General features: G+C 44.2%; 4 protein-coding genes across 8 annotated transcripts; 2 read left to right on the forward strand and 2 right to left on the reverse strand.

Moving 5' to 3' along the window:
• Window positions 1–26,139: 26,139 nt before the first annotated feature.
• On the reverse strand, window positions 26,140–34,448 carry LOC115137081 (rho-related GTP-binding protein RhoU-like). Its single transcript, XM_029673115.2, has 3 exons — window positions 33,965–34,448; window positions 32,052–32,110; window positions 26,140–28,592 (listed from the first exon to the last, which is right to left on the reverse strand). Exons 1-3 carry the CDS (start codon window positions 34,179–34,181, stop codon window positions 28,137–28,139), a joined length of 732 nt encoding a protein of 243 aa, XP_029528975.1. The 5' UTR covers window positions 34,182–34,448; the 3' UTR covers window positions 26,140–28,136.
• A 4,778-nt stretch (window positions 34,449–39,226) lies between these two features.
• LOC115137083 (reticulon-2-like) lies at window positions 39,227–51,951 on the reverse strand. Of its 3 annotated transcripts, XM_029673121.2 has the most exons (10): window positions 51,832–51,951; window positions 50,728–50,781; window positions 49,511–50,140; window positions 48,758–48,970; window positions 44,415–44,622; window positions 43,573–43,711; window positions 40,717–40,786; window positions 40,376–40,422; window positions 40,216–40,274; window positions 39,227–39,982 (listed from the first exon to the last, which is right to left on the reverse strand). In XM_029673121.2, exons 1-10 carry the CDS (start codon window positions 51,860–51,862, stop codon window positions 39,907–39,909), a joined length of 1,527 nt encoding a protein of 508 aa, XP_029528981.1. In that variant the 5' UTR covers window positions 51,863–51,951; the 3' UTR covers window positions 39,227–39,906. The 3 variants fall into 3 exon arrangements, with proteins under 3 accessions (XP_029528981.1, XP_029528983.1, XP_029528985.1); XM_029673123.2 differs by lacking the exons at window positions 48,758–48,970; window positions 49,511–50,140; window positions 50,728–50,781; window positions 51,832–51,951 and adding an exon at window positions 47,091–47,212; XM_029673125.2 differs by lacking the exons at window positions 48,758–48,970; window positions 49,511–50,140; window positions 50,728–50,781; window positions 51,832–51,951 and adding an exon at window positions 46,754–46,860.
• A 2,502-nt stretch (window positions 51,952–54,453) lies between these two features.
• LOC115137084 (protein phosphatase 1A-like) lies at window positions 54,454–64,123 on the forward strand. The gene is made up of 5 exons (XM_029673126.2): window positions 54,454–55,787; window positions 56,545–57,116; window positions 62,183–62,300; window positions 62,535–62,649; window positions 62,788–64,123. The coding sequence occupies exons 1-5, from the start codon at window positions 55,382–55,384 to the stop codon at window positions 62,870–62,872; spliced, it is 1,296 nt and encodes a 431-aa protein (XP_029528986.1). The 5' UTR covers window positions 54,454–55,381; the 3' UTR covers window positions 62,873–64,123.
• An 89-nt stretch (window positions 64,124–64,212) lies between these two features.
• Window positions 64,213–70,460, forward strand: LOC115137082 (amino acid transporter heavy chain SLC3A2-like). Of its 3 annotated transcripts, none has more exons than XM_029673117.2 (10): window positions 64,653–64,743; window positions 65,456–65,814; window positions 67,199–67,363; window positions 67,656–67,759; window positions 67,861–67,938; window positions 68,071–68,126; window positions 68,528–68,726; window positions 68,846–68,953; window positions 69,060–69,128; window positions 69,321–70,460. In XM_029673117.2, the coding sequence occupies exons 2-10, from the start codon at window positions 65,469–65,471 to the stop codon at window positions 69,717–69,719; spliced, it is 1,524 nt and encodes a 507-aa protein (XP_029528977.1). In that variant the 5' UTR covers window positions 64,653–64,743; window positions 65,456–65,468; the 3' UTR covers window positions 69,720–70,460. The 3 variants fall into 3 exon arrangements, with proteins under 3 accessions (XP_029528980.1, XP_029528977.1, XP_029528979.1); XM_029673119.2 differs by lacking the exon at window positions 64,653–64,743 and adding an exon at window positions 64,816–65,018; XM_029673120.2 differs by lacking the exon at window positions 65,456–65,814 and having other exon boundaries at window positions 64,213–64,743.
• The last annotated feature ends 645 nt before the right edge of the window (window positions 70,461–71,105 follow it).

Here is a 71,105-nt window from a genome sequence, read left to right on the forward strand (position 1 = left end):
GGACTTCATGTTGTCTTTATTACAGTGTCCATGGTCTATGGGACTTTATGTTGTCTTCATGGCAGTGTCCACAGTCTATGGGACTTCATGTTGTCTTTATTACAGTGTCCATGGTCTATGGGACTTTATGTTGTCTTCATGGCAGTGTCCACAGTCTATGGGACTTCATGTTGTCTTTATTACAGTGTCCATGGTCTATGGGACTTTATGTTGTCTTTATTACAGTGTCCATGGTCTATGGGACTTTATGTTGTCTTCATGGCAGTGTCCACAGTCTATGGGACTTCATGTTGTCTTTATTACAGTGTCCATGGTCTATGGGACTTTATGTTGTCTTCATGTGACTTATGGGACTGTTGTCTTTATTACAGTGTCCATGGTCTATGGGACTTTATGTTGTCTTCATGGCAGTGTCCACAGTCTATGGGACTTCATGTTGTCTTTATTACAGTGTCCATGGTCTATGGAACTTTATGTTGTCTTCATGGCAGTGTCCACAGTCTATGGGACTTCATGTTGTCTTTATTACAGTGTCCATGGTCTATGGGACTTTATGTTGTCTTCATGGCAGTGTCCACAGTCTATGGGACTTCATGTTGTCTTTATTACAGTGCCCATGGTCTATGGGACTTTATGTTGTCTTCATGGCAGTGTCCACAGTCTATGGGACTTCATGTTGTCTTTATTACAGTTCCCATGGTCTATGGAACTTTATGTTGTCTTCATGGCAGTGTCCACAGTCTATGGGACTTCATGTTGTCTTTATTACAGTGTCCATGGTCTATGGGACTTTATGTTGTCTTCATGGCAGTGTCCACAGTCTATGGGACTTCATGTTGTCTTTATTACAGTGTCCATGGTCTATGGGACTTTATGTTGTCTTCATGGCAGTGTCCACAGTCTATGGGACTTCATGTTGTCTTTATTACAGTGTCCATGGTCTATGGGACTTTATGTTGTCTTCATGGCAGTGTCCACAGTCTATGGGACTTCATGTTGTCTTTATTACAGTGTCCATGGTCTATGGGACTTTATGTTGTCTTCATGGCAGTGTCCACAGTCTATGGGACTTCATGTTGTCTTTATTACAGTGTCCATGGTCTATGGGACTTTATGTTGTCTTTATTACAGTGTCCATGGTCTATGGGACTTTATGTTGTCTTCATGGCAGTGTCCACAGTCTATGGGACTTCATGTTGTCTTTATTACAGTGTCCATGGTCTATGGAACTTTATGTTGTCTTCATGGCAGTGTCCACAGTCTATGGGACTTCATGTTGTCTTTATTACAGTGTCCATGGTCTATGGGACTTTATGTTGTCTTCATGGCAGTGTCCACAGTCTATGGGACTTCATGTTGTCTTTATTACAGTGCCCATGGTCTATGGGACTTTATGTTGTCTTCATGGCAGTGTCCACAGTCTATGGGACTTCATGTTGTCTTTATTACAGTGCCCATGGTCTATGGGACTTGATGTTGTCTTCATGGCAGTGTCCACAGTCTATGTGACTTCATGGTGTCTTTATTACAGTGCCCATGGTCTATGGGACTTTATGTTGTCTTCATGGCAGTGTCCACAGTCTATGTGACTTCATGTTGTCTTTATTACAGTGTCCATGGTCTATGGGACTTTATGTTGTCTTCATGGCAGTGTCCACAGTCTATGGGACTTCATGTTGTCTTTATTACAGTGTCCATGGTCTATGGGACTTTATGTTGTCTTCATGGCAGTGTCCACAGTCTATGGGACTTCATGTTGTCTTTATTACAGTGTCCATGGTCTATGGGACTTTATGTTGTCTTCATGGCAGTGTCCACAGTCTATGGGACTTCATGTTGTCTTTATTACAGTGTCCATGGTCTATGGGACTTTATGTTGTCTTCATGGCAGTGTCCACAGTCTATGGGACTTCATGTTGTCTTTATTACAGTGTCCATGGTCTATGGGACTTTATGTTGTCTTTATTACAGTGTCCATGGTCTATGGGACTTTATGTTGTCTTCATGGCAGTGTCCACAGTCTATGGGACTTCATGTTGTCTTTATTACAGTGTCCATGGTCTATGGAACTTTATGTTGTCTTCATGGCAGTGTCCACAGTCTATGGGACTTCATGTTGTCTTTATTACAGTGTCCATGGTCTATGGGACTTTATGTTGTCTTCATGGCAGTGTCCACAGTCTATGGGACTTCATGTTGTCTTTATTACAGTGTCCATGGTCTATGGGACTTTATGTTGTCTTCATGGCAGTGTCCACAGTCTATGGGACTTCATGTTGTCTTTATTACAGTGTCCATGGTCTATGGGACTTTATGTTGTCTTTATTACAGTGTCCATGGTCTATGGGACTTTATGTTGTCTTCATGGCAGTGTCCACAGTCTATGGGACTTCATGTTGTCTTTATTACAGTGTCCATGGTCTATGGAACTTTATGTTGTCTTCATGGCAGTGTCCACAGTCTATGGGACTTCATGTTGTCTTTATTACAGTGTCCATGGTCTATGGGACTTTATGTTGTCTTCATGGCAGTGTCCACAGTCTATGGGACTTCATGTTGTCTTTATTACAGTGCCCATGGTCTATGGGACTTTATGTTGTCTTCATGGCAGTGTCCACAGTCTATGGGACTTCATGTTGTCTTTATTACAGTTCCCATGGTCTATGGAACTTTATGTTGTCTTCATGGCAGTGTCCACAGTCTATGGGACTTCATGTTGTCTTTATTACAGTGTCCATGGTCTATGGGACTTTATGTTGTCTTCATGGCAGTGTCCACAGTCTATGGGACTTCATGTTGTCTTTATTACAGTGTCCATGGTCTATGGGACTTTATGTTGTCTTCATGGCAGTGTCCACAGTCTATGGGACTTCATGTTGTCTTTATTACAGTGCCCATGGTCTATGGGACTTTATGTTGTCTTCATGGCAGTGTCCACAGTCTATGGGACTTCATGTTGTCTTTATTACAGTGTCCATGGTCTATGGGACTTTATGTTGTCTTCATGGCAGTGTCCACAGTCTATGGGACTTCATGTTGTCTTTATTACAGTGTCCATGGTCTATGGGACTTTATGTTGTCTTTATTACAGTGTCCATGGTCTATGGGACTTTATGTTGTCTTCATGGCAGTGTCCACAGTCTATGGGACTTCATGTTGTCTTTATTACAGTGTCCATGGTCTATGGAACTTTATGTTGTCTTCATGGCAGTGTCCACAGTCTATGGGACTTCATGTTGTCTTTATTACAGTGTCCATGGTCTATGGGACTTTATGTTGTCTTCATGGCAGTGTCCACAGTCTATGGGACTTCATGTTGTCTTTATTACAGTGCCCATGGTCTATGGGACTTTATGTTGTCTTCATGGCAGTGTCCACAGTCTATGGGACTTCATGTTGTCTTTATTACAGTGTCCATGGTCTATGGAACTTTATGTTGTCTTCATGGCAGTGTCCACAGTCTATGGGACTTCATGTTGTCTTTATTACAGTGTCCATGGTCTATGGGACTTTATGTTGTCTTCATGGCAGTGTCCACAGTCTATGGGACTTCATGTTGTCTTTATTACAGTGTCCATGGTCTATGGGACTTTATGTTGTCTTCATGGCAGTGTCCACAGTCTATGGGACTTCATGTTGTCTTTATTACAGTGTCCATGGTCTATGGGACTTTATGTTGTCTTCATGGCAGTGTCCACAGTCTATGGGACTTCATGTTGTCTTTATTACAGTGTCCATGGTCTATGGGACTTTATGTTGTCTTCATGGCAGTGTCCACAGTCTATGGGACTTCATGTTGTCTTTATTACAGTGTCCATGGTCTATGGGACTTTATGTTGTCTTTATTACAGTGTCCATGGTCTATGGGACTTTATGTTGTCTTCATGGCAGTGTCCACAGTCTATGGGACTTCATGTTGTCTTTATTACAGTGTCCATGGTCTATGGAACTTTATGTTGTCTTCATGGCAGTGTCCACAGTCTATGGGACTTCATGTTGTCTTTATTACAGTGTCCATGGTCTATGGGACTTTATGTTGTCTTCATGGCAGTGTCCACAGTCTATGGGACTTCATGTTGTCTTTATTACAGTGTCCATGGTCTATGGGACTTTATGTTGTCTTCATGGCAGTGTCCACAGTCTATGGGACTTCATGTTGTCTTTATTACAGTGTCCATGGTCTATGGACTTTATGTTGTCTTCATGGCAGTGTCCACAGTCTATGGGACTTCATGTTGTCTTTATTACAGTGTCCATGGTCTATGGGACTTTATGTTGTCTTCATGGCAGTGTCCACAGTCTATGGGACTTCATGTTGTCTTTATTACAGTGTCCATGGTCTATGGGACTTTATGTTGTCTTCATGGCAGTGTCCACAGTCTATGGGACTTCATGTTGTCTTTATTACAGTGTCCATGGTCTATGGGACTTTATGTGTCTTCATGGCAGTGTCCACAGTCTATGGGACTTCATGTTGTCTTTATTACAGTGTCCATGGTCTATGGGACTTTATGTTGTCTTCATGGCAGTGTCCACAGTCTATGGGACTTCATGTTGTCTTTATTACAGTGTCCATGGTCTATGGGACTTTATGTTGTCTTCATGGCAGTGTCCACAGTCTATGGGACTTCATGTTGTCTTTATTACAGTGTCCATGGTCTATGGGACTTTATGTTGTCTTCATGGCAGTGTCCACAGTCTATGGGACTTCATGTTGTCTTTATTACAGTGCCCATGGTCTATGGGACTTTATGTTGTCTTCATGGCAGTGTCCACAGTCTATGGGACTTCATGTTGTCTTTATTACAGTGTCCATGGTCTATGGGACTTTATGTTGTCTTCATGGCAGTGTCCACAGTCTATGGGACTTCATGTTGTCTTTATTACAGTGTCCATGGTCTATGGGACTTTATGTTGTCTTCATGGCAGTGTCCACAGTCTATGGGACTTCATGTTGTCTTTATTACAGTGTCCATGGTCCATGGTCTATGGGACTTTATGTTGTCTTCATGGCAGTGTCCACAGTCTATGGGACTTCATGTTGTCTTTATTACAGTGTCCATGGTCTATGGGACTTTATGTTGTCTTTATTACAGTGTCCATGGTCTATGGGACTTTATGTTGTCTTCATGGCAGTGTCCACAGTCTATGGGACTTCATGTTGTCTTTATTACAGTGTCCATGGTCTATGGGACTTTATGTTGTCTTCATGGCAGTGTCCACAGTCTATGGGACTTCATGTTGTCTTTATTACAGTGTCCATGGTCTATGGAACTTTATGTTGTCTTCATGGCAGTGTCCACAGTCTATGGGACTTCATGTTGTCTTTATTACAGTGTCCACAGTCTATGGTCTTTATTACAGTGGGTCTACTTTATGTTGTCTTCATGGCAGTGTCCACAGTCTATGGGACTTCATGTTGTCTTTATTACAGTGTCCCATGGTCTATGGGACTTTATGTTGTCTTCATGGCAGTGTCCACAGTCTATGGGACTTCATGTTGTCTTTATTACAGTGTCCATGGTCTATGGACTTTATGTTGTCTTCATGGCAGTGTCCACAGTCTATGGGACTTCATGTTGTCTTTATTACAGTGTCCATGGTCTATGGGACTTTATGTTGTCTTCATGGCAGTGTCCATGGTCTATGGGACTTCATGTTGTCTTTATTACAGTGTCCAGTGTCATGGTCTATGGGACTTCATGTTGTCTTTATTACAGTGTCCATGGTCTATGGGACTTTATGTTGTCTTCATGGCAGTGTCCACAGTCTATGGGACTTCATGTTGTCTTTATTACAGTGTCCATGGTCTATGGGACTTTATGTTGTCTTTATTACAGTGTCCACAGTCTATGGGACTTTATGTTGTCTTTATTACAGTGTCCATGGTCTATGGGACTTTATGTTGTCTTCATGGCAGTGTCCACAGTCTATGGGACTTCATGTTGTCTTTATTACAGTGTCCATGGTCTATGGGACTTTATGTTGTCTTCATGGCAGTGTCCACAGTCTATGGACTTCATGTTGTCTTTATTACAGTGTCCATGGTCTATGGGACTTTATGTTGTCTTCATGGCAGTGTCCACAGTCTATGGGACTTCATGTTGTCTTTATTACAGTGTCCATGGTCTATGGGACTTTATGTTGTCTTCATGGCAGTGTCCACAGTCTATGGGACTTCATGTTGTCTTTATTACAGTGCCCATGGTCTATGGGACTTTATGTTGTCTTCATGGCAGTGTCCACAGTCTATGGGACTTCATGTTGTCTTTATTACAGTGTCCATGGTCTATGGGACTTTATGTTGTCTTCATGGCAGTGTCCACAGTCTATGGGACTTCATGTTGTCTTTATTACAGTGTCCATGGTCTATGGGACTTTATGTTGTCTTCATGGCAGTGTCCACAGTCTATGGGACTTCATGTTGTCTTTATTACAGTGTCCATGGTCTATGGGACTTCATGTTGTCTTTATTACAGTGTCCATGGTCTATGGGACTTTATGTTGTCTTCATGGCAGTGTCCACAGTCTATGGGACTTCATGTTGTCTTTATTACAGTGTCCATGGTCTATGGGACTTTATGTTGTCTTCATGGCAGTGTCCACAGTCTATGGGACTTCATGTTGTCTTTATTATGTCCATGGTCATGTTGGTCTATGGACTTCATGTTGTCTTTATTACAGTGTCCATGGTCTATGGGACTTTATGTTGTCTTCATGGCAGTGTCCACAGTCTATGTGACTTCATGTTGTCTTTATTACAGTGTCCATGGTCTATGGGACTTTATGTTGTCTTCATGGCAGTGTCCACAGTCTATGGACTTCATGTTGTCTTTATTACAGTGTCCATGGTCTATGGGACTTTATGTTGTCTTCATGGCAGTGTCCACAGTCTATGGGACTTCATGTTGTCTTTATTACAGTGTCCATGGTCTATGGGACTTTATGTTGTCTTCATGGCAGTGTCCACAGTCTATGGGACTTCATGTTGTCTTTATTACAGTGTCCATGGTCTATGGGACTTTATGTTGTCTTTATTACAGTGTCCATGGTCTATGGGACTTGATGTTGTCTTTATTACAGTGTCCACGGTCTATGGGACTTTATGTTGTCTTTATTACAGTGTCCATGGTCTATGGGACTTTATGTTGTCTTCATGGCAGTGTCCACAGTCTATGGGACTTCATGTTGTCTTTATTACAGTGTCCATGGTCTATGGAACTTTATGTTGTCTTCATGGCAGTGTCCACAGTCTATGGGACTTCATGTTGTCTTTATTACAGTGTCCATGGTCTATGGAACTTTATGTTGTCTTCATGGCAGTGTCCACAGTCTATGGGACTTCATGTTGTCTTTATTACAGTGTCCATGGTCTATGGGACTTTATGTTGTCTTCATGGCAGTGTCCACAGTCTATGGGACTTCATGTTGTCTTTATTACAGTGTCCATGGTCTATGGGACTTGATGTTGTCTTCATGGCAGTGTCCACAGTCTATGTGACTTCATGGTGTCTTTATTACAGTGCCCATGGTCTATGGGACTTTATGTTGTCTTCATGGCAGTGTCCACAGTCTATGTGACTTCATGTTGTCTTTATTACAGTGTCCATGGTCTATGGGACTTTATGTTGTCTTCATGGCAGTGTCCACAGTCTATGGGACTTCATGTTGTCTTTATTACAGTGTCCATGGTCTATGGGACTTGATGTTGTCTTCATGGCAGTGTCCACAGTCTATGGGACTTCATGTTGTCTTTATTACAGTGCCCATGGTCTATGGGACTTTATGTTGTCTTCATGGCAGTGTCCACAGTCTATGGGACTTCATGTTGTCTTTATTACAGTGTCCATGGTCTATGGGACTTTATGTTGTCTTCATGGCAGTGTCCACAGTCTATGGGACTTCATGTTGTCTTTATTACAGTGTCCATGGTCTATGGGACTTGATGTTGTCTTCATGGCAGTGTCCACAGTCTATGGGACTTCATGGTGTCTTTATTACAGTGCCCATGGTCTATGGGACTTTATGTTGTCTTCATGGCAGTGTCCACAGTCTATGTGACTTCATGTTGTCTTTATTACAGTGTCCATGGTCTATGGGACTTTATGTTGTCTTCATGGCAGTGTCCACAGTCTATGGGACTTCATGTTGTCTTTATTACAGTGTCCATGGTCTATGGGACTTTATGTTGTCTTCATGGCAGTGTCCACAGTCTATGGGACTTCATGTTGTCTTTATTACAGTGTCCATGGTCTATGGGACTTTATGTTGTCTTCATGGCAGTGTCCACAGTCTATGGGACTTCATGTTGTCTTTATTACAGTGTCCATGGTCTATGGGACTTGATGTTGTCTTCATGGCAGTGTCCACAGTCTATGTGACTTCATGTTGTCTTTATTACAGTGCCCATGGTCTATGGGACTTTATGTTGTCTTCATGGCAGTGTCCACAGTCTATGTGACTTCATGTTGTCTTTATTACAGTGTCCATGGTCTATGGGACTTTATGTTGTCTTCATGGCAGTGTCCACAGTCTATGTGACTTCATGTTGTCTTTATTACAGTGTCCATGGTCTATGGGACTTTATGTTGTCTTCATGGCAGTGTCCACAGTCTATGGGACTTCATGTTGTCTTTATTACAGTGTCCATGGTCTATGGGACTTTATGTTGTCTTCATGGCAGTGTCCACAGTCTATGGGACTTCATGTTGTCTTTATTACAGTGCCCATGGTCTATGGGACTTTATGTTGTCTTCATGGCAGTGTCCACAGTCTATGGGACTTCATGTTGTCTTTATTACAGTGTCCATGGTCTATGGGACTTTATGTTGTCTTCATGGCAGTGTCCACAGTCTATGGGACTTCATGTTGTCTTTATTACAGTGTCCATGGTCTATGGGACTTTATGTTGTCTTTATTACAGTGTCCATGGTCTATGGGACTTTATGTTGTCTTCATGGCAGTGTCCACAGTCTATGGGACTTCATGTTGTCTTTATTACAGTGTCCATGGTCTATGGAACTTTATGTTGTCTTCATGGCAGTGTCCACAGTCTATGGACTTCATGTTGTCTTTATTACAGTGTCCATGGTCTATGGGACTTTATGTTGTCTTCATGGCAGTGTCCACAGTCTATGGGACTTCATGTTGTCTTTATTACAGTGCCCATGGTCTATGGGACTTTATGTTGTCTTCATGGCAGTGTCCACAGTCTATGGGACTTCATGTTGTCTTTATTACAGTTCCATGGTCTATGGAACTTTATGTTGTCTTCATGGCAGTGTCCACAGTCTATGGGACTTCATGTTGTCTTTATTACAGTGTCCATGGTCTATGGGACTTTATGTTGTCTTCATGGCAGTGTCCACAGTCTATGGGACTTCATGTTGTCTTTATTACAGTGTCCATGGTCTATGGGACTTTATGTTGTCTTCATGGCAGTGTCCACAGTCTATGGGACTTCATGTTGTCTTTATTACAGTGTCCCATGGTCTATGGGACTTCATGTTGTCTTTATTACAGTGTCCATGGTCTATGGGACTTTATGTTGTCTTCATGGCAGTGTCCACAGTCTATGGGACTTCATGTTGTCTTTATTACAGTGTCCATGGTCTATGGGACTTTATGTTGTCTTCATGGCAGTGTCCACAGTCTATGGGACTTCATGTTGTCTTTATTACAGTGTCCATGGTCTATGGGACTTTATGTTGTCTTCATGGCAGTGTCCACAGTCTATGTGACTTCATGTTGTCTTTATTACAGTGTCCATGGTCTATGGGACTTTATGTTGTCTTCATGGCAGTGTCCACAGTCTATGGGACTTCATGTTGTCTTTATTACAGTGTCCATGGTCTATGGGACTTTATGTTGTCTTCATGGCAGTGTCCACAGTCTATGGGACTTCATGTTGTCTTTATTACAGTGTCCATGGTCTATGGGACTTTATGTTGTCTTCATGGCAGTGTCCACAGTCTATGGGACTTCATGTTGTCTTTATTACAGTGTCCATGGTCTATGGAACTTTATGTTGTCTTCATGGCAGTGTCCACAGTCTATGGGACTTCATGTTGTCTTTATTACAGTGTCCATGGTCTATGGGACTTTATGTTGTCTTCATGGCAGTGTCCACAGTCTATGGGACTTCATGTTGTCTTTATTACAGTGTCCATGGTCTATGGGACTTTATGTTGTCTTCATGGCAGTGTCCACAGTCTATGGGACTTCATGTTGTCTTTATTACAGTGTCCCATGGTCTATGGGACTTCATGTTGTCTTTATTACAGTGTCCATGGTCTATGGGACTTTATGTTGTCTTCATGGCAGTGTCCACAGTCTATGGGACTTCATGTTGTCTTTATTACAGTGTCCATGGTCTATGGGACTTTATGTTGTCTTCATGGCAGTGTCCACAGTCTATGGGACTTCATGTTGTCTTTATTACAGTGTCCATGGTCTATGGGACTTTATGTTGTCTTCATGGCAGTGTCCACAGTCTATGTGACTTCATGTTGTCTTTATTACAGTGTCCATGGTCTATGGGACTTTATGTTGTCTTCATGGCAGTGTCCACAGTCTATGGGACTTCATGTTGTCTTTATTACAGTGTCCATGGTCTATGGGACTTTATGTTGTCTTCATGGCAGTGTCCACAGTCTATGGGACTTCATGTTGTCTTTATTACAGTGTCCATGGTCTATGGGACTTTATGTTGTCTTCATGGCAGTGTCCACAGTCTATGGGACTTCATGTTGTCTTTATTACAGTGTCCATGGTCTATGGAACTTTATGTTGTCTTCATGGCAGTGTCCACAGTCTATGGGACTTCATGTTGTCTTTATTACAGTGTCCATGGTCTATGGGACTTTATGTTGTCTTTATTACAGTGTCCATGGTCTATGGGACTTGATGTTGTCTTTATTACAGTGTCCACAGTCTATGGGACTTTATGTTGTCTTTATTACAGTGTCCATGGTCTATGGGACTTTATGTTGTCTTCATGGCAGTGTCCACAGTCTATGGGACTTCATGTTGTCTTTATTACAGTGTCCATGGTCTATGGAACTTTATGTTGTCTTCATGGCAGTGTCCACAGTCTATGGGACTTCATGTTGTCTTTATTACAGTGTCCATGGTCTATGGGACTTTATGTTGTCTTCATGGCAGTGTCCACAGTCTATGGGACTTCATGTTGTCTTTATTACAGTGTCCATGGTCTATGGGACTTTATGTTGTCTTCATGGCAGTGTCCACAGTCTATGGGACTTCATGTTGTCTTTATTACAGTGTCCATGGTCTATGGGACTTTATGTTGTCTTCATGGCAGTGTCCACAGTCTATGGGACTTCATGTTGTCTTTATTACAGTGCCCATGGTCTATGGACTTTATGTTGTCTTCATGGCAGTGTCCACAGTCTATGGGACTTCATGTTGTCTTTATTACAGTGTCCATGGTCTATGGGACTTTATGTTGTCTTCATGGCAGTGTCCACAGTCTATGGGACTTCATGTTGTCTTTATTACAGTGTCCATGGTCTATGGGACTTTATGTTGTCTTCATGGCAGTGTCCACAGTCTATGTGACTTCATGTTGTCTTTATTACAGTGCCCATGGTCTATGGGACTTTATGTTGTCTTCATGGCAGTGTCCACAGTCTATGTGACTTCATGTTGTCTTTATTACAGTGTCCATGGTCTATGGGACTTTATGTTGTCTTCATGGCAGTGTCCACAGTCTATGGGACTTCATGTTGTCTTTATTACAGTGTCCATGGTCTATGGGACTTTATGTTGTCTTCATGGCAGTGTCCACAGTCTATGGGACTTCATGTTGTCTTTATTACAGTGTCCATGGTCTATGGGACTTTATGTTGTCTTCATGGCAGTGTCCACAGTCTATGTGACTTCATGTTGTCTTTATTACAGTGTCCATGGTCTATGGGACTTTATGTTGTCTTCATGGCAGTGTCCACAGTCTATGGGACTTCATGTTGTCTTTATTACAGTGTCCATGGTCTATGGGACTTTATGTTGTCTTCATGGCAGTGTCCACAGTCTATGGGACTTCATGTTGTCTTTATTACAGTGTCCATGGTCTATGGGACTTTATGTTGTCTTCATGGCAGTGTCCACAGTCTATGGGACTTCATGTTGTCTTTATTACAGTGTCCATGGTCTATGGGACTTTATGTTGTCTTCATGGCAGTGTCCACAGTCTATGTGACTTCATGTTGTCTTTATTACAGTGCCCATGGTCTATGGGACTTTATGTTGTCTTCATGGCAGTGTCCACAGTCTATGTGACTTCATGTTGTCTTTATTACAGTGTCCATGGTCTATGGGACTTTATGTTGTCTTCATGGCAGTGTCCACAGTCTATGTGACTTCATGTTGTCTTTATTACAGTGTCCATGGTCTATGGGACTTTATGTTGTCTTCATGGCAGTGTCCACAGTCTATGGGACTTCATGTTGTCTTTATTACAGTGTCCATGGTCTATGGGACTTTATGTTGTCTTCATGGCAGTGTCCACAGTCTATGGGACTTCATGTTGTCTTTATTACAGTGTCCATGGTCTATGGGACTTTATGTTGTCTTCATGGCAGTGTCCACAGTCTATGGGACTTCATGTTGTCTTTATTACAGTGTCCATGGTCTATGGGACTTTATGTTGTCTTTATTACAGTGTCCATGGTCTATGGGACTTTATGTTGTCTTCATGGCAGTGTCCACAGTCTATGGGACTTCATGTTGTCTTTATTACAGTGTCCATGGTCTATGGAACTTTATGTTGTCTTCATGGCAGTGTCCACAGTCTATGGGACTTCATGTTGTCTTTATTACAGTGTCCATGGTCTATGGGACTTTATGTTGTCTTCATGGCAGTGTCCACAGTCTATGGGACTTCATGTTGTCTTTATTACAGTGTCCATGGTCTATGGGACTTTATGTTGTCTTCATGGCAGTGTCCACAGTCTATGGGACTTCATGTTGTCTTTATTACAGTGTCCATGGTCTATGGGACTTTATGTTGTCTTTATTACAGTGTCCATGGTCTATGGGACTTTATGTTGTCTTCATGGCAGTGTCCACAGTCTATGGGACTTCATGTTGTCTTTATTACAGTGTCCATGGTCTATGGGACTTTATGTTGTCTTCATGGCAGTGTCCACAGTCTATGGGACTTCATGTTGTCTTTATTACAGTGTCCATGGTCTATGGGACTTTATGTTGTCTTCATGGCAGTGTCCACAGTCTATGGGACTTCATGTTGTCTTTATTACAGTGCCCATGGTCTATGGGACTTTATGTTGTCTTCATGGCAGTGTCCACAGTCTATGGGACTTCATGTTGTCTTTATTACAGTGTCCATGGTCTATGGGACTTTATGTTGTCTTCATGGCAGTGTCCACAGTCTATGGGACTTCATGTTGTCTTTATTACAGTGTCCATGGTCTATGGGACTTTATGTTGTCTTCATGGCAGTGTCCACAGTCTATGGGACTTCATGTTGTCTTTATTACAGTGTCCATGGTCTATGGGACTTTATGTTGTCTTCATGGCAGTGTCCACAGTCTATGGGACTTCATGTTGTCTTTATTACAGTGTCCATGGTCTATGGGACTTTATGTTGTCTTCATGGCAGTGTCCACAGTCTATGGGACTTCATGTTGTCTTTATTACAGTGTCCATGGTCTATGGGACTTTATGTTGTCTTCATGGCAGTGTCCACAGTCTATGGGACTTCATGTTGTCTTTATTACAGTGTCCATGGTCTATGGGACTTTATGTTGTCTTTATTACAGTGTCCATGGTCTATGGGACTTTATGTTGTCTTCATGGCAGTGTCCACAGTCTATGGGACTTCATGTTGTCTTTATTACAGTGTCCATGGTCTATGGAACTTTATGTTGTCTTCATGGCAGTGTCCACAGTCTATGGGACTTCATGTTGTCTTTATTACAGTGTCCATGGTCTATGGGACTTTATGTTGTCTTCATGGCAGTGTCCACAGTCTATGGGACTTCATGTTGTCTTTATTACAGTGTCCATGGTCTATGGGACTTTATGTTGTCTTCATGGCAGTGTCCACAGTCTATGGGACTTCATGTTGTCTTTATTACAGTGTCCATGGTCTATGGGACTTGATGTTGTCTTCATGGCAGTGTCCACAGTCTATGTGACTTCATGTTGTCTTTATTACAGTGCCCATGGTCTATGGGACTTTATGTTGTCTTCATGGCAGTGTCCACAGTCTATGTGACTTCATGTTGTCTTTATTACAGTGTCCATGGTCTATGGGACTTTATGTTGTCTTCATGGCAGTGTCCACAGTCTATGTGACTTCATGTTGTCTTTATTACAGTGTCCATGGTCTATGGGACTTTATGTTGTCTTCATGGCAGTGTCCACAGTCTATGGGACTTCATGTTGTCTTTATTACAGTGTCCATGGTCTATGGGACTTTATGTTGTCTTCATGGCAGTGTCCACAGTCTATGGGACTTCATGTTGTCTTTATTACAGTGTCCATGGTCTATGGGACTTTATGTTGTCTTCATGGCAGTGTCCACAGTCTATGGACTTCATGTTGTCTTTATTACAGTGTCCATGGTCTATGGGACTTTATGTTGTCTTTATTACAGTGTCCATGGTCTATGGGACTTTATGTTGTCTTCATGGCAGTGTCCACAGTCTATGGGACTTCATGTTGTCTTTATTACAGTGTCCATGGTCTATGGGACTTTATGTTGTCTTCATGGCAGTGTCCACAGTCTATGGGACTTCATGTTGTCTTTATTACAGTGTCCATGGTCTATGGGACTTTATGTTGTCTTCATGGCAGTGTCCACAGTCTATGGGACTTCATGTTGTCTTTATTACAGTGTCCATGGTCTATGGGACTTTATGTTGTCTTCATGGCAGTGTCCACAGTCTATGGGACTTCATGTTGTCTTTATTACAGTGTCCATGGTCTATGGGACTTTATGTTGTCTTTATTACAGTGTCCATGGTCTATGGGACTTTATGTTGTCTTCATGGCAGTGTCCACAGTCTATGGGACTTCATGTTGTCTTTATTACAGTGTCCATGGTCTATGGGACTTTATGTTGTCTTCATGGCAGTGTCCACAGTCTATGGGACTTCATGTTGTCTTTATTACAGTGTCCATGGTCTATGGGACTTTATGTTGTCTTCATGGCAGTGTCCACAGTCTATGGGACTTCATGTTGTCTTTATTACAGTGCCCATGGTCTATGGGACTTTATGTTGTCTTCATGGCAGTGTCCACAGTCTATGGGACTTCATGTTGTCTTTATTACAGTGTCCATGGTCTATGGAACTTTATGTTGTCTTCATGGCAGTGTCCACAGTCTATGGGACTTCATGTTGTCTTTATTACAGTGTCCATGGTCTATGGGACTTTATGTTGTCTTCATGGCAGTGTCTACAGTCTATGGGACTTCATGTTGTCTTTATTACAGTGTCCATGGTCTATGGGACTTTATGTTGTCTTCATGGCAGTGTCCACAGTCTATGGGACTTCATGTTGTCTTTATTACAGTGTCCATGGTCTATGGGACTTTATGTTGTCTTCATGGCAGTGTCCACAGTCTATGGGACTTCATGTTGTCTTTATTACAGTGTCCATGGTCTATGGGACTTTATGTTGTCTTCATGGCAGTGTCCACAGTCTATGGGACTTCATGTTGTCTTTATTACAGTGTCCATGGTCTATGGGACTTTATGTTGTCTTTATTACAGTGTCCATGGTCTATGGGACTTTATGTTGTCTTCATGGCAGTGTCCACAGTCTATGGGACTTCATGTTGTCTTTATTACAGTGTCCATGGTCTATGGAACTTTATGTTGTCTTCATGGCAGTGTCCACAGTCTATGGGACTTCATGTTGTCTTTATTACAGTGTCCATGGTCTATGGGACTTTATGTTGTCTTCATGGCAGTGTCCACAGTCTATGGGACTTCATGTTGTCTTTATTACAGTGTCCATGGTCTATGGGACTTTATGTTGTCTTCATGGCAGTGTCCACAGTCTATGGGACTTCATGTTGTCTTTATTACAGTTCCCATGGTCTATGGGACTTTATGTTGTCTTCATGGCAGTGTCCACAGTCTATGGGACTTCATGTTGTCTTTATTACAGTGTCCATGGTCTATGGGACTTTATGTTGTCTTCATGGCAGTGTCCACAGTCTATGGGACTTCATGTTGTCTTTATTACAGTGTCCATGGTCTATGGGACTTTATGTTGTCTTCATGGCAGTGTCCACAGTCTATGGGACTTCATGTTGTCTTTATTACAGTGCCCATGGTCTATGGGACTTTATGTTGTCTTCATGGCAGTGTCCACAGTCTATGGGACTTCATGTTGTCTTTATTACAGTGTCCATGGTCTATGGGACTTTATGTTGTCTTCATGGCAGTGTCCACAGTCTATGGGACTTCATGTTGTCTTTATTACAGTGTCCATGGTCTATGGGACTTTATGTTGTCTTTATTACAGTGTCCATGGTCTATGGGACTTTATGTTGTCTTCATGGCAGTGTCCACAGTCTATGGGACTTCATGTTGTCTTTATTACAGTGTCCATGGTCTATGGAACTTTATGTTGTCTTCATGGCAGTGTCCACAGTCTATGGGACTTCATGTTGTCTTTATTACAGTGTCCATGGTCTATGGGACTTTATGTTGTCTTCATGGCAGTGTCCACAGTCTATGGGACTTCATGTTGTCTTTATTACAGTGCCCATGGTCTATGGGACTTTATGTTGTCTTCATGGCAGTGTCCACAGTCTATGGGACTTCATGTTGTCTTTATTACAGTTCCCATGGTCTATGGAACTTTATGTTGTCTTCATGGCAGTGTCCACAGTCTATGGGACTTCATGTTGTCTTTATTACAGTGTCCATGGTCTATGGGACTTTATGTTGTCTTCATGGCAGTGTCTACAGTCTATGGGACTTCATGTTGTCTTTATTACAGTGTCCATGGTCTATGGGACTTTATGTTGTCTTCATGGCAGTGTCCACAGTCTATGGGACTTCATGTTGTCTTTATTACAGTGCCCATGGTCTATGGGACTTCATGTTGTCTTTATTACAGTGTCCATGGTCTATGGAACTTTATGTTGTCTTCATGGCAGTGTCCACAGTCTATGGGACTTCATGTTGTCTTTATTACAGTGTCCATGGTCTATGGGACTTTATGTTGTCTTCATGGCAGTGTCCACAGTCTATGGGACTTCATGTTGTCTTTATTACAGTGTCCATGGTCTATGGGACTTTATGTTGTCTTCATGGCAGTGTCCACAGTCTATGTGACTTCATGTTGTCTTTATTACAGTGCCCATGGTCTATGGGACTTTATGTTGTCTTCATGGCAGTGTCCACAGTCTATGGGACTTCATGTTGTCTTTATTACAGTGTCCATGGTCTATGGGACTTTATGTTGTCTTCATGGCAGTGTCCACAGTCTATGTGACTTCATGTTGTCTTTATTACTGTGTCCATGGTCTATGGGAATGTATCTTGTCTTCATGGCAGTGTCCATGGTTTATGGGAATTTATGTTGTCTTTATGGCAGTGTCCATGGTCTATGGGACTTTATATTGTCTTCATGGCATTGTCCATGGAATATGGGAATTTATCTTGTCTTCATGGCAGTGGCCATGGGACATTATCTTGTCTTTATGGCAGTGTCCATGGTCTATGGGACTTTATGTTGTCTTTATGACAGTGTCCATGGTCTATGGGACATTATCTTGTCTTTATGACAGTGTCCATGGTCTATGGGACTTTATGTTGTCTTTATGACAGTGTCCATGGTCTATGGGACTTTATGTTGTCTTGCTAGAATCCTGACTAGAACCAACAAATTTGATCATATTACTCCAGTGCTAGCCTCCCTACGCTGGCTTCCTGTCAAAGCAAGGGCTGATTTCAAGGTTTTACTGCTAACCTACAAAGCATTACATGGGCTTGCTCCTACCTATCTCTCTGATTTGGTCCTGCCGTACATACCTACACGTACTCTACGGTCACAAGACGCAGGCCTCCTAATTGTCCCTAGAATTTCTAAGCAAACAGCTGGAGGCAGGGCTTTCTCCTATAGAGCTCCATTTTTATGGAACGGTCTGCCTACCCATGTCAGAGACGCAAACTTGGTCTCAACCTTTAAGTCTTTACTGAAGACTCATCTCTTCAGTGGGTCATATGATTGAGTGTAGTCTGGCCCAGGAGAGGGAAGGTGAACAGAAAGGCTATGGAGCAACGAACCGCCCTTGCTGTCTCTGCCTGGTCGGTTCCCCTCTTTCCACTGGGATTCTCTGCCTCTAACCCTATTACAGGGGCTGAGTCACTGGCTTACTGGGGCTCTCTCATACCGTCCCTGGGAGGGGTGCGTCACCTGAGTGGGTTGAGTCACTGATGTGATCATCCTGTCTGGGTTCGCGCACCCCCCTTGGGTTGTGCCGTGGCGGAGATCTTTGTGGGCTACACTCAGCCTTGTCTCAGGATGGTAAGTTGGTGGTTGAAGATATCCCTCTAGTGGTGTTGGGGCTGTGCTTTGGCAAAGTGGGTGGGGTTATATCCTTCCTGTTTGGCCCTGTCTGGGGGTGTCCTCGGATGGGGCCACAGTATCTCCTGACCCCTCCTGTCTCAGCCTCCAGTATTTATGCTGCAGTAGTTTATGTGTCAGGGGGCTAGGGTCAGTTTGTTATATCTGGAGTACTTCTCCTGTCCTATTCGGTGTCCTGTGTGAATTTAATTGTGCTCTCTCTAATTCTCTCTTTCTCTCTTTCTTTCTCTCTCTCGGAGGACCTGAGCCCTAGGACCATGCCTCAGGACTACCTGACATGATGACTCCTTGCTGTCCCCAGTCCACCTGGCCGTGCTGCTGCTCCAGTTTAAACTGTTCTGCCTTATTATTATCCGACCATGCTGGTCATTTATGAACATTTGAACATCTTGGCCATGTTCTGTTATAATCTCCACCCGGCACAGCCAGAAGAGGACTGGCCACCCCACATAGCCTGGTTCCTCTCTTGGTTTCTTCCTAGGTTTTGGCCTTTCTAGGGAGTTTTTCCTAGCCACCGTGCTTCTACCCCTGCATTGCTTGCTGTTTGGGGTTTTAGGCTGGGTTTCTGTACAGCGCTTTGAGATATCAGCTGATGTACGAGGGGCTATATAAATACATTTGATTTGATTTGATTTGATTTGATGACAGTGTCGGTGAGAAGTGCTGAAGACATGGCGGACGTAAAGACAGCTTAACTCTCTATGAGAGAAACCAAGCAGTCTGGGCCCATCATCCTCACCCCACACTCACTATGTCAAGGCGTGGTCATGTGGCCATTCAACTTTGTGAGAACTCCTCACTATGTACATGTCATAAGCCTTTCTAGCAAGAGAGAAGCAATCGTTGCAAGACCCAAGGCCTTAAACATACTTTGAAATCCTGCGGCCAAGGCTTCTCATTAGGCCAGACACATTGCATCTCATTACAAGTGCTTGGGTAATGCTAATCCCAAAGACAACGCCTTTACCAAGAGGACCACATGGGGCGAGACTGCCTGAGATCGCCCAGGCCCCTGAGTCCCGACGTACATGACAAAGTCCCTGTTCAACTCTAATCGTGTTCCCATTGGCTCGTGCCTAATGATTCTGGTCATAATCATGTAAGGAGGGCAAGAGAAATACTTCACCAACTTTAAGCCATCCCAACTGATTATGAAACAACTCTTTCATGTGGAGTCAGAGTTCATCTGTTACCTAAACGTTTCCCAGAACGTCACATAAGCAGTAGGGAGAAGGTTGAAGGTTCCTTTTCTGAACCTAACCGTGCTGCAAAGCTGCTGTAGACTTGAACTGGGCAGGCTATCCACTTCATGTGATCTCTCAGAGAACATAGGCTACTGTTCCACAAGGCCACATATGCTGAGTGACTTAATGTACTTTTCTTTCTTCTAGGCTACAGTCTGCTTATTAAACTATTTGAGTGTAGGCACTTAGTCCAGAAGATACAATTGAAGTCGAGAGTATACAAACACTTAGGTTGGAGTCATTGAAACTCGTTTTTCAACCACTCCACATATTTATTGTTAACAAACTATAGTTTTGGCAAGTTGGTTAGGACATCTACTTTGTGCATGACACAAGTATAATTTTTCCAACAATTGTTTACAGATAGATTATTTCACTTAAAATTCTCTGTATCACAATTTCAGTGGGTCAGAAGTTTACATACACTAAGTTGACTGTGCCTTTAAACAGCTTGGAAAATTCCAGACAATTATGTCATGGCTTTAGAAGCTTCTGATTGGCTAATTGACATAATTTGAGTCAATTGGAGGTGTACCTGTGGATGTATTTCAAGGCCTACCTTCAAACTCAGTGTTTGTCTTTGCTTGACATCATGGGAAAATCAAAAGAAATCAGCCAAGACCTCAGAAAAAATTGTAGACCTCCGCAAGTCTGGTTCATCCTTGGGAGCAATTTCCAAATGCCTGAAGGTACCACGTTCATCTATAAACAATAGTACACAAGTATAAACACCACGGAACCACGCAGCTGTCATGCTACTCAGGAAGGAGACATGTTCTGTCTCCTAGAGATGATTGTACTTGCGAAAATTGCAAATCAATCCCAAAACAACAGCAAAGGACTTTGTGAAGATGCTGGAGGAAATGGGTACAAAAGTAACAATATCCACAGTAAAACGAGTCCTATATCAACATAACCTGAAAGGCCGCTCAGCAAGGAAGAAGCCACTGCTCCAAAACCGCCATAAAAAAGCCAGACTACAGTTTCCAACTGCACATAGGGACAAAGATTGTACTTTTTGGGGAAATGTCCTCTGGACTGATGAAACAAAAATAGAACTGTTTGGCCATAATGACCATCGCTATGTTTGGAGGAAAAGGGGGAGGCTTGCAAGCCAAAGAACACCATCCCAACCGTGAAGCACGGGGGTGACAGCATCATGTTGTGGGGGTGCTTTGCTGCAGGAGAGACTGGTGAACTTCGCAAAATAGATGGCATCATGAGGAGGGACAATTATGTGGATATATTGAAGCAACATCAGTCAGGAAGTTAAAGCTTGGTCGCAAATGGGTCTTTAAAATGGACAATGACCCCAAGCATACTTCCAAAGTTGTGGAAAAATGGCTTAAGGACAACAACGTCAAAGTATTGGATTGGCCATCACAAAGCCCTGACCTCTATCCCATATAGAATTTGTGGGCAGAACTGAAAAAGTGTGTGCGAACAAGGGGGCCTACAAACCTGACTCAGTTACACCAGCTCTGTCAGGAGGAATGAGCCAAAATTCACCCAACTTATTGTGGGAAGCTTGTGGAACGATAGCTGAAACATAAACATAAAAGCAATGCTACCAAATACTAATTGAGTGTATGTAAAGGTCTGACCCACTGGGAATGTGATGAAAGAAATAAAAGCTAAAATAAATCAGTCTCTCCACTATTATTCTGACATTTCACATTCTTAAAATAAAGTGGTGATCCTAACTGACCTAAGACAGGGAATTTTTACTAGAATTAAATGTCAGGAATTGTGAAAAACTGAGGTGTATGTAAATTGGATGTAAATTGCAGTGGGTCTAGGGTTTCGGGTAGGGTGGAGGTGATATGATCCTTGACTAGTCTTTCAAAGCACATAACAAAAGTGAGTGCTATGGGGCGATAGTCGTTTAGCTCATTTACCTTCGCTTTATTGGGAACGAGAACAATAACAAGACTTGAAAATGGTTGTCTAGCAATGATCAACAACCAATTTGACAGAGCTTGAAGAATTTTGAAACGAATAATGGGCTAATGGTGCACAATCCAGGTGTGGAAAGCTCTGAGACTTACCCAGAAAGACTCACAGTTGTAATCACTGTCAAATGTGCTTCTACAAAGTATTGACTCAGTGGTGTGAATACTTACCGTGCATTCGGAAAGTATTCAGAACCAATCAATTTTTCCACATTTTGTTATATTACAGCCTTATTCTAAAATGTATTACATTGTTTTCCCCCATCAACAATCTACACACAATAGCCAATAACGACAAAGCAAAAACAGGTTTAGACATTTTTCCTAATTTATTTAAAATTAAAAACTGTAACATCACATTTACATAAGTATTCAGACCCTTTACTTAGTACTTTGTTGAAGCACCTTTGGCAGCCTCGAGTCTTCTTGGGTATGATGCTACAAGCTTGGCACACCTTTATTTTGGGAGTTTCTCCCATTCTTCTCTGCAGATTCACTCAAGCTCTGTCAGGTTGGATGGGGAGCATAGCTGCACAGCTTTTTTCCGTTCTCTCCAGAGATGTTCGATTGGGTTCAAGTCTGGGTTCTGGCTGGGCCACTCAAGGACATTCAGAGACTTGTCCCGAAGCCACTCCTGTGTTGTCTTGGCTGTGTGCTTAGGGTCGTTGTCCTGTTGGAGGTCCTGAGCAGATTTTCATCAAGGATCGCTCTGTACTTTGCTCCGTTCATCTTTCCCTCGATCTCACAGTCCCTGCCACTGAAAAACATCCCCTTAGCATGATGCTGCCACCACAATGATTCACCATAGGGATGGTGCCAGATTTCCTCCAGAGGTGACGCTTGGTATTCAGGCCAAAGAATCTTGTTTCCCATGGTTTGAGAGTCCTTTAGGGGCCTTTTGGCAAACTCCAAGTGGGCTGTCATGTGCCTTTTACTGAGGAATGGCTTATGTTTGGCCACTCTACCATAAAGACGTGATTGGTGGAGTGCTGCGGAGATGGTTGTCCTTCTTGAAGGTTCTCCCATCTCCACAGAGGAACTGGAGCTCTGTCAGAGTGAACATCGGGTTTTTGGTCACCTCCCTGACCAAGGCCCTTCTCACCCAATTGCACAGTTTGGCCGGGCGGTCTTGGTGGTTCCAAAATAATGGAGGCCAATGTGTTCTTGGGGACCTTCAATGCTGCAGAATATTTTTGGTACCTTTCCCCAGAAAAGTGCATGACACAATCCTGTCTCGGAGCTCTACGGACAGTTCCTTCGACCTAATGGCTTGGTCTTTGCGCTGACATTCACTGTGGGACCTTTTACAGACAGTTGTGTGCCTTAAGAAATCATGTCCAATCAATTCAATTTACTACAGGTGGACTCCAATCAAGTTGTAGAAAGTTGTAGAAACATAAGTAAACTTCAGTTAGTGCTAAACACGGCTGCTAGAATCTTTACTAGAACCAAAAAATGTCACAAGACGCAGGCCTCCTTATTGTCCCTAGAATATTTAAGCAAACAGCTGGAGGCAGGGCTTTCTCCTATAGAGCTCCATTTTTATGGAATGGTCTGCCTACCCATGTGAGAGACGCAGACTCGGTCTCAACCTTTAAGTCTTTATTGAAGACTCATCTCTTCAGTAGGTCCTATGATTGTAGTCTGTCCCAGGAGTGTGAAGGTGAACGGAAAGGCACTCGAGCAACGAACTGCCCTTGCTGTCTCTGCCTGGCCGGTTCCCCTCTCTCCACTGGGATTCTCTGCCTCTAACCCTGTTACAGGGGCTGAGTCACTGGCTTACTGGTGCTCTTCCATGCCGTCCCTAGGAGGGGTGCGTCACTTGGGTGGGTTGAGTCACTGACGTGGTCTTCCTGTCTGGGTTGGCACCCTCGGCGGAGATCTTTGTAGGCTATACTCGGCCTTGTCTCAGGATGGTAAGTTGGTGGTTGAAGATATCCCTCTAGTGGTGTGGGGGCTGTGCTTTGGCAAAGTGGGTGGGGTTATATCCTGCCTGTTTGGCCCTGTCCGGGGGTATCATCGGATGGGGCCACAGTGTCTCCCAACCTCTCCTGTCTCAGCCTCCAATATTTATGCTGCAGTAGTTTATGTGTCAGGGGGCTAGGGTCAGTCTGTTATATCTGGAGTATTTCTCCTGTCTTATCCGGTGTCCTGTGTGAATTTAAGTATGCTCTCTCTAATTCTCTCTTTCTCTCTCTCAGAGCCCTAGGACCATGCCTCAGGACTACCTGGCATGATGACTCCTTGCTGTCCCCAGTCCACCTGGCTGTGCTGCTGCTCCAGTTTCAACTATTCTGCCTGCGGCTATGGAACCCTGACCTGTTCACCGGACGTGCTACCTGTCCCAGACCTGCTGTTTTCAACTCTCTAGAGACAGCAGGAGTGGTAGAAATACTCTGAATGATCGGCTATGAAAAGCCAACTGACATTTACTCCTGAGGTGCTGACCTGTTGTATCCTCGACAATCACGGTGATTATTATTTGACCCTGCTGGTCATCTATGAACATCTTGTGTTCTTTTATAATCTCCACCCGGCACAGCCAGAAGAGGACCCCCCCTCATAGCCTGGTTCCTCTCTAGGTTTCTTTCTAGGTTCTGGCTTTTCTAGGGAGTTTTTCCTAGCCACCGTGCTTCTACACCTGAATTGCTTGCCATTAGTGGTTTTAGGCTGGGTTTCTGTACAGCATTTTGTGACATCAGCTGATGTAAGAAGAGCTTTATAAATACATTTGATTGATTGATCTCAAGGAAGATCAATGCAGGAACAGGATGCACCTGAGCTCATTTTGAGTCTCATAGCAAAGGTTCTGAATACTTATGTAAATAAGATATTCCTGTTATTTATTTTTAATACATTTGCAAAAACAGTTTTAGTTTGTCATTATGGGGTATTGTATGTAGATTGATGAGGATTTAAAAAAAATGTAATATATTTTATAATAAGGCTGTAACATAACAAAATCTGGGAAAAGGGAAGGGGTCTGAACACTTTCCGAATCCACAGCATTGTTTTGCATAAATGACTAAAAACATGTTTTCACTGTCATTATGGGGTATTGTGTGTAGATGGGTGATAAAAAGTTTTTTAATCCATTTGGAGTTCAGGCTGTAACACAACAAAATGTGGAATAAGTCAAGGGGTATGAATACTTTAAGGCACTGTATATATTGCCTGCTATGATGCCCGACTTGTAAATATTCCAGTTGGCATCGAACATGTTTTCTCCATTCACAATACTTCAGAGATCTTATAAACCGGACAGTTGCACACCATCAGTCAGCAACAGTAAAATCTGAAAATAGAAAGGGTGTTTCATCTTGCACTGTAAATCTTCTTTGTTTTCATTGTGACCGACACTTGGATTCAAGATTCCTATCTGAGGCCTTTTTTAATTTGAACAAATTCTTACTTACAATGACGGCTTACCCCGGCCAAACCCTAACGATGCTTGTCCAATTGTGCGCCGCCCTATGGGACTCCCAATTACGTCCGATTGTGATACAGCCTGGAATCGATCCAGGGTCTGTAGTGACGCCTCTAGCACTGAGATGCAGTGCCTTAGACTGCTACTCCACTCGGGAGCCCAAGCCTAGTTATATATCAGAAAGGTAGATTTTACAGCTAAGTGTAAGTACTGCCTCGTCTCTACCATACTGCTTATCACCATTACCAAAGGCTGGAAACAATGCAATTGCTCCTTCTGAGAGAGACAAAAACAACAGCTTTGTGTCAAACTACCAGTGCAGCTCCCAGGAACCATTGTAACCATTATAATTAAACCACTGGCTGAATGCCTACCTCCGTTTCACCCACAGTCACCAGAATCTGCATGCACACCAAACTGCCATCCACACACAACAATTTTCAAGATATCATTACAGCATCAAAACAGACTATAACCAGATGTAATTATCGACCCATTATCTCCACTGTGGTGATGTGGAGGAAGACTTTCTCTTCTTGCAATTCTCCTCCATTTATGATAGACAGCACCAAAAACACTGACAACTACCAACAGTTGGAATAGGATCTATTGATGGATTGTCATAGATAATACTGGAGATCTGTGCTTGTTCAGGAGAACCAGAGTTATTCCTTTAAAACAATGATCGTCCACAACAACTCATTCTCGAAACAGAGGGTGTGATGGGGAGGAGACTTACACAATGCTTCCTCAACATAAACATTTACATAGTGTGCTTACCTTTGACCTCACACGGAGTGTCACCAGTATTCATTTTTGGATCCAATGGGAGATCGGATTCATTCAATCCCTCACATACTCCACACGGGGTGAAAGATGACATTTCTCTCATTAAAACGCTAACAAAAAACGGCATGTTTTTGTTAAGATTTCACATTTATTTAGATCTCTGTTGATTTAGAAACAGTCCTTGACGGAAACCAGACAAGTGAAACACATCTGTCATTCTGTACCATTTGAGGGTGTTTTCAGGGCAGCTGGTGACAGACCACAATGTACACAAAATGACCCTGATAGATATCACATTATAGAAACATTGTTATACAAAGTATACATGCCATTTCTCATACATTTGTTTGTAGGGTTGATCAGTGGCTGTGCATTTTGATGGCTGATGCCCCAAATAAAGGGATACATAGAGAGAGGACACAAGACGGGCTTCTGAAAAATAAGAAGCAAATACAAAAATCGGTTTCTTTGGCAATTCACCCGGTCATCGTAAGGTTGCTGGAGAGGAGAACGAGTACCAGTGAACTCAATATTTGAGCGTACACTTCTGTAATTACAAAAATATAGTGACCAACAGTGGGGTGAAAACCTTTGCGACTCTCATGGAAGGGTGAACATCTAACGTTTTAAAATGACAAAAGAGAGGCATCAGACCCTGTACAGTCTAAAGGACATTGGATGGCATCATTGGCACGACTCCAACAAAGTATTTCGGTTAAGTATAACTTACAGTGGCACCACTCAATGACCATGTGTTCCTCAATCTAAACTCCTCACCCCGACAGAGTGAGACATCGCTCTCAGTAGCTCTTAGACTCCCACCAGTTGAGATGAGTGGCTATTGGATGGAAATCGGCGAGCTCGTGACGATCAAAGTTCTCCGGCTGAAGTAGGTTGAGTGGAGATCAATGGGGGGGGGGGCATTGTTGAAAGCTCTCCAAAAGGTCTGACCATTAACATGTATTGATGAGGAGCTCTTCTCTGTCTGGGGAGCCCAGTCCCTCACTGTGTGGTCTGCTGACAGTGGCAGCAGCTGTATCAACAGACACCGCTGAAGCAGACAGGCCGACATACACAACCTGGGCTAGGGCCCTCAGTCGGTCATGTGTTTAAACACACACATACACCAGGCGTAAGCCTCCACCCCCTGACTTAATGACCACTACCAGAGGACCATGGGGCCAGGTCATGCTGCTGACAGTGACTATTAGGGCCAGATGGAATCTGTGGAAAAGTCTCTTATCAATACCTCTAAAGTCTGTAAATGTAATCGATTGTAGATATGAATGTATTGTAGCTGTATTAGTATTGTAGCGGTATTTGGTTTGAGTTTAGTTCCATGTTAATCCCTCAGTTTATTTTCATCTAGCTCTGCCAATGAGATCTGCTGGCTGTTTGATTACAGAGTGGTGGATTACATAAAAGAAATGAACATGTATAAGGACAAGAGGAATACATACAGCACATTAGGATATAGTATTCTTTTTAAAATTTAAATGCCGTATTTGGCCAATTCATGCGAGGGAGAATAAAAGTACATGACGACCCCAGTCTTTTCCCCTCCCCAGCCATTAGTTTATATAGAAGTCATTATTGCTCAGAGTTCAACTCGCTCTTTGCTCCATTATATTGACAATCATGTTGATGGGTTTACTCCTTGATCTTCTCTGATAGCACTCTGCTCAGACGTTAAGAGTTCAGACCAGCTCAAGCAGACACGGAGTGGATGGAGCCCAGTCCTGTCAGTCTCTTCACAATCCATCAATCAGTGTCTCTCACCCCCAGTCCATCCTCTCACTCTACTAAGCCGTGGGTCCTTGGTCATTTCTTTTGACTAGGGTTGGAAAATTCCCTGAACTTTTTAATAAATTCCCTGGTTTTCCAGAAATCCCAGTTGGAAGACTCCCGATTCCCTGCTTATTCCCTTCTGATTTCAGGAATACTCCAACTGGGATGTCGGGAAAACCAGGGAATTTATTGAAAGTTCCTGGTATTTTGCAACCCTAATCTCGACCAAAGTGGGGTCATGTGAGCGGAGCTAAGACAAAAGTCCTTCAATCCATATGAACAACAAAGGCTTGTCCGAGCACATTTCCAGTCCCAGAGTCAATATCCTCGCCTTGTTGCTCTCTACGGAATACAGAAGTACTTCTTCCACCACGACTTGGACAGTGTCTTCATCTTATCGGCCGTGCTGCGCACCTTCCCCTCCCGCCGCGCCCTCCTATCGGCGTGCTTCATCCCCACGGCGATGGCCGCGTCAAACACCTCCTTCAGGTTCTTCTGGGTGAGCGCCGAGCACTCCACGTACGCCACGGCGTCCACTTTGTCCGCCAGGGCGCGGGCGTCCACCTCGGCCACGGGCCTCTCCCTCCGGCGGGCCAGCTCGATCAGCACCTTGACATCCTCGCGCAGGTCACACTGGGTTCCCACCAGCAGCATGGGCACGAGCGGGCAGCGCCGGCGGATCTCCGGGACCCACTTCTCCCAGACATTCTGGAAGGAGGCAGGGCTGACCACGCTGAAGCAGAGGAGGAGGGTGTCGGTGCGCGAGTAGCAGAAGTGACGGAGCTTATCGAATTCATCCTAAGGAGAGAGGAGGGAGAGAGACACACAAGGGACATGAGGGGGGGGGGGGGGGGTTAGTGAGAGGTTGACATTCAGCAGTAACACAGGGCCAGTGCCATTATATGTGAACCCAAACAAATGGTGAACTGAGTATCTTGAAAAAAGTTGACTTGGCATAAACATTGACAAACAAGTGTAGAAGGGGGAAAAAAGCATATGGGAGAAGTTGTTTAGGCAACTATATTTCCCACCAAAAAATGTATGTTTATAGAAGCCTGAAGAAGACCGATGGAGTGGGAGAGTGGATAGACCAGTAAAGACTTTTAAAATATTCTATAAAAACTGCTGGATCCTGAAATTAATAGTCTAGGTTTTGCAGAGCCAAACACGGATGATGTTACATAAAATCCATCAAGGTCTTACAGACACTTTCCAAAGCACCTAATCCCTAGTTAGTTGAGATTTACCAACTCTAGTGTGTGATGCATTTCACGTCAAGGTTCACACATAAACAAACCAGTTTCAAACCAACACATTGCAGTAATCGCTTTATAGGTCAATGCAAACCAAGCGGACAGAATGTCAGTGGAAATAAATGGTGGTGATAATCTCTCCATAACAAACTGTGTGAGAAAAGTCTGTTTATGTTGAGCAGTAAAGCCCAACCTCTTTTATATCACACTGATTTGGATAACATGGGCCTCCCACATCCTTGAGTACACAGATTAAGGCTGGCAGAAACTTGACACAAACCCCTCTCTCTTTATCCACTTTCAGAAGCCTGACATGGAAAGGTACTTTCTTTTCTATTCAGGAGCCTCCGAGTGAAAGTCTTTTTTTTTTTTTTTACCTTTTTAAAAACATTTTTTTTTTACATACTTTTCCTTTCCACATCATACTTTCGCCTTAAGTGTTTGCAAACTGAGGTGATGGCGCAGAGATATTGGCAAAATATACAAAACGCATCAATCTTTCTGAGCGGGGAGTGACTGTTTAATTAACAGGGTAATTCTCATGAATCCAGTTTTAAAATGTCTGTAGCAAATTGAGTTACAAAACCATGATGCATCTGCAAGAATTATTCTGAGGACTAAGATGTTTAGTTTTGGGGTCTTATTTTAAACACATTAGACATGTGCGCCTGAATTTTGTACAGTTTCACCCAAAATTCACATTACCGAAATGCATCCAGATTAAATTTGGATAATTTAAAACATGATTTAGAAAAACATTATTTGAATAAAACACAATATATGTTTCTGTAGTTTGTCAATAAATCATAAAAATGGTATACAAGTTGAAGTTCACAAACACCCCCTTTACCCAACTTGGCCTTCTCAGTAAAGAAACGGCTAAAAAGCTCAAATTTATATATTTTTATAATAATTGTATAATTTCTTTAGATATATTTTTTTTCAGTGTTATGTTTAACGAAAGTATTTTCATTAGGGGAGCAATGTTAGAAAATATAAGAAATATTTATTTATGTATTACTTTTTGGGACTTTTTTGTGTGAAAACGTGGGTAAAATGCATAATATCTGATAAAAAAAAACACAATAATTATGAAATAGATAAGTACAGATCCTAATCTAATCAAGAGGACATTTCGTAAAAAATGACACTTGATGGTTTTTTCGTGAGAATGACCAAACAGCCACGTTGCTATTGTTTATCTCAGGCTTTCTCAGGGTGTGGTATCTGTTCTCCTGTTATGAAAGTACATATATGTACAGTTGGTGTTTGTTGACTTTATCTGCTTGTTTTTCCCCCTAGGTCTCTGACTGGGAGAGTGGGGGATTTTGAAGTTGTGTGCAAAGTGGGCAGATCCGTGCAGGCCTAAGACAACAGTGTGGAGATCACTACAGTGATGTACGCTGTGAAGTGTTTGGGCCTTGTGTTCGTTCCAATGGTTGTGAACTCTACACTCAACCAAACACAGTCAAGTCTTCTTAGGCACTGATGAAGACATGAAATGAAAAGTATGAAATAACACATACGGAATCATGTTAAACAAATTATCAGACCAAAGGCCTTCATGTCTTAAAGTAATGATGGACTGTCATTTCTCTTTGCTTATTTGAGCTGTTCTTGCCATAATATGGAATTGGTATTTTACCAAATAGGGCCATCTTCTGTATACCACCCCTACCTTGTCACAACACAACTGATTGGCTCAAACGCATCATGGAGGAAATAAATTCCACACCTGTGAAATGCATTCCAGGTGACTACCTCATGAAGCTGGTTGAGAGAACACCAAGACTATGCAAAGCTGTCATCAAGGCAAAGGGTGGCTACTTTGAAGAATCTCAAATGTATTTGGATTTGTTTAACACTTTATTGGTTACTTCATGATTCCATAGATATTATTTCACAGTTTTTGACGTCTTCCCTATTATTCTACAATGTAGAAAATAGTCAAAAATAAAAGAAAAACCCTGGAATGAATAGGTGTGTCCAAACTTGTATTAATAACTATACATTTTGAATTTCATATAATATCTTATGTTGTTCTTGTCTATTACAGTTTGGTACATTGTCATGTATTTGTAAGCTTTATGTGGGCCCCAGAAAGAGTAGCTGCTGCATGTGCAGTAGCAAATGGGGATCCCAGTAAACTAAACTATCCTCTCTGGGTTGTAGCCATAGAATGAGATTACGACACCACCCATGCCCAGAGAGAAAACACCAGGGCTTTCACAACCTGTTCCCTTTCTAGAACAATCTAACCATGTTAAAAAGGCCTGGCATGATGCTCAGAGCTCAGGGGCACAACTCTCAGTTACACCAATCGTGCCTGCCTATGCCTGCCCAACTACAGAGAGAGGGGCGAGGCGAAGAGAGGGAGAGAGAACAATATTTTTTTTAAACATGCATTAACAGCTACCTGCTGCGACTGCGTCATCTCCCTCCCTCTTAGTGGTTGCCACACAACGCGGCTTCATCCCAGATCTGTTCTAATGAGTTCACAGCGTTCTATCACCATTCCCCAAAATCCCTCCTCTCAACCCCCATCTCCAAAAGTTATTCCAATGACTTTGCCTGGTTGCAGCAGAGCCCAGGAATTCAACTCTCTCTATGGGGGGTGTTAGAGAGACATTCCCAGGAGACACCAGCGGGCCCCACAGCTGCCACAGAGTTGTGGGAAAGCCTGGGAAATAAGACGGTGCCCCCAGAATTCTGCCCTGAGGGATACCCGCCAGCAAAGACGGCATGCAAGAGTGGTGGACGAAAGCCAAACTCTGTCTCTGACACTACCTGACATGTATGAGAACCAAGCAGAAGAAGGAGAACGGCCGTCGGGGGAGTTCAGTGGGGCTCGGCATCCTTTCTCCTCTGGGCATACATGCATGTGACAGAGAACGATGGACGCAGCGATGCAGCACCAACTGGCAAAGCATATTATGTGGAAGCACTGCATGTAGTATGTGGAGGGTTGCTCTGCTGCATGTTGATGTGCGGCTGTTGTTCTCACCTGTCCAGCAGTGTCACAGAGCTGTAGTCTCACAGGGTGTCCGTCCACCTGCACCACCGCTGTAGGGGAGAGAGAGAGAGAGAGAGAGAGAGAGAGAGAGAGTTAAATCACCTGCTGTCAGCAGAGCTATTGTCCCATCTGCCTCCCCATTACTCCTCCAGACACTTTAAACAAACATGCACACACAGAGAGGGAGAGAGAGAGAGACGTCTGACAAGCCAGTTTGACATACTTCATACCTACTGGACACACAGTGGACAGAAACCTCACCCATCCCCCTAACTCAGAGTGGGGGCCTTGTCTCGACCACCCACTCGCCCAGTTAAAGTAGAGGCTATAACTACTCTTTCATATCACATTCTGTGTTCTTTCAAGCTTTGAAAGCCCCTGCCAAGCTGTCTACAGAGGAAAACAAAGCCAATCTGTTTGTTTAGTGACTCTCCCAATTACCCTCTCCAGATTGGAAGAGTGCTATGAGTCATGCCACTAGCAGTTTCATTATAGGCCATGTTTCAAAAGAGCCCAATGTGGTGAAGCTTATGGAAGCGTTTACAATGCGCCCGCCGGGGTATACGGTCACGCCCCCTGATCAAAGAGCTGCAGGGACTACTCCTCATTAAACCCAGCGCGCATTGTGCAATCCTTCCCAAATCTCTGACATGTGATCTTCCTTGAATTCTACTTGGGCCCAAAACTCTCTACCCTCCCCCTCTCTTTCCTCTACCCCAAGTGTCACCTGTGAAATTGCATAACTGCCCAGAAATCAGCTTTCAAAAGAGGGCTCCGATTCCAGGGACAGATACATGACATCATCAAATGGGGGCCCCAAACTGCACAATCCCTCTCTGTCACTGGGGCAAAAAAGACAATCTCAGCTCAGAGCCATTGCAACAGATGTGCCCATTACACTATAGCAGAGATGTGGCTTTTAGGTCAAGGCTGACAACAATGGCCAGAGTTGTGCAATCCAAAACCATGTCGGCACATGTTCAACAAGCATGTTCTGTTCAGTTTAGGCCTACAACTTCAATTTCTGAGGGCAGCGAGGAAGGGATGAATATGAATGATATTAGTGTGTGTATAAGCCTATCAAAATATGCAATATTCTCATTCAAAACCTTCCACGGCAGTTGGAAGAAGTCTAGTAAGGTGTTCAGAATAATAGAATGGTTGTAATAGATGCATATGGCTGATGAACGCATAAGGGCAGCTGTGTCGAATTATCATTTTGGATGGGCATAAAGAGAGTGTCACATTTTCCTAATCAAGCCTCATGTCATGCAAGTTTAGATGAATTCAGACATTGTGTTTTTGGTGGAGGTTTCCTGAGATCAAAGTTGATAGGGAAAACTTCAAAAGGAAGGATAGGCCTCTCCTGTGATAATGACATCACGTCACCGTGTGCCGCGGTTTTCATCACTTGCCAACGGAGGTTAGTTTCAACTAGTATACTGTTGAAGTTTTCCACTGTTTTATACATTAGACAAAACATCGCTGGTGGCAGCATTTTGGAAAATGGAACTCTGCCAACTGGAACATACAACAAGCCAGGACGTATAGTTTGCGTGAAACAATACAAAGACCTGCAACAGACAGTCGCTGCTGTTAGCCTCCAGGGCAAGTCAAGTTCGGTGATTCGTTCCGCAGAATGGGTGGCTGCAAGGGAGAGCCAGCGCGTTTCACCTTTACAATATAACAGATGTTCATTCACTATGGTCAGTTAAGGCTTTATTGCAATGTGCAATATAAGGGTGTTGACCCATAGTCAAAATCAAAACGTAGCAATGTGCAACAGAAAACATGTTTTATGTTTATTTTATCTGGCTGGGAAGTTGCAGATTTCATGTCGACAGGAGGAAAACGTACCATTTTTGTCCAAGAATAGTGCCACAATAAATGGTTAACTGACTCACCTGAAAAGTCATCAAACGCGGTGGGGACGTATTTCGTTGGATAGCCATTTGTTGTGTAGCTGACAACCAGGCTGGTCTTCCCAACCGCTCCATCGCCGAGTAGTACGCACTTCAACACCCGCTCCTGAGCCTCGCCTGGCCGGGTAGTTTGGTGTTTGTGCGGCGGCACTGGAGGAGCCACGGTCTTGTTATAATCCATTGGAACTGGAGGTGACATTCGGCACTTGTTACAAACACCTTTTTCTTACTCCAGTAGGAGCAAATAAAGAGAGCACCATGAGAATGTCTTCTGTAGCCTATAATATATTTGTCAAATAGACAGGTTGGTCTATAGCATTTAAAACTATATATATATAATTCAAAAGTAGCGATCTTGTGATCTCCCAAAGAAGTAATAATAACTGTGTAAAAACATTGAAAACAGTCACTTCTCCCGGGTTTGAATACTCCAATCCGTTACTCTAATCTGTTAGACATTGGAGGAGGATGGTCTGCTTTATAACATCAAGCGTGATTAGACTATTCCCTCCCCTCTCCTCCACTACTGCGTTTTGAAAGGAGCGAGTTGATAGACACGCCTTCTTGCCAGTGGAAAAATTTGCACATGCATGTACCTGGAGGTTTGTGTACTGCACTGGTGGTCTCCAATGTTATTCAACCGGGGGGCCTGGACATAGTTATCAGTAATTTGTACACTTGGGAAGATATATTATAAATTAAAATAACTTTGAGCTGATTTCCTGGTGATTTTACAGTCTTATGTCTAACAACGAAAATTATACAAATTCAAATGTTTGCTCACAACCCTGGTGTACTGTATTCACATGTAGTATATTGAACACCTCCAATAATTAATAGAGATGCATTGTGTAGCCCACCATTCCCTGTTCCTATTCATTTCAGAATATATAACAGGAAGGGAAAACTTGAAAGGCAACTTTTGGAGGACTTTGACACGCATTTCCCCTTTGACAATGTACCTACTAACTATTTAAAATGAGGGCCAGTAACACAAAACATCATTCTACAAAAAAATGAGGCCCAACCCTTCAACTGTTCACATTAATCGGCTTTGTCAAGCAGCTGGTTTGAAAGTGAACTGTGGCACACCTTTAACAGATTTAGGTTGATGCAATATTATTGCGATGTCCTACAGTGAGAATAGACTAAACAAAAAGACAGAGCCAATATGCCTACAAACCGGAACTAATACACATTTAACGCCTAGTTTGAGGTAAGGGCATGTTGAGACTTGTCAAGGTAAACCAGTTTAAATGCCCCAATTTCCTTCTGTCACGTGGCAATTTCTTTTAGAAATGCACAAACTGAAACGCCAGTAAGGCCCATGGTCGAGTTTGCTCTCGGCCCATACATTATGTCACCAACTGCACTATATTTGAGGCCTGGGCAAGCAGTACTGCACTTCCAGTCAATTTCGTCATTTCTGGTTAATTTTACCATCATCAATTCTAAAGATATCTCAGCCTCGCGGATATTTGCACATTTAGGTTCTGCAGAGTCACAGCCAATCAAGTGTAAATGTCGTATTCAAAATCAAAATGGAGTGACACCTTCACTATTAATCTGTGACACGGTATTACTGTTGCAGTACATGGATTGGCTTTTGTCGCCTCCCTGTGGTAAAAAGCTAGTCATCAAATGGCAACGATAACACTCCCTCTTTTTCTTTTAGTTTAGCTTAAAAACGTTTATATCAAAAACTCGGGAGTCTTATCGCTCTCTCTCTCTCTCTCACACACACACACACACACACAACGTGGTGGGAAAACACATAAGGGAATCAAACACGACTCATAAAAATGTTGATTTGTTTGTCAAGATTTTGTGTTTAATATCTTATTGCAAAATTAAACGTTTGGGTACCCATTTGATTTTTGATCATACAAAATAATTAATGTTGGTCTATGTATAATACAAGTAATGACATTTAACTTTAGGTTTGATAAGACTTGCTCTCCAGTCCTTGCCTCTTCTAAGGGATTAGTTATTAAAGTCTTCCTGTGAACCATAACCCATCTCACCTCTCATCCTCCAATTCACCATCTACCAAGGGTTCAGGTCTCTGGGCCATCAGGCATCCCTAGGATTGTGTAGTGAGATCAGTGCAACATACTATAGAAGGGAGGGCGATGTCAAGTGTAGGTGATCAGCCACATCTAATCATGTCCTGGGATAAAGTTCATTCTTAACATACAAGTCCAACATTATTGCACACAGAGTCAGAACATACAATAATTATAAGGCAGAAGAAAATGTACCCATAAAAAAACTTTGCAGGTTTAGTGCACGACTAAAGCACACTGACAAGCTGTGGTGAGGACCTTACAGTAATAGATGGTGGGCCATTTCAGTGGCAGCATGTTCTGAAATATTTCTTTACACCAAAATGGATGATGATGATTTTACATTATTGTGAAATGACTCGAAAAAATGATTGGTTTTAGTCTAACTTGAATGGCTTGTTACAGAAGGTGTCTAGAAGCAGTTATCTAGCTCGTGATTCATTCCCTGACAACTCAAATTGAATTGTTCCATTGCTCTATGTCCGCTACATACTTCAGTCTGAGACTGCCATCGATTAAGTCATTTGTGGTGACTTCAAAACGAAGGGTGTTGTACAAAACAAAGTCATCAGCGATTGGATCGTCTCAAACCCCCAGTATCAAAGTCAATGACACATTTTCCAAACACCGCTTTACCCATGTGTGTTCTGGCTCTGGCCCAACCCATCGGTTTCTGGGACCAATCAGAATGGTTAGAATGTGTTTACGTTCTAAAAAAATGTCGGGGAGGTACTCATTACAGAGAAGAAACTAACATCTGTGGTAGTGACGTAGTGTTTGGCCCGGAGCAAGGAGTTTGGGTAGCCAAGCAAAGTCATTCACGCATTAATGCGACTGTTCTTAGAAGGGCACCTATTGAGTCATTGCTCCCAAACACACTGTCAGGCTAGACGTAATCTCGGAAACCCAGAACTAATATTTCACGTAAATTGTGCCAGATGCTCAATTAGGTTCTTGGGGAGATATAAAGTCAGCAAAAAAAGAAACGTCCTCTCACTGTCAACTGCGTTTATTTTCAGCAAACTTAAGTGTAAATATTTGTATGAACATAAAATTCCAACAACTGAGACATAAACTGAACAAGTTCCACAGACATGTGACTAACAGAAATGGAATAATGTGTCCCTGAAAAAAGGGGGGAGTCAAAATCAAAAGAAACAGTCAGTATCTGGTGTGGCCACCAGCTGCATTAAGTACTGCAGTGCATCTCCTCCTCATGGGCTGCACCAGATTTGCCAGTTCTTGCTGTGAGATGTTACCCCACTCTTCCACCAAGGCACCTGCAAGTTCCCAGACATTTCTGGGGGGAATGGACCTAGCCCTCACCCTCCGACCCAACAGGTCCCAGATGTGCTCAATGGGATTGAGATCCGGGCTCTTCACTGGCCATGGTAGAACACTGACATTCCTGTCTTGCAGGAAATCACGCACAGAACGAGCAGTATGGCTGGTGGCATTGTCATGCTGGAGGGTCATGTCATGATGAGCCTGCAGGAAGGGTACCACATGAGGGTGGAGGATGTCTTCCCTGTAACGCACAGCGTTGAAATTGCCTGCAATGGCAACAAGCTCAGTCCGATGATGCTGTGACACACCGCCCCAGACCACGACGGACCCTCCAGCTCCAAATCGATCCCGCTCCAGAGTACAGGCCTCGGTGTAACGCTCATTCCTTCAACGATAAACGCGAATCTGACCATCACCCCTGATGAGACAAAACTAAGAGCACTATTTGCCAGTCCTGTCTGGTCCAGCGACGGTGGGTTTGTGCCCACAGGCGACATTGTTGCCAGTGATGTCTGGTGAGGACCCGCCTTCCAACAGGCCTACAAGCCCTCAGTCCAGTCTCTCTCAGCCTATTGCGGACAGTCTGAGCACTGATGGAGGGATTGTGCATTCCTGGTGTAACTCGGGCAGTTGTTGCCATCCTGTACCTGTCCCGCAGGTGTGATGTTCGGATGTACCGGTCCTGTGCAGGGGTTGTTACACGTGGTCTGCCACTGCGAGGACGATCAGCTGTCCGTCCTGTCTCACTGTAGCTCTGTCTTAGGCGTCTCACAGTACTGGCATTGCAATTTATTGCCCTGACCACATCTGCAATCCTCATGCCTGCTTGAAGCATGCCTAAGGCACGTTCACGCAGATGAGCAGGGACCCTGGGCATCTTTCTTTTTGTGTTTTTCAGAGTCAGTAGAAAGGCCTTTTAGTGTCCTAAGTTTTCATAACTGTGACCTTAATTGCCTACCGTCTGTAAGCTGTTAGTGTCTTAACGACCGTTCCACAAGTGCATGTTTATTAATTGTTTATGTTTCATTGAACAAACATGAGAAACTGTGTTTAAACCCTTTACAATGAAGATCTGTGAAGTTATTTTGATTTTTACGAATTATCTTTGAAAGACAGGGTCCTGAAAAAGGGACGTGTCTTTCTTTGCTGAGTTTATAAGAAAAGATACTGAGACTATCACAGTCCTCACAACCCTAAAAGGAAACTCTCAGCTCAATCATGGGCCAAATGTCTCCTCCCCTTCCAAAATTTGAAAGATACGAACCCCCTTGAAATCTTGTTTTGTCCAAATTATTAGTGATGAAAAAATCTGCACACTGGAACAAAGTTCCTTGTTAGTCGTTCCATCCCGCAGTCTGTTGACAGACTACGATACCATCCTATGTTGCGTGCATCTGTCCACGAGATGTTAGGCTAGAGGTACCCTCTGTGTGGGTGATGGGGGTTCAATGTTTGGGTAATACTAGCCCCTTCATAGGTCTTCTGATTTTTCCACCTTTAATTTTTTTCACTCCTTTGCATAAATACTTCTGATGCATGACCAGAAGAACATATGTGCGCCTCTGCAATGAAGGAGATTCATATAATTGGTTCAATACTCCATCATCAGAGATCTGGTTTTACCTTCAATACTCAGTACTGTATTGCCCAAATTCATTTTTACCTCAATCTTTGTGTACATTTTCAATCATTCATTCATCCAGATAAGGCATTTAGAGGCCTGGTTCTGACTGTGCTGTTGCATCATACAGTTGAAGGTGGGGCTAATTTGAGAAACTTGACTGGTTGTATAGACTGGTGAAATGAGATTGGAAGACGTTCAACGTTGATGAACACAAATCTCAGACGTGTGGATGATTCATGTGGGCAAAAAGAAACAGAACATTTGAAATTAAAAGAACAAATTGTGGTTTTAATAGCTCTCAGGTAACAGGTTCAGATCAGCAAGCTGCATGTCAACTCACACATACTGTGTGTACACACACACACACACACACACACACACACACACATCCTGATTCCAAGTGTTAGGCTGCCATGAATAATGATGAACTCTAGTTTGGTGAACTCTAACCTTTGACCCGGGCCTGACCCTGTCCTAGCTCCTGGTGAACTCCAGTCCCGCTGGACTCTATTCTGAAGTTTTTACTTCCCTCTGTTCAGATATACAGCTGTCAATAAGGAACACACAGGTCTCCTAGAGTTCGAGGTTCCAATCAGTCTTATAACTTTACTGGACTGCCACAGTCTCTATCATTCAAGCCACAATCACCCATGTAGGTCATTTAACACTGAGCTGTGTCTTAAACCTTCCTTCGAAACAGCAACTACTCCCGTCCAGATATCACTCCCGTTCCCTCATCCTCACCCACTAGCAAGCTACCCTATCCCACCATACAGTATACAGTATCATCATGTCCCAACCCCATGGTTTGACCCCCCCCCCCCCATCTCAGAAACTCCACGTTCTGGAGCTCTGAGAACAGACTGCTTAGTAAGACATCTGAGTGACAGCCTGTAACTCCTCCTCTTCTCTGCTCCTCATCCTCCTCTCCTGTCCGCCATGACTCTTCATTGTGTTTTGGGCTTGGCACCGCCAGGGGTTGTGTCAGGGGTGGGACCACCACCGTGGGCAATTCTGTGGAGACTGTATTAAAGAGAGGGGTCAATATCACATGATCTCATTTACTTTGGTCATTTGACAAAAGGTTATAGGTTTTTTCCATACCATTTCTCCAATACTGCCAGCCATTACAAATTGAGTAAATGTCAGTTATTCAGAAATAAGTTCAGGGTCTGCAGAGCTGCAATGGAAAACTACAGGAAGGAAAGAGGAACGTTGCATTCCACCGCCGTGACGAAAGATGGCGCCATACTCACATGTCCTTGGCGTTGTCAACGTTGGCCTGAATTCCTGCAACGAAGCCGTCCACTTTTGCCTGGAACGTCAAAAGAGGTATTGGCGAGAAACTCACTTCATTTGAACAACTCAGTGAATAAATCAGGAGAGCAGTTGTCAGCAGCGTGAGTGAGGTTTTACCTGGTGCTGCCTGTAGACCAGCGGTAGAGAGAATAGAGCGATCACACCTGGAGAAGAGGACAGAAGGGGAGGAGATGGCATGTGTTAAGCTTTCTGATTGAGTAAGTAGCTTCTTCAGACTAACAACATGGCATGCCCTTTTATTCAAATCAAAAGGCTGTTGATAAAGCAATATAAACCCCGTCTTCAACTGAAATACTAGAAGTGCAATATTCGACAATGTTGGCATGCATCAGCCAATGGTATCAGTCTCTGCAGGACAAATGGCCATCATGATTATTGAATGGCAATTCAATAAAGTTATTTTGAATACTGATTCCAACTGTGTCTGTGATTCTCACCAATGATGAGCACAGTAAGGCCATTACACAGGTCTCCCAGGAAAGTCACCAGGTACATCAGAGCCAGGAGCTGAGAAGAACGGGAGGAAACACAGTGAGCTCCACATATACAACGCACAATTTGAATGTACTCTCTGCAATAAGCAAATTCCATCAAAATATAAATATATTTAGCAAGCGATTTTTATCCACAGCAACTTGCAGTCATGCATGCATACATTTGAAGTATGGGCGGCCCCCGGGATTTGAACCCACTACCCTGGCGATGCAAGCGCCATGCTCTACCAACTGAGTGGTACAGGACCGCCAAAGACTTAGAATGCATATAAGCTTGTGGTAAATGTGTTGCAAAGAGTATCTTAAATAATCCCACAGCAACCCCCGCCCTCGCACCACCTCAAAACCTTTCGTGAACTAACACTCACACTTGACTTTTCCCCCCTCCTTACTAGCTCTGACTTTCCCGATAGCTACTTTATTGAGGAAAAATGTACTTACTAGGACTGAGATATGTGGTTGTCCCACCTAGCTATCTTAAAATGAATGCACTAACTGTAAGTCTCTCTGGATAGGCGCGTTTGCCAAATGACTCAAATGTAAAATGTCAATGAATGTACGCATCATACAAATGAATGAGTACATATTTCCCAGATCATCCACCATAACCTTTGTGGAGTTGGTGTAATATAGCTCAGTGGGTTGTCACTTAGGGCCCATGCCCCCATCCTGAAACGGGACACCCCCCTCTCAGAGAAGACGAAACTCCTCTCGTACCCTGTAACTGGGTTAACAGCCACCTGTGTCCCATGTCACATACCGGCCAGGTCAGGGTTGAGACCAAGGGGGCTCTGCGGCTTCTGGGGCTCAGGCTTAAGGCTACGTGGTACAGTCACACTGGCTCTCACTAACTGTGATAAGTCACACTAAGTACTCCTGCTGTAAATTTACATTTAACCCTAAAGCATTATGGTGCAAGTCACATGACTGTTGTTGATTTAATGTGCCAATGTTTTCCTTCTACCGTCCCGGGAAAACTGGAGAGAAAATGAACGAAGTCTAAAAAGAAGGTTTCTAGCAGAAACGTTATATCATTTCATAACGAACTGAGATTCAGATTAGAATTGAATTTGATTGAATTACTAGTCGGAAGTTTGCCGTACATGTTGTGTGACTCCGACAAGGGAACACGCTTCATCAATATGTCAGGACTGACCTAGAGTGTCCCCCTTAAAAGATTTAGATGCACTATTGTAAAGTGGCTGTTCCACTGGATGTCTTAAGGTGAACGCACCAATTTGTAAGTCGCTCTGGATAAGAGCGTCTGCTAAATGACTTAAATGTAAATGTGTAACTGAAATACACACAGAGAAATGTCATACATGTTCTGTATGAAACACATACATAGGATGGGGAGAGGGAAAGGACGAGAACCTTTGGCAAACTGTTAAAAGTAACCTTTGCGTGAGCACTATGTTGTTTTAGCCTCAGTTGCAATGCTTTGAGAGCTCTCGGGTATACTGGTAAGGGGACGATACAGTTGGACTACTTTCTTATTGCTACCCTTACAATGTGACGCATCGTCCCCGATGCCAATTCAATAAAATCCTAACGTTCTGCAAACTTGCAATTGCGCTTGCTGCCAGTTTGCTTGCATCACACTCCGATGCCCACAGAAACCAGGGAACGCTGAAAGCGGCGGGACCATATGTACACGATAATCACAATCATATGAACCACAGTGAGTTGTGGGTATGACAGCAGCGGTCTTTGATAGTGGTCTTGTTAGGAAACACAGTCGTCATTTGTCATTTGACGACGGTGGGCATGACAACGTCGTCATCTCCAGTGAGCGGGGAGGCAGGCTGATGCCAGAACAGAGCAGAGGAAGAGAAAAAGGTGGATAGAGAAAGAGGAGGGAGGGATGTCTGCTCGAAGGAAAGAGAGTCGAGAACAGACAGCTAGATGTAGTAAGGTTGAAGTAAATCCACAACGACAAGATGGCCTCATGGACTGGGTTCAAGAGACAAGGAGGAGAAGGGAAGGAGATGAAAAGAGAGAGCGAGAGAGGCAGAGAGAGAAAGGGCATGTTTTGAGGGACAAAAGGTCTATGCCATTCTGAAGAACTTCCTTGTGTAAAAAGTTATTTGAACCTTAATAAGGATCGGCCCTTTAATTTTCGCCTAAAATGACATACCCAAATCTAACTGCCTGTAGCTCAGGCCCTGAAGCAAGGATATGCATATTATTGGTACCATTTGAAAGGAAACACCTTGCAGTTTGTGGAAATTTTAAAGGAATGTAGGAGAGTATAGCACAATAGATATGGTAAAAGATCTGGTACCATCATATTTGAAATGCAAGAGAAAGGCCATAATGTATTATTCCAGCCCAGGTGCAATTTAGATTTGGGCCACTAGATGGCAGCAGTGTATGTGCCAAGATTTAGACTGATCAAATGAACCATTGCATTTCTGTTAAAAAATTTGTATCAAGACTTATTAATAACTTTTCATGTTCAAAACTGTGCACTCTCCTCAAACAATAGCATGGTCTTTTTTCACTGTAATAGCTACTGTAAATTGGTGCAGTTAGATTAACAATAATTTAAGCTTTCTGCCAATATCAGATATGTCTATGTCCTGGGAAATGTTCTTGTTACTTACAACCTCATGCTAATCGCATTAGCCCGCGTTAGCTCAACCGTCCCGCAGGGGACCCACCAACCCTGAAGAAGTTTTAAGTGAATGAATGAGACTTGAGAGGAGCTCTTGAAGGAGAGCATATAAAAAAGGTACTGCCATGTTCTGGCCCTTTCTAGACGAAGATCGATGAGATCCAACACCTAGGCAGCCTCACCTTGAGAGAGTCGAAGAGGTTTCCAACCAGGAAGAGATTCTTGAGTGAGTTAGCAGCAGAGACGGCTGCAACGATGACCTTCTGCGTGTATTGGTCAGCCAGCTCCCCACTGAAACTGATATCCAAATCTAGATACGCCCTGAGGACAGAAAGAGAGGTGGGTAGAAACGGAGGGCGCATTAAAAGACAGAGTGATAGAGGGGGAGTGATGGAGAAAGAGGGAGATAGAGTTCAGGACCAATGGGAAAGGAGGAAAGAGGCAGTGTTGGATAGAAAATGAGCGATTGTCGCCACGAGCGTCATGACGCAGAACACGGTTTGTCGTCTTATGCCTCAATGATTTTCATCAGCACAGATATTCAAGTCAAAATGTCCTTTCGGATCACGATGGATGAATTCTATCAACTATTTTGTCACACAGCAGTGGTTAACCTAAAAGAAACCTGCCGTTTTCTTAAAGACAAGCCCACCGGACTGTGATCCCAGACAGGATTTATTTTGGGAGGTGAGGGAATCCAGCCAATAAAGAACCTATTCCTGAATGCCACTCCCACAATGTTATTAGAGAAGAGAGGAGATAAACAAGAGTGGAAGGGAGTGGGGGATGAGAGGAAATAGGAGAAGAAATAGGAAAAGAAGAGGGAGGGGAGAGGAGAGGAAGAAGACAGGAATAAAGGACAAAAGAGGAAATATTTTTAAAAGAGCAGAGAAGAGGACAGACAACGAGAATGGAGAGGAGAGAACATGATTACATTGAGAGAAGAGAACCCCCTCCAGGTGTAATAGGAACACTTCCCCACCCCCATTCTATCCCATCTCATGCCAGGTGGCCAGCCACTCACTTGAAGGGGGGCACTCCGTCTCCCATGTTGAGCACGTGCAGGATCTTATAGTAGAGGCTGACTGAGACGGTGAAGCACAGGGCCCCCAGGGAGATGGTGGAGATGACTGTGATGATGCTGAGCTGGAACAAGGACAGCAAACCCACCACCAGCCCTGTGAATACCATGCCTGTACGCTCTGTGTCCTTCCAGTAGATCAGATCCATCACTGAGGAGAGGAGGAGGAGAAGAGGGGAGAGCAGAGGAGCCAGAGAAGGATAGACAGTAAGAGGGACGGAGAGGGGAATTGAGGGACGGAGAAGGGACGGAGAGGGAAATTGAGGGACGGAGAGGGGAATCGACAAGAGGGAGAATAGGTGGAAAAATAAGAAAGTTAGATGCATTGTCTACATGTTCAATTCAAGTATAAACCCAATGAGAAACAGAGTGGAAGCCAACATGGTCTTCATTGAGGCAAGGTGGGGGAGGGGACAAGCCCATGCATCTGACACTTCCTCAGATTATTTTAGTTGGTTGCTAACGGCCGCAGGGACAATCAGAGCTGCAAGAGTCTCTCCTCCTCCCTGTTCCTGCCTATGTGCCTTTTACAAAAACCCCACAGCATCACCAGCCAGTCAGTCCCTGTTTGTCTCTGACTCTCCAGTGCTCAGTGGGCCAGAAGGCCTTTCAGCCGTGCGTAGGCAGAGCAGAGGGACAGTGATCACCAGGCAGAGAGAAAACACAGACAGGAGCAGGGGGAGATGTCAAGTCTAGGCCTGGGCTTAATATAGCCTGCGCACTGTGTAGATGAAAGGAGAGAGAAGAGGAAAGAAAAGAGGAGAGGAGGGAGCAGGAACCCTGAATTTAAATGTTGCCCCGGAGAGCACCTGCTGACAATCTTCAAGCCCGTTTCCACCCCCTTTCTGCACCCTGTCCGTCTCCCTCGATCAGTCACCCAGCAACTGGAGCCACTGCGACTGGGCCCTCTCAGAGCCAAAATGGAGGCTCCCCTGGCCTGATCCCTCCATGGAATAAGTAGCAGTAGCTCCTAACCAACAGAGTAATTACAGCCAAAACACTGAGAGCACAGTGTAATGAAGCTGAACTCGGAGGTGGTAAACTGTAGTGACAAAGACATGTGGTCGTTACTCCATGGCTATCAGTGTTATGAGTGAGCCTGGCCCTGGAAATTAGAATAGAGTGCACTGATATACCTGACCAGCAGGAGGACTATTTATAAACATTACCACACACTATTAATACCCTCAAAACCTCCGGTACACACACACACACACACATCTGCCCACTGTCCCAACAGCTGGAACTACAGTACAGTAGCATACAGCTCTCTGATGTGTTGGCACTTTGCGACATTGACCAGCACATTGTAACACTGTTAAATGCACAGACTAAGTGCACTAAGAAAAGGAAGACATACCACAACAAGTTATACTAACGCTGGGGCAAAACAAACCCCTCATTTGACGGTCCAATAGATTGACTCTATACTAAGTCACGACTATATTGGTTAATGTTAATATAGTGATATAATGAACTCTCTGAGAATAGTAGAGACAATATGAAGTGGGAAGGGGGGAGTCACACGCGCGCGCACACACACACACACACACCAAATTAAAAGCCGTATTTGCCATAATCTTAGAGAAACCTCTCTATCTATGCCAAGTTCCGTATACTCTTACACCATGAGGAAATACAATGCAGCCCTCCTCTGACTGATCTAACCACCACAGAGCTGAGCACTGAATGACCGACCGACCGACCGACCGACCGACCGACCGACCGACCGAATGAATGACTGACTGACTGACTGACTGACTGAATGACTGACTGAATGACTAACTGACTGAATGACTGACTCAATCTTTACTACAACGTAATAAAATCACCAGTCAACCAATTCACAGCCTGACCTGACATTTTATTTACCACCACAACCAAAACCACCACCCAGCCATTTTAACACTACGGGGCATGCAGGAAGTCCCAGAGTAGCCCTGTGAAACACCTTGGCTCTGCCAACCCTGCTGCCCAAAGAGGTAACCCTGTCAGATGGGGCACAGATCAGCTCATTACACTACTAGCCTCTTACCTACACAAACAATCACATATATGGTCCCTACATGCTGTAACAAGCTATAACACAACTCTGGATGGTCACCACTAAGGCCAGAATGAGCAGGTTTTCAAAGGATCAAAGAGTTGAATTTTTGTGCCATGGAAAATTTTTTACGATACTGGTATCGTCAAAACCCAAGTCGCCACCATCTAAAACACTCCTTAGGACACTCTTAACCCGCCTGAAACAATCCCATCAATATGCAGGCAGACACACACACCTCTGCAAAGTTGGTCAGTGAGTGGTCAAAATCTCCCCAAAGACCCTCGGCTGTAGCTGGTCTCCTGACGTTCAGACTCCTCTCCAAAGCCACGGTCACTCAATGCACAGCTCTATACTGGACAGACAGTCAGTCCCTACATGTGGAAACGCCCCGACGGCTGAGGACGACAGGTACTGTAATTCTAACTGTGCCAATGTCTGAAACGAGACACTGCTTTGCCCATTCAATAGGTCACCTGCCTCCCCACCTAGTCCATTCACTGATAGATCTCATTGTGCCGGCTGACACCGTCTCATAATATCTCCATCTTGCCTCTCTGAGCCCAGGGTCTTACCGTTAATGTTGGCCATTTTGGTTGCTGCTCAGGCGATCCCCCCTTCTCTCTGTTTGTCTCTCTCTCAGTCCCCCTGCTCTCTCCCTGCCACGCTGAGCTGTTTTTGGCCTCCCCTGCCCCGTCAGCAGTACAGAGACTTTTCACTCCAAAATAATCAGCCCAATAGGGCCCGCCCCCCTCAAGACTCATGTAGACTACAGCATAGATAGATAAGATAGATATATTCACTTATTCACACGTAGTACATGCATATACTGTATATATTGACCTGAGACAGAGACAAATCTTGAGACACACACACGTTGGCATACACATAGATAGCCATGGTGGATAACATAGAGACGCAAAGAGACATAACCACAGACAACGACGACACACAAACCCATTCAGAGGAAAAAACACTCACACAGAGGCGGAAAACGGACATTTCGGAGAATTACATAACACACTTATGTAAGCAGAGACAGGGCAGACAACAGCTAGCGAAGGAGAAGGTATAGGAGTAAAAACACATTATTGTGAGATACAAACAGTACCGTCCTACCAGTAGGTACAAACTCTTAGGGAAAAAGGGTTCCAAAAGGGTTCTTCGGCTGTCCCCATACGAGAACCCTTTTTGGTTTCAGGTAGAAGCCTTTTTCGGTTTCAGGTAGAACCCCTCCGTGGAAATGGTTCTACGTGGAACCCCAAACGGGTTCTATATGGAACCAAAAAGGCTTCTTCGAAGGGATCTGCTATTATGACAGCCAAAGAACCCTTTTAGGTTCTAGATGGCATGCGTGCGCAAATAACCTCTATTCAGATATGCATAGCGGTTGTCTAACCTGTAACCAGCTAGTCTAACCTCACAATAAACACGGGGAGTCAAATGTGTTCTGACATATCTGATACAGAAACCAGATGGTTTGCTTTACATGATCTAGAAACACTTGATCTAGAAACCCTTAAAGCCTGTCAACAGCTTGACCAGTCATTAATCACCCAGGGTCAGTGAGAGGGGGGTGGGCAGTACAGTACACCCAGCCCCCAGTCCACCCAGCCGCCGGGCCAGCCACCCCCCAGTCCACCCACTATATAAAGATTGGAGGATATGGCGGAGGTCCATATTGACTGGCATCCCCCTTGAAGAGTCATCCATATCGACCATGGAGGCCAGAGAAGATAGATTTAATGTCTCACACTTGGTCTCTCTCTCTCTCTCTCCCGCTTTCCTTCACTGCCCTGTCTCACATTATCTTTATCATGTGTACAGTGATCCAAGGGATACGGAAAGATTAGGGTGTCAGCGTGTATGTCCAAGCAGACATACATACAGACAGAGCAGGAAGAATTTTTGGCGGAATTAGCCCATTACCCCTTGACACAATGGAACACACAGGGCTCACAGCAAAAATATAGGGTCTAATTCCAGGGTCTATGTTACTCAGGCAGTGAGAGGGACTGCTTTGTGCTCTCAGCAGCATATCGAGGACAGAGATGGGAGGGAGGTAACGGGTTAGGGGTCACTGTCTTCCGGCAGATGGCATCATTAGTGCAGACGCACTATCGGACGTAATATAATGTAGCAGAATGATTCGGGCAAGGGGATGGTAGATGCTCAAATTGTAAAGGTAGTTCCAAGATAGGAAAGTCACATAAAAATAGGTAAGATGTGCTACAAACGTTACCTGCTATGTGGGTGCATATCGTAGGGCCTGATAGGTTGAGCACCGAAAACCACTGTTCGCTAACCAGCTCTTCCTGAGTGTTTCGACCAATGGAGGTGGAGGAAGTGGATGACACGTCATCGGTGAGGCCGCCTCTTGGTCGCACAGCCGTGAGCAGTGGGACGGTGGTTTCCATGGTTACGAGGGACTCAGGCTCAGGGGGTGGTGATGCGGCTGAGAAACAGGACACAAGGTAATTGTGACGAGGTCATTGCCCTGCATCAAGTTAGTCTACAGGCAGGTCGCAATAGATCAACTACAAATGTAATTTATCTAACGACGTCATTATTTACCTGAACCTCACCTACCTTACAATGAGCAGTGATTTAGCAATCTTATTAACAAAAGTGCTCATCCTGATCCTAAACAACAGGAGAGAGCATGCTGTCCAGGGAGTCTAAAGCACAGTGGTGTCTGACTTCATCTGTGGTCACACACGCGCACACACATACACACACACACTTACACACACTGTCACAGTTATGTACTATCAAATGGGACACACTTCCCATTTTCAAACATGGAGGTTACACCCATTTACCCTGGAGCAATATGCTCGCCCACAGTGTGATTTCAGGGTCTAGAAAGCCTAAAAATATGCAGTATCTCCTGCTTTTATAAATGTAGCTCCATGCAGGTATATCTACCCTGATCCCATCTACCCACTCATCTAGATAGCCCCACCCCATCCCCACTGCCCCATAGTGGGCTCACCCTGGTGGCTGTCAGAGGGACTGTAGTTCTGGGGCTCCAGGGGCTCTGTCTCCTCTCTCTGGGTCTCTGTGTCCCTCTCTTGAGGTTCAATCTCAGTATCTAGGAGAGAATCCTGGACTGTCACAGGTTGTCTGTGGACGTCCCTCTCCCTTTCCTCCCTCTCCTCCTCATCCTCTAGGGTGAGGAAGGTGTGGGGGTCCCTCTCCCTTTCCTCCCTCTCCTCCTCATCCTCTAGGGTGAGGAAGATGTGGGGGTCCCTCTCCCTTTCCTCCCTCTCCTCCTCATCCTCTAGGGTGAGGAAGATGTGGGGGTCCCACTCCACGTCGGGGGAGTCCAGGGGGAGGAGCGATTCCACGGTGTCCGTGCGGATCAGGGAGGTGCGGCCTCCCCTGGCCCCGCCCCTCCGCCGGCTCCCTGACGATGAGTCACGATGATGTCGTGAGGCTCCACCTGCCTCGGCCTCGGCGATGGCGATGTAGGAGAAGGTGGGCTCGAAGGAGTTCTGTCTCGGGGTCCCCCAAATGGAGGGGGATGAAGCTCCACCGTCATCATCCTCCGGACCCCCGTCTTCTTCGTCAGACCACTCCCTGGCCGTCTGCAGGTCGTACAGCTCAGACTCCTCATTCCCACCTGGAGAGAACAGGCACAGGAAAAGCCTTAAAGTAAAACCTATATTGATTTAAGTATTTTAGTATTTTTATATTTGTTATCCGGTCCTGTGTCAATGTAATATGTTGAAAATTGTGTCGGCTTTCAAAACCTATACATTTAGCTATAGACTACAGCGAAATCGTTCATCCTAGGAGAAAGCTATACAAGCACGCAATGTCATTCCATAGACACATCACATGTTCTGTGGCGTTAATGTCTACGGAGGAGCCGTTTGACGTCGCTTTCTCATCTACATATCCTCTGATGTCTTTGAGCGCCGAGTTGAAAGCCCAATGAAGCACAACATGCTTTGCCTGAATGAGAGGGCAACATCCAAAAAGGTGCAAGACACTTTTGATGGGAGTAATCTTTCCAGATATCATTATTCCGAAAGGCTACAAAAGCATTCAAGCAAACAAATGGACACAATCAACTTCAGGTTAGACCTGTAGACATGTCATAGTATGCTTTTTTTTCTCCAAATGATGATTCTCACATACAAAGTCCAATCATTCACACGGTCCATTTCTAAACCTCTACTGTATGTATGCATTGTGTGATGTTACCGTCAGTGCAGGGAGGTGTTGAATCAGGCGTGGAGGAGACAGAACCATATTCCTCTGGAAGAAAAATAACAAGATTAATCAGAGACATGTCTATTACCATTGGCTGGGGAACTATCATAACACAGTTGTGAAATGTACAGTGCAAAACAGACCATTTGTACCTTAAAAACTGATTAAGGACTGTGGTTTGGCCACTCTTATGTGAAACTGGAGACACTTCTATAACGTCTATGTCTACAACTCCTCTCTTCCTTCTATTTCTATGTCTGCAACTTTTCACCAAGGCCTATTTGCATGTAAGGCTGGAGAGCAGACACTATCGAGATAAGTTTCCCTCTCAATATAAAGCATTGTATCACATTCGAAAGCATTACCACACATAGCCTATTCTCAGACAGATTACGTGCTTCCAATCATGTAAATGTGTTTCTATAGTGTCTCAATACATTAAAATGAGATTGAGAGAATAAATAAAAATGGTTGCATTTGTATTTTTTAGGAGAATCCATGGCTCAAATCCAGGTATTTGAGTAGCCTTTTTCTAAGCCATTACCCAGTCTTTAAAAGCAATTTCATTGGTGTTTGTATACATTATGCTAACAGCTAACTATGTCCCCTCTCCTACAGTAGAGATCAGCTCTGGCAGAGCAGGCAGGGGGGAGGTCTTAACTACATACATCCAATAAATCAAGCAGCTGGTAACTGTAAAAGAAGCCCTGGCTAAAATGAAAACACCTGCATACACACACACACACACACACACACACACACACACACACACACACACACACAACACACACAACCGGTGCTCAGTCAATGAAAACACACACACACACAGCCTACTACACCCCCGAGAACACACACACACACACACACACACACACACATCTGCAATAGGTCTCTACAAAGGAAAAGAAAAAGGTGTGTCTGCTACAACACTGCATCAATCCATCCATTCAACCGTGTGTTCATCAAGGGAGGGAGCGAGAGAAAGAGAGGGAGAGGGGAGATCGATGGCCACGCATATGGCTATTACAGATGCTGTACAGATATATGGGGATGCGAACAACAGACAGACAGTCAGAGAAAAGCCGACACACTCACTGCAGTGGGAGAATCCTAGAACCTGGCCCATGCTCCATCAAGGCACTGCTGGGCCCATCCAGTCTGGAAGCCCCCCTCTCTTCCTCTGGATCTCTCTCTCTCTCTCTCTCTCTCTCTCGCTGCTCTCTCCCTCTTCCACCTCCCTCCCTCCCTCGTTCCACCGATGCAGCACTGCTGTTTCTCTCTCTGGCTCTCCCTCTATGCACCCTCCCCTTCCTTCTCTGGCTCACGGGCCCCTCCCTACCTCCTTCTTCCTGCTTTCTCTTTTCCCCTCCCTCCCTCTCTTGCTCTCACATCACTATGACGGCAGGGGAGCAGCACAGGCAGGGCAGGGCAGAGCCAGAGAAAGAGTGTGTGTGTGTGTGCGCGCGTTTCCCTCCTTCCATTCATGACTAATCATTAGTGTGTGCATCCAGCCGAGTGGAGTATATCTCTATCTGCATTTTACGGGGCGTTGTATTTTTTTATTTGTATTTATCAGGGATCCCCTTCCTGGGGTCCAAGATGATTGGTAGTGGTGGTGATAGTGGGCATGGCCTTGTTGCATACACATGACAAAGGGAAACAGAGAGCTCACTACAAATACATGTCCTTTTGCACCCTCCCACACACACACAGACAGACATACTGTATGCCTTACTGGGTGTTTTGAATAACCACCATGTGTGAGACTGCTAGGTAAAGCAGAAGGGTGCATTTGTAGATTTGCCTGGTGGCAGTAAGCAGCCGTAGCAACAGCACATACTGTAACCCGGCTCGTTGTAGCCCTGGTGTGCTGCCTGAAGCTGCTTCTGCAAATGAGTGGTCACATGACGTGTCAGCTAAATCATCCTGCTCCTGTACGTCACTGACTGTTCAGGCTTGGACAACATATAAGGGGGAAATGACATGAAATATAGACATTTTCTCCATTCAAAAAACACACATTTAATGAGGCTATAAAGTGCACTTTCTGGCAGGTGCAATACACTGAGTGTACAACGCATTGTGTCAGCACATTCCTAATATTGAGTTATACCCTCTTTTGTCCTCAGTACAGACTCAATTCGTCAGGGTATGGACTACAAGGTGTTGAAAGTGTTCCACAGGGATGCTGGCCTGTTGACTCCAGCGCTGCCCACAGTTGTGTCAAGTTGGCTGGATGTCATTTAGGTGGTGGACCATTTTTGATACACAAGGGGAACTGTTGAGTGTGAAAAAAAGCACGGGGTATAGGTCCAACACAAGTCCAACACCATCATTAAGTTTGCTGACGACACAACGGTGGAAGGCCTCAATGACAACGATGAGACAGCCTATAGGGAGGTCAGAGACCTAACAGTGTGGCAAAAGAGCAAGACAAAAGAGATGATCGTGGACTGCAGGAAAAGGAGGGCCGAACATGACATTCACAATGATGGGGCTGTAGTGGAGCGGGTCGAGAGTTTCAAGTTCCTTGGTGTCCACATCACCAACAAATGATCATATCAAACACACCAAGAAAGTCGTGAAGAGGGCACGACAATGCCTTTTTCCCCCTCAGGAGAAAAGATTTGGCACGGGTCCCCAGATCCTCAAAAAGTTCTACAGCTGCACCATCGAGAGCATCCTGACCGGTTGTAATCACTGCCTTTTATGGCAACTGCTTGGCATCCAACCGTAAGTCACTACAGAGGGTAGTGCGTACGGCCCAGTACATCACTGGGGCAAAGCTTCCTGCCATCCAGGACCTCTATACTACATGGTGTCAGAGGAAGGCCAAGAAATGGTCAAAGACTTCAGTCACCCAAGTCATAGACTGTTCTATCTGCTACCGCACGGCAATCTACCCCCAAGCCATAAGACTGCTGAACAATTAATGAAATGGCGACCTGGACTATTTGCATTTCCTCTGTAACTTTCTCACTCATCATTATTCACAATACATTCAGGATTATCCACATTAATGTAGAAGTGTTCAGAAACATCTTCTCTTCTTATGACACAATACATTATTCACCATTCAGTTCCTATTGGGCAAAACATAATCCGTGTCACGTGTGCTCCCTCTCCGGCCTCTAGGTCACCAAGCTGCTCGTTAGAGCACACCTGTCACCACCGTTACACGCATAATGACACTCACCTGGACTCCATCACCTCCTTGATTACCAGCCCTTTATTTTCTTCGCCAGTCGTCATCTTTCCTGTTTCATGTCGATGCGCTGTTTGTGTTTCTGTTCATTTATTTCTTAAACGTATTCACTCCCTGAATTTGCGTCCCGACTCTCAGCGTACATCCGTACAATCCGAAACGCAACCAAAATAAGCCGTAAATACATCCAACAAGTTTGTAGAGCCACAAGCTTGATGTAGTCACATGCTAAGAATATGGGACCAAATACTAACGTTTCGACTACTTTAATATACAAGTGAATTTGTGTAAAAAAATAAAAATAAAACACGTCTTCAAATGGGGGGAATAGATAAAGCGCACTCATTTCTAAATGGTAAAACACGAGAAATACCCTCAAATAAAATGTGACATTCTGTACTGTCACCTCATCTGAAACATTTGATCTCCAATCCAAAACGTGGGAGTATAGAGCGAAATTTACACCGTTTAGCTTCACTGTCCAAATAAATACAGGCGAGTGTAGGTTACTTACTCATTCACTTCTGTACCTGACCGCCATAGAGCGGGTTCCATCCCCAACCTGAACACATAACGCGACATATAACGGGCTCTATAGATAGCGTGATCAGCTCCCAACCTCATGTATACACAATGTTAAATCAAGTAATCTACAAGACCACGCCAGAATGACTGCATCTAAAATAGGTCAGAAACTGCAAATGCACGCCAGGTAATTATTTTAAGAGAAACAGCAGAGGTGGATGAGGAAATGCCTACATTTATACCATGTGTGTGTGGCATCGTGTTAAAGAGAAGGAGAGAAAAGGAGAAAGAGAGTGGCGGACTATATTCAGTGAATAAATTGCAAACAGTTCTGAACATAAACTGCAGGGATCTAGTTAGAATGAGCTCTCCCAACTCTCTTATCTGTCCACCGTGCTGCTATGGAACGCTGACAGGCTCATAATCCATACTGTTCATTCGCTCATGCAGTGCTAATCTAAGATCCCTCGCAGGTTGGAGATTAACTAGTAGCAGAGAGAGCGAGAGAGAGAGGCAGTGACCATAGATTTAGGCCAATAGCATCACAGGGCAAACACTGGCCAGGGACAGGAGAGAAAGAGCGGTAGAAAGACAAGAGAAGGAGAGAGAGTGGGTGCCATACAGACAACACATACGCATTGAGAAAAACGCTAGGAATCCAGAAACTACGCCCACAAGCTAGTTTTACAAAGACAAGGATGGCCACCACGATTTCTGCCAGTATCTAGTGAAGCCCACCTGAACACAACTCTGCAGTCCGGAGTTGACACATTGCCCACCTGCTCAGCGTGTCCAGCTAAACCCACTGCCCTGGACCTGCTGCGGGGGACACAGACTGGGAGAAGGAGGAGAGAGGGGAACAAGAGGACCAGTGCCAGGTCAGGAAAGAGACTCGAGCGGCACCTCCGAGGAGCCATGAGGACAGCCAGGCGGGCCAGCACCGTGGAGGTGCCCTCCTTCCTCCGCCAGCTAGCCAAGGAGACAGAGAAGATGGTCACCTTCTTCTTTAAGGGGGGACAGAGAGATGGCCAGGAGGGGAGCGAAGAGGACTTCAGTGATGAGGATAACGGGCCGAGCGTCTACCTGGACCGGCCCGTCCTGGATAAACACACGGCCGAGGGGAGGTCTCAGTGGGGGGTGAACTATGCAACGGCCAGCATGCAGGGCTGGAGGGCGCAGATGGAGGACGCCCACGCCTGCATGCCGGAGATGGGAGGGGAGCTGGCGGAGTGGGGCTACTATGCAGTGTTTGATGGACACGCTGGCAACACGGTGGCACAGTACTGCTCCCATAACCTGCTGCAACACATCCTCGCTACAGGTACCAAATTGGGCCGCGCACTTTGACTAACTGATGGATAATCATTGTTGGCAGCCTCATTTATTTTCACTTGAAGGGAATATGTGCAAGCAGGGAAGCATTTTACGACACCTATTTCCAGTGTGTGTTCCACAGACAGATATTGTTTGATAAATCAATGAGCAACTTTGTCCTAGGCATGGGTGTCTTCAATTTGAGCAATGACAAGGTGCCGTTGTGCTGTAGGCTATGTGTATGGTGTATGAGGGAGAGCGTGATCTTGATCTTGAATACCAAAGACATTATCTCTCTTGGTTTTACTTTCTAAACATAAACATGGTAGCACAGCATGGCTAACAGCTGTTGTTGTTGAAAACCTCTTGATCCTTATTCTTGGCCCGAAGTATGAGATACTTAATCTGACACTTGAGCCTACAGTGTCTGCTACTTAACTCAAGACAAACGTTTAATCCTAACCTACATGGCATTAATTAAAAATAATGCCACGAGCAAGACAGACAGACAGTCACCTCAGGGGACTACAACACAATCTGAGCTCTGAGATTTGGGCTCTGGCAGGGCACAGTGGGCATTTGTCCCCTAGAACCAAGCTGGTAAGGCTGGGGGTCAAACAATTGTATTGTAACGATGTGTAGTTATCCTGTAGTTGGCCAGACTGTAGTTAACTTCTGCATGTCAATTTTAGGCAGCGAGACCTAATTATGCTTATTTGTCACATATAGGCCAGGTCGTTAACTCGTATTGATCTCTCCTCCAGGGCGCGTAAAGGCACAGGAGGACCCTGACGACGTGAAGGAGGGGATCATCGAGGGCTTCCTGGCCATTGACAGCCACATGCACACACTGACGCGCCAGGAATGCTGGGAGCGCAGCGGCTCCACGGCGGCCGCCGTCATACTCTCGCCGCAGTACGTCTACTTCGTCAACTGTGGCGACTCGCGGACGCTCCTCTGCCGCGACGGCCAGGTCATCTTCTACACGGAGGACCACAAGCCCTTCAACCCCAGGGAGAAGGAGCGGATACAGAACGCGGGCGGCTCGGTGACCCAGCATAGGGTGAACGGCTCCCTCGCCGTGTCCAGGTCCCTGGGAGACTTTGACTTTAAGGAGGTGGACTGGAGGTCCCAGACTGAGCAGCTGGTCTCCCCAGAGCCAGAGGTGTACGAGCTGGAGAGGTCCCCGCAAGACGAGTTCCTCATAGTGGCTTGTGACGGAGTGTGGGACGCCATCGGCAACGAGGAGCTGTGTGCGTTCGTCCACAGTCGCCTGCAGGTGTGTGATGACCTGAGGGAGATCTGCAACCAGGTCATTGACCTCTGCCTCTATAAGGTCAGTGTATAAATGATCAGATCCCACTACATGCAGAGTCACACTGATCCTAAAACTCTGCCTTCTCTATATGGGTACATATGCAGGACCAGAGTATAAAATTCAAAAGGGGTACACTCACACTCAATAATCGCCAAAGTGAGTAAATTGACAATGACCATAACTGGATATTGTATGGAATGTCAGAGGGTACTGGAGGTGAGAGGGTTAAGAGGACTTTGGCAGTATCTTCAGGTAGTGATATCATCCCCACGGCCTTGGCTGTCCTCTCCCTTCCTGGAGTCCTGGAGACTAATACCATTCCAATTCTCAGTGTTTAGATCAGGCAGAGGATTTAACAGCAGGACACAGCCAGGTTGGTACAGCAAGGTGACTTACGCTGCACTGCAGGGAGTCTCCTCGATAGGCAATGGCCATTTTTCTAAATACAGTCTAAATATTGTCTTTGATTCAAGATGATTCTTTTTTTATTCATTTTATCGTGGAGTCCTACTGAGACAAAGGTCTATTTTACAGAGGAGCCCCGAATGACAGAAAATGTACACATCAAAATATAAATACAAAATGCAAGCAGAAAGAAAGAAAAACGCGGTCATAAAAAAACAACAAGACATTGATCAGTAATAAGATCCTCAAACAGCTTTCTGAATTGCCCCAGAGGCACCATCACATCCAATTTAACAACATTCTCAAGATTCTTCCACAAATGAGGTGTAAGTAAAAGCAGATGTACCTAACTCAGTAGAGACCAAAGGAGACCCGGGGGTGGTAACTCGAATGTCTAAAGTTTAGTAATGATGTCCGGTAGAGTGGGACCTTTTTGTGAAAAGGGCTTTTTTAACTGAAAACATAGCATAGCAAAATTCAATTCAATTCAAGGGCTTTATTGGCATGGGAAACATGTGTTAACATTGCCAAAGCAAGTGAGGTAGACAACATACAAAGTGAATATATAAAGTGAAAAACAACAAAAATTAACAGTAAACATTACACATACAGAAGTTTCAAAACAGTAAAGACATTACAAATGTCATATTATATATATATATATATACAATGTACAAATAGTTAAAGGACACAAGATAAAATTCTCTTTGTGGTAGAGAATGCAGTGAATGCAGTGATGACATCACAGAGGGCCAACCGACTTTCTGGTAGAGAATGCAGTGATGACATCACAGAGGGCCAACTGACTTTCTGGTACAGAATGCAGTGATGACATCACAGAGGGCCAACCGACTTTCTGGTACAGAATACAGTGATGACATCACAGAGGGCCAACCGACTTTCTGGTAGAGAATGCAGTGATGACATCACAGAGGGACAACCGACTTTCTGGTAGAGAATGCAGTGATGAGTGCTACAATTGTCGGCCGTCATAAAGCGCAGCGCGTCATGACAAACTGCATCTAACGGCTTTAATGAAGTGGCATCTGCGTTCATCTTGATGATGTCGCAATACTCTAGGACCCAAAGGAACTTAGACTGAATGTTCTGCTTTCTACTATTTAGCCAAAGAGGCAGGACCCATTTCTGTCGAAGAAGACCACTTTTATTCTCAGCGTCTTAACTAACTCATCAATATGCTTTTTAAAAAACATCCTTTCATATATCCAGGTGCCCAGATATTTCTAAGGGACACGATCAATATGGACACCATCTAAAGTACATCTTCTTAAATCATCAGAGTTATTTTTATGCACTCTACACAAAAGGGGTCCACAAATGTTATTTGGCTGTCCCCAGAGGAGAACCCTTTTTGGTTCCAGGTAGAACCCTCTGTGTAAAAGGTTCTACATGGAACTAAAAAGGGTTCTACCTGGAACCAAAAAGGGGTTTTCAAAGAGTTATCCTATGGGAACAACCGAAGAACCCTTTTAGGATCTAGATAGCACCTTTTTTCTAAGAGTGTAGAGAACAATATATACTTTGTTTTACCTGCACTCGATACTAATTTCAGGTCAATAAAGTTATTCTGTAATACAATGAAGGCAGACTGTAGTTCAGAGTGAGCCTGGTCAACCGCAGGGGTAATAGCATACACAACATCGGTATACAGCGCAGGTAACACTTTTTTTTTTTAACAGACAAGTTGATTTTGTTAATGTAAACAGTTACCCAGAATTGACTCCTGCAAGACACATTTCGTAATATCTAGAAAACCTGATTTAACACCATCAGTAGATACATATTGAGTTCTATATATCATTTCATTTTTAAACTGGTTACATGCAGCCTGGTCTAGGACAATTGAGGAAAGCCTCCGAATTAGCCGTGAGTGATCAATAGTATCGAAAGCATTTGACAGGTCAATGAATAGGGCAGCACAATGTTGCCTTTTATCCATATAGTTAACCACATCATTAATAACTAGGGTTGCAGCAGAGATGGTGCTATGACCTGGTCTTAAACCTGACTGATGTACATTTTAGAATACATTTGAAAGATAAGAAAGATCTTAGCTGAGAATTAATCAAGGATTCTAATATTTTAGCTAGGCAAGAAAGTTTAGAAATAGGGCTCTAATGATTTAGGTCACAAGGGTCACCACCTTTGTGAAGGGGAGTACATGATGGCACTCATCACTGGACAGGGTGTGTGTTGAAGGGCCTACATCGTTACATACCTAATGTACCAAGCATTATGTAAGCAGTTATCTTATTCAGGTCTGCTTAGGCTGGTTAGGACTTACCTTGGCACAACCTGTGCCTGTCCTCTAAATAGCAGGATTATGAGAGGGAGCTATAGAGGGAGGGAGAGAGGGACAGAGGTGAGGGCAACACAGTGGATTATGGGTGAGTGTGTGTGTGTTAGACTGTCAGGGTCTCAAGGCCACACCAGCTGGGAGCTAAGGCCTATTAACCTGGCCAAGAAGAGCCTCACTTTATCAATGGCAACAGAACAGGCTTACCTCCTTGGAGTCTGTACTTCAGCTAGGTGGGGTTTTGTTGTAGCACACAGCGAACCTAGCTTCTCAGCTCTGTGACATCACAATAACCAATTAGTCCCCATAGAGATCCTATTAAATTACTAGAGAGGCTATGTCATGAACAATCACAAGTCCAGAATGGGGTGAAATGGCAGCCATCTTGATCAGGGAGAAATCCAAAACCAGTCTAATTGGAATGAATGGCAGTAGAGACATAGGTGATGCATTTCCTGCTTTTACTTATGAAGGAATGTAAATGTAAGACGTGATGTTTCATAAATTGTGTAATAGAATCATAGTCAACCTAAAATATTGTCATATAATTATAAATACTGTTTATACGGGTTTATACAAATGTATGAATAGACTCTAAAATATATGTAAACAGACATAAATGTCTCAGATTTCCTTTTTGGGGAAAGCTGTGAGCGCTATTATATGATACAATATCAGTACTTGTTGAGTTTACAACTTGTATAAGACCTATCATCAACTGATTTGAACCAGTGTATGGCTGTGGATTGACTGCATTGTTTGAATGGAATATTGGCATATAATGGAATCACTCCTCTAAAACAGGCTGGCTAGCTAGCTAACACACATACAGTGCAGATAAATTCTTCACATTCATTGTTTTACACAATATCTTATCACAGCACTGGCAAACCATGGCTGAACTTTGGACCATCGTTATATTTTAGCCATTTAGTATCCATAGCGACTTATGTCCATTCTGGTATTCTAATTCTTAATTCTACGTCCAACTGTTCCATTGTGACCCGTTTACAAAATTCTAATTTCTGCTCTCTGTAGTACACAATTATGACATCACAATTTCCCTCCACCTGCAGGGCCATGTACAAATCTTCCCAGCTGAAAATATTTTTCCATGACACAGTGCACTTTGAGACTTCACAGTCCTGTTCTCCATTGTGATGTCATAATGACACTTATTTTATTCTCTGTTCACATTATCATTAAGCATGCAAAGAATATTCCTCATCGTCACATTATTCCTCAAGTAAACCAGCAATAGTGGCAGCAATATGACAGCTTTTTCTCCCCCATGACATTTCATTTAGCTTTTCAATGTTTGGGGTAACAAATGACATTATTGAAATGAATCATACGCCAACAATGTTTCCTATTCATATAAAATATTGGCTTATGCTTATCTTACAAGAGCTCATCGGCAAGACGGAGCTGCTCTTCCTCCCGGGGAAGGACTGCCCATTCCATGATCTCGCCATCACGGTTGACAACTCCATTGTGTCCTCCTCCCAGAGCGCTAAGAACCTTGGCGTGATCCTGGACAACACCCTGTCGTTCTCAACTAACATCAAGGCGGTGGCCCGTTCTTGTAGGTTCATGCTCTACAACATCCGCAGAGTACGACCCTGCCTCACACAGGAAGCAGCGCAGGTCCTAATCCAGGCACTTGTCATCTCCCGTCTGGATTACTGCAACTCGCTGTTGGCTGGGCTCCCTGCCTGTGCCATTAAACCCCTACAACTCATCCAGAACGCCGCAGCCCGTCTGGTGTTCAACCTTCCCAAGTTCTCTCACGTCACCCCGCTCCTCCGCTCTCTCCACTGGCTTCCAGTTGAAGCTCGCATCCGCTACAAGACCATGGTGCTTGCCTACGGAGCTGTGAGGGGAACGGCACCTCAGTACCTCCAGGCTCTGATCAGGCCCTACACCCAAACAAGGGCACTGCGTTCATCCACCTCTGGCCTGCTCGCCTCCCTACCACTGAGGAAGTACAGTTCCCGCGCAGCCCAGTCAAAACTGTTCGCTGCTCTGGCCCCCCAATGGTGGAACAAACTCCCTCACGACGCCAGGACAGCGGAGTCAATCACCACCTTCCGGAGACACCTGAAACCCCACCTCTTTCAGGAATACCTAGGATAGGATAAAGTAATCCTTCTCACCCCCCCTTAAACTATTTAGATGCACTATTGTAAAGTGGCTGTTCCACTGGATGTCTTAAGGTGAACGCACCAATTTGTAAGTCGCTCTGGATAAGAGCGTCTGCTAAATGACTTAAATGTAATGTAATGTAATGTAAGCTCATAGAACTGTGCCTATATCCAGCAAAGGCATTATTCCTGCACTGCCTCTTTGTCGCCCCCCACAGGGTAGTTTGGACAACATGAGCATCATCATTGTGACCTTCCCTGGTGCACCCCAGGTGTCACAAGAGGCCCTACAAAAAGAGGCCGAGCTAGAGACAATCCTCGAAGCCAAAGTGGAAGGTAGGTATTTCAATGGGCTTGAGTTGCGATTAAGCTTACTATGCGACTCGAAACCATCTTGGCTTGGCCTCACGCACAATAGGCTTCCATATTAATATGGCATCACACCACATCAAAACGAAACTTGATAACAATAACAAGAGCGCTGAGACAATGGCAGCTTAATTCTCCCCTCTGACAACAGGGACCGATCATTACGTAACTCTCTCCCTTTCTCTCTGTCTGTGTGTGTAGAGATTGTCAACTTGCTAAAGTCGCGGGACAAGGACCCGGACCTGCTGTACGTGATGAAGTTTCTGGTCTCTGAGGACATACCTGGCCTGCCACCAGGGGGAGGAGTCACCAGCAAGTAAGTCACTCAATCACATGACTCACCAGTAAGGGGTCAAAAAGTGACCAGAGGCCTAGATCCGTGTGAATAAATGAGTAATTGTTTATATTAAAATGTTCATCATTTGTCAAAACTTTTTCTCTTTTTCCTTTGCAGAAGAGACTGTGTCATCTCTGCATATCAGAAGTTTGTAACGCCCTTCGGATCTCTGGAACCAATGGTAGGAGAAGACCAAACATAGAGGGCACGCTCTTGCACTGTCTCACTAAACACATAAGCGCAAACTGGACTACAAAAGTAACTAAGTTACTTTCCCCCCTGACACTTAATTGACGCGTCGCATTCCAGGACATCGGAGGATCTGAAGAGTCCAACTAGTCGTATCCATGGAAATGTATTCTTCAGCCTCGCGTATCCATGGCGACCATTTAGAATTGGGGCCTCCGCTTTTCAGCTGAGCAAACAGCCAATAGCTAAATAAAGAACTATGGTGGGAGGGGGTGTGACCTGGGCCTGCCCTTAGCCAATCATCTCTTCTCTGTTCCTCATTTGCACTGTCTATCAATAAATCTACTGTAGCATCAGAGAATATCAAATAGTTAGCATTATTCCAGTAAGGGAATAATTACATATTCCAAAACATGATAATTAGATATAATATTTATTAACTTTCTTACTTTACACTTTACAGTGCCTGGGTAGTTAATTTTGTTCAAGACTAGAAGCTTATGAATAAGGCTGATCATGTTACTTCATTTAAAATGCCGCATCAAATTCAATTGAAAAAAAAACACCCCTTCAACCATTGCAGACCAGTGAAGGCTCCGATATGCATGTGTCCTGTGATGGCATGGCCTACACTATATAATCTGCATAATCCTGTGAGGGACCATAGGTGACAGGAATAGATGTGTGTCATGACGATGATGGACACCACATCATATGTCCAAGGGTGTGTGAATGTGTGTGTGTGTGAGTGGATAACATGGGCTGTGGGATTATTAGCACACACACTGTAACCTGTTGCAGTTTGGAGCACAGACGCTGACAGTTAGACATGATTGAGACCCGTGTGACAGGTAAAGGAGTACAGCTACAGGTCAAATGTTCTTCTGCTTTTGAAAATAAGCATATTTTTGCCGTTAGCACGTTTTTTCTTTTCGATTACATGTCATTGTGCTGCCTTACAAAGCTCTCTGTTGCTGTACGGTTATTTAATTACTCCTTCGGATCACACCAAACGGGTGGACATAGTAGCTGTATTCCATGACAGAGGTCAAAAAGAGCTAGACTCGAGATCAAACACTGCTGCGGCATGTCCGTGTGAATTCTATGAAATCGGGAGGAAGTGGGATCCAAGAGCGCAACAGATTTACCATGAGGACTTTCACAACTGTATGTCAGTGATTTGATGACTGTATGGGCATCGCATTTTAAGCCCTTAACTGACCCAAGGGGCAATAAATGAATGAAATAAAATGACATTCTGGGATTTTTGATAGAGTGGAGTGGGCTCTTACTGCTAAAATGTTTGATAGATACAGCACTACAGGGTTAGACTAAGGACCAAGGGAGAATAATACAAGACAGTTCCAGAACTGTCTTTTGGCCAGCTGTATGCATCTCAACCAGGGGCGTCGAATGCGGGTTTTTGGTTTTTCCTTTCAATTAAGACCTAGACAACCAGGTGAGGGGAGTTATTTACTAATCAGTGACCTTAATTCATCAATCAAGTTCAACGGAGGAGCAAAAACCTGCAGACACTCAGCCCTCCGTGGAACGTGTTTGACACAGTGATATAAACCCTTGCTCTAATGAAGCCCTAACAAGACCTCAGACCCGTTGAGCACGGGTTCTCTGGGAATGTGTTGTCAGGGTGTGTCAAGACTCAACACCTCCACCCTAATTGCTCCGGCCAAGATTTCATTTGACAGACAGTGTCCCTCTCACCTCCATACCCCTTAAACACTAACAGGCATAAAAAAAAATAAAAAAAACACAACCAACTGGATAGAACTGGTTGCAGAAAGCACATGCAGCAGAAGAGGATAAATACTCAAAAGAACAGTAGAAAGACAAGAGCTCAAAGACCAGACTGTTGCCAGTTATCAGGTGCGTTATGTATTGTGTTAATGGGAACCTTTTTTTTTTTTTTTTTTTAAACCATCAAACTCACAGGGTTGGATGTCAGTCTGGTGTTGGTTGCCACAATGTTTACTAGCAGTTTATGCCTTTTGTAACAAGAAATGATGCGATGTAATTAAATAGCCAAGATTTTCTATAAATCGATCAATATTATAGATAACATAATTCAGCATTTTGTGCCTCGAACATGACGTTTAGCAAATTATTCACAAACATGTGGGTGTGACATGTGAGCGCCAAGGGTAGGTCATTTTATGTATTCATCTTTTAAAATTTCACAATTGTTCCATTGATGTAGGGAAATTGCGTTGTGTTTGTCAGGTGGTCAGACTATTGCTTTGTCCAGGAAAATAGACCGTAGCCCAGGAATTGTCTTATTTCATCTGATCAATATTGGTTAAATTAAACGTTGGTAAATTTAGCTAATGGATGGAGTTAGAATTCAAATTGACAAGGTAAATTGGCTAATTGTTTTTTTTAAACGCATGGTTGGAATTGATCAAGATGACATGGGAAGTGTGTGCACTCACCCGCCACGTTAGAGATGACAGGGTCACTGTCAGGACATACCTGAAAAAACGTGTAATTAGTTGTAGGACTATCAACTATTTGATAGTTTCGTTGTATGTACATAATATTGGATTATGGCATTTTTCTAAATATCTAATTGACACTGCAGTAGCCGAATTGGAATGCAATTGAACATGGATGGTGGCTATGGCAGCACGGCAGTGGGCTCTGAGACGGTCCCACTGCTAATCACGGACCCCGAACCAGAGACGCCGAAATGGCAGCCCATGTCCAAGGAACAGCTGGAGCTCGAAGCCGGGGGCCCGGGGTGGAGGAAAATACGCTCCCGCCTGGTGGTGGTCTTCTGGCTGGGTTGGCTGGCCTTGCTGGGCGTCTCTATCGACATCATAGTGCAGAGCCCTCGGCCGGTCGCACCGCCGCTACTGTGGTGGCAGAGGGCGCTGTTTTACCGCATACAGCCCATACTGCTCATGAACGCCCAGAACGAGGTGCCAGATGGTATCGACGGTGAGTTAAAGGAAGAGGGCGTTCAGGCGACCTAAACACCCAAGAATACAATGCCTGCACTATATAGACTACTCTGTCTACACAATGTAAAGTAGCGCCTTCAGTTAAAGCACTTTATTTAATGCACTAAAAATGACAATGCAATCTTAAACGTTTATATAAGGCATCGGTAGAAAAAATTAATCCAAAATTGATATACACTGATGAATTCTACTGATGTACACTATTTATACAAAAGTATGTGGACACAAATTAGTGGATTTGGTTATTTCAGCCACACCCGTTGCTGACCGGTGTATGAAACACAGCCATGCAATCTCCATAGACAAAAAATGGCAGAATGGCCTTACTGAAGAACTCAGTGACCTTCAACATGGCACTGTCCATAGGATGCTAGCTTTCCAACAAGCCAGTTCATCAAAATTCTGGCCTGCTAGAGCTTCCCCGGTCAACTGTAAGTGTAGTTATTGTGTAGCGGAAATGTCCAGAAGTATCAACTGCTCAGCCACGAAGTGATAGGTCACCCAAGCTCACAGAACGGGACTGCCGAGTGCTGAAGCGCGTAGTGCATAAAATATTTCTGTCCTCGGGTGCAACACTACCTACTGAGTTCCAAACATCCTCTGTTTTTCATGGTTTGGGTTAGGCCCCTTAGTTCCTGTGAAGGGAAATCTTAACCCTGCAGCATACAATGACTTTCTAGATGATTCTGTGCTTCCAAATTTGTTGCAACAGTTTGGGGTAGGCCCTTTCCTGTTTCAGCATAACAATTCCCCTGTGCAAGAAGCGAGGTCCATACAGAAATGGTTTGTTGAGATCGGTGTGGAAGAACTTGACTGGCCTGCACAGAGCCCTGACCTCAACCCCATCGAGCACCTTTGGGATTAATTGGAATGCCGTCTGCGAGCCAGGCCTAATCGCCACATTAGTGCCGACCTCACTAATGCTCTTGTGACTGAACGGAAGCAAGTCCCCACAGCAATGTTCCAACATCTAGTAGAAAGCTTTCCCAGAAGTGGTGGCTGTTATAGCAGCAAAGGGGGACCAACTCTATGTTAATGACCATGATTTTGGAATGAGATGAGCAAGTGTCCACACAATTCTGTTTGGGGTGCTGCAAAAAAATATAATTTGCAGACCTGCTGTAAAAACTTGTTTGTCCTCACTACAGACAGTTCTATCGTCCGCTAACACAAGACTACAGGCCCAGTACACTACTTTTGTGGAAAATATTTTATTTTTAAAAAATTCTGGGGGGAGCTACAACACCCCTACTTCCCGCGGCTATGCTGCTGCGAAAATTCTCCTAACCTGCTACAAAAAGTAACTTGTCATATCTGTAAAGCTAGTTTCTGAGCTTTGTGGTATTCTTCTGCTGGGTCAGTGGTGTGTGAGCAGCTACCATACCTGAAGTCCCTGGGTGTAAAGGCTCTGCTTCTGGAGGGGCTGTTTCACCAGGACGTGTCCCCACTGGACCTCAGTAAGATTGCTGAGCGAGTGGGTACAGTGCCTCAGATCCAACAACTGCTCATGGAGAGCCACAACGCAGGTATGTACCCAAGAAATCATTGCCCTTACCAGGGGCACAACTTTCACTGGGGTTGGGGGACATGCCCCCCCCCCCCCCCTTCTGAAATTGTGTTTTTTGTTGTTGCTATGATACAAAAAGTTATGCCCCCCCCCACTTCTAAAACCACAATTGAGCCCCTGGTGACTAATGCCAGACCTAAACCGAGGCCAGCTAGCCTGTATCCTCACACGGACATTTCCAGAGCTCTTGAAAGATTCACTTAACTTACTGTATGTTCTGATCCACTATTCACATGGTCTCCCTCCTTTAGGCATCAAAGTAGTGTTTGACTTCTGTGATCTGGACCTGTTCGGACCCAAAGACTCAGTAGGCAACGACTCTGCTGTGCCCTCTGACCTCACTGGCTCAATACAGGTAGGATAGGTCTTGCATGACACCATGAGTAGAATGGCTAGATCTTGGTTTCAAATGTTAGACTTTTTAATGGAGTATTAATAATTGTTTTGTTTCCCCAGTATGCACTCCGATTTTGGTTGGAACAGGGTGTGGCAGGATTTGGGATCTGTGACACAGATGCTGCATATTCCGAAAAGGTCAGACTGTTGAGCAATGCTCAAACTTGGTTGCCATCCAATCAAAGCCAGACCAATTTATTTCAAGTTAATTCGTTATCAGCGCAGACGTTTAACTGAATGTTATCCATTCATGCCGTCTGTTCGTTTTAGACCCTGACCGAGTGGAGAGTTCTGGTCAAGGAGTTCAGCACATCAGATGATGAGAGGTGCTGTGGCACTGCGAACACTTCTAACATACAGTACAGACCAAATGATCCACAACTCACATACTGTTAGACAAGCGTAGGACTAGTAACCGGAAGGTTGCAATTTCAAATCCCCGAGCTGGCCACGGTATAAATCTGTCGTTCTGCCCCTGAACAAGGCAGTTAACCCACTGTTCCTAGGCCGTCATTGAAAATAAGAATTTGTTCTTAACTGACTTGCCTAGTTAAATAAAGCTAAAATAAAAACACCTGTGTTCGTTAAAAGGCTATCTTTGTTTTAGTCACTAACATTGGTTGATATATGTGAGGAATCTGTTTAGGATTGAGGAATATGTAGTTCATGTTTTATAGCAAAGTTGTTGGAATGAAACCTGTGTGTCATCTGTGTGTCATCTGTGCAGGATTGTAGTGGTGAAACAAACAGGAGAGTCTCTACCTGCCCTGAATACCTCTAGCACGTCAGTCAACAGCTCATTGGTGGAGCTGGTTATGATGTCACTACTGCCGCATGAGCATCACCTCCTGTCCGGACAGGAAGTGGCCATTGCTGTGGAGAGACACCTGTCGACATCCCACGGCGAACTTTGGCCCAGTTGGACGGTAATGACCCGACATTCTTTCTGTTCATTCTATCACAAAGTATAGGCTGGTGAGGATGGTGTCCAACTCCTTATTTATTGGCAAAATGACATCAATATGGTGTGTGTGTATGATGCCAGGTGGGCGGTGAAGCATCACCGAAGTTGCACAGAATACTCCTGGTTCTGATGATGACGCTACCTGGATCACCTGTTGTCAAATACGGAGAAGAAATAGTTCATTCGCCGGTAAGAGACCCGAGTCCTAGGGATGCAATACAGACTACCTGCATCTGATGTGCTCATGCTTTAGTATAGTGGAACACCATTGAATTGTTTTCTTTCTGTGGTGAAGAATGCGTCTGCAGACATGAGCTGGGAACGTGAGGCAGACAAGACCATTGGACTGGATGACTCTGTTGGGGTGAGTTTTCTATGTAAAATAATATCAAATTTGTTAGTCTTCTTATACACACAATATTACCATATCTGAGCTCAGTGGTTCTAGGAAAGTTGGCAAGTGGTTTAGGGTGTTTACCACAAAGTCTCTCAATGACAGGCCTATTTTTCCTTTGATCTGTTCCTCCATTTATGACACCTCTGTTCTTTCCTTCAGGAACAGAGGAAGCTCAAACGCTCTGCCTTGGCTCTGTTCAGCTCCCTCAGTGGCTCTCACCTCAGAGAGGAATCTCTCCTTTATGGGAGCTTCACCTTTCTCCCCTTCAACACCACCTCCCTCCCCCCCTACTCCAACTCCACCCTGGCCCCCCCATCAGCCCCTGTGCTAGCCTTCCTGCGCTCTTGGGGCTGTGTCCACTTCCTGGTGCTGCTCAACCTTGGGCCTGAGGCCCAAGCCCTGGACCCAGCATGGGCTCCCAGCCTTCCCACTGCTGGGGTGTTTGTGACCAGCACAGGGATGGACCGCCTGGGCGGCACCTCCCTGGAAACACTGAGGCTCCAGCCAGAGGAGGCCATAGTCATCAAACTGTTTGAGTCTGACAGCTACTCCTCCTAGGGCCTGTGGTCTGGGGCATTAGGCAGAGTGAGAGGGGCTAGGACTGGATGCAGGGGAGGATAACTAGGCAGAAATGGTAACTATTTAGCCATCTATTCCTTTTTTTTTTTTTTGAGGCTATATCAAAATGTCAAAACGTTCTTAAAATAATAAATAATTGTTTATCATTTGTTCTGATGACATGGTCAACTTAAGAGGGTGCCAAATATTTGGACTACAATGCAAACACTTGGCAGAGAATTTAAAGGCTGTGGCTGAGATTAGTCACCCCTATTCAATATTTTTTTCCACCAATTGGTATTTTGACCAATAACAGCAGAGCTGATCTGATTGGTCAGAAGACCAATGGGTGACAAAATAACACAATTGGGCTGACTGTGTATGAACATGGGCAGTTTACTGTAAATTATCATGAGTAACAAACACTTGACTCAACAGTTGATTTCAACATCTTTCACTTGAGAAACAACATTGTATGATGTATCCTGAGGTATGTAGCTGGGTAATGTGGTGAAACGCACAGTAAATCACTGAATCAACCACAATGATTGGTGGGAAGGTCTCACATGTTTCTGGTTCTTCCATTGTGCATTACTGCTTTGAGTGATTTTATATATTGGTGCCAAAAAGAAAAGCCGTTTGAAACACAACCTGACACATACACTTCCTTTTTGCACTAATCATCCCTTCCAATTCTTGTTGTGGATAAAAAAGCTAGAAATAAATATGACGACGAGACGAGCTCCGACTATGATCAATTATTTTGAACTGTCATCCAACTCGGAATTCCAAGTCGGAAACATCTTTCTGAACTGAAGATCACTGACATTTGACCTCGTGTTTCCCCCCCGAGTTCCCAGTTTTCTTGACAGAACCAATACAGAACTCGCTTTTGCGTGGATTCCGAGACGCGGTTCGCTTTAAACAGCTAGGACAGTTATTTCCTGTCCCGGAATCCCGTTGAACTCTACTTGACAGAGACGCTGAACTGCTAGCCATCAAGCTAACGAAATTGGTACCAGATGAGTTTTGTAATGGAGCTCTCTTTGGGGACATAAATGAACGGTTCCAGCGCTGTAGGAGCTGTATCTACTACACTTTGTTTCAGGACAAACCGGATCACTCGAGAGTTCCAATACAGAAATTGTTCACTTGCCGAGGATTATAGGCTTGAGGTGGCTTCCTTGATCACCGAGGTAGCAAGCCTATGTAAGAAACGGGAAAATGCAGAGTGGAACTCTATTCCACATCAAGTAACTCATGCAAGCAGTAAAATGAGATTTAAAAAACATAACACCTCATGGAAGGGGACTGTGATGCAACACTAACATAGGCACATGCACGTATACATGGGTTTTGTACTGTAGATATGTGGTAGTTGTGGAG

This window comes from Oncorhynchus nerka, linkage group LG11 (genome assembly GCF_034236695.1).
Source record: "Oncorhynchus nerka isolate Pitt River linkage group LG11, Oner_Uvic_2.0, whole genome shotgun sequence".
In the NCBI taxonomy this organism is placed as follows: Eukaryota; Metazoa; Chordata; class Actinopteri; order Salmoniformes; family Salmonidae; genus Oncorhynchus; species Oncorhynchus nerka.

What these genes read in the sequence shown, in the direction of transcription:
- LOC115137084 (XM_029673126.2), top strand. Translation starts at nt 55,382, where the DNA reads ATGAGGACAGCCAGGCGGGCCAGCACCGTGGAGGTGCCCTCCTTCCTC. An exon ending in GCAACACATCCTCGCTACAG is followed by an intron (nt 55,788 to 56,544) that starts GTACCAAATTGG and finishes TCTCTCCTCCAG; the next exon opens with GGCGCGTAAAGGCACAGGAG. An exon ending in GGGGGAGGAGTCACCAGCAA is followed by an intron (nt 62,650 to 62,787) that starts GTAAGTCACTCA and finishes TTTCCTTTGCAG; the next exon opens with AAGAGACTGTGTCATCTCTG.
- LOC115137081 (XM_029673115.2), bottom strand. Translation starts at nt 34,181, where the DNA reads ATGTCACCTCCAGTTCCAATGGATTATAACAAGACCGTGGCTCCTCCA. An exon ending in CGCGTTTGATGACTTTTCAG is followed by an intron (nt 32,111 to 33,964) that starts GTGAGTCAGTTA and finishes TCTCCCCTACAG; the next exon opens with CGGTGGTGCAGGTGGACGGA. An exon ending in TCTGTGACACTGCTGGACAG is followed by an intron (nt 28,593 to 32,051) that starts GTGAGAACAACA and finishes CTCTCTCCTTAG; the next exon opens with GATGAATTCGATAAGCTCCG.
- LOC115137083 (XM_029673121.2), bottom strand. Translation starts at nt 51,862, where the DNA reads ATGGGCCAGGTTCTAGGATTCTCCCACTGCA. An exon ending in AACACCTCCCTGCACTGACG is followed by an intron (nt 50,141 to 50,727) that starts GTAACATCACAC and finishes TGTTCTCTCCAG; the next exon opens with GTGGGAATGAGGAGTCTGAG. An exon ending in ACCTCTTCGACTCTCTCAAG is followed by an intron (nt 40,787 to 43,572) that starts GTGAGGCTGCCT and finishes CGTTCTTCTCAG; the next exon opens with CTCCTGGCTCTGATGTACCT.
- LOC115137082 (XM_029673117.2), top strand. Translation starts at nt 65,469, where the DNA reads ATGCAATTGAACATGGATGGTGGCTATGGCAGCACGGCAGTGGGCTCT. An exon ending in CATGGAGAGCCACAACGCAG is followed by an intron (nt 67,364 to 67,655) that starts GTATGTACCCAA and finishes TCCCTCCTTTAG; the next exon opens with GCATCAAAGTAGTGTTTGAC. An exon ending in AGCACATCAGATGATGAGAG is followed by an intron (nt 68,127 to 68,527) that starts GTGCTGTGGCAC and finishes TCATCTGTGCAG; the next exon opens with GATTGTAGTGGTGAAACAAA.